The sequence below is a fragment of the Lygodium microphyllum genome, chromosome 3, assembly GCF_053477565.2.
Source record: "Lygodium microphyllum isolate KBCC chromosome 3, Lygodium_microphyllum_v1.1.10, whole genome shotgun sequence".
NCBI classification, from domain to species: Eukaryota; Viridiplantae; Streptophyta; class Polypodiopsida; order Schizaeales; family Lygodiaceae; genus Lygodium; species Lygodium microphyllum.
The window spans coordinates 14,025,076-14,097,164 of record NC_141137.1 but is presented as its reverse complement, the minus strand read 5'-3'; the positions used below and the strand labels follow the sequence as shown (position 1 = coordinate 14,097,164).

General features: G+C 40.4%; 1 protein-coding gene across 2 annotated transcripts; it reads right to left on the bottom strand.

Annotated features, from left to right (window-relative positions):
* Window positions 1-29,273: 29,273 nt before the first annotated feature.
* Window positions 29,274-70,254, bottom strand: CUL4 (cullin4). Of its 2 annotated transcripts, XR_015688969.1 has the most exons (18): window positions 69,566-70,254; window positions 34,199-34,314; window positions 33,764-34,110; window positions 33,504-33,684; window positions 33,289-33,411; window positions 32,913-33,200; window positions 32,460-32,585; window positions 32,226-32,327; window positions 32,046-32,099; window positions 31,420-31,526; window positions 31,264-31,324; window positions 31,052-31,183; window positions 30,809-30,946; window positions 30,632-30,712; window positions 30,465-30,545; window positions 30,313-30,393; window positions 29,976-30,196; window positions 29,274-29,735 (listed from the first exon to the last, which is right to left on the bottom strand). XR_015688969.1 is itself a non-coding variant. In XM_087668633.1 (17 exons), exons 1-17 carry the CDS (start codon window positions 69,876-69,878, stop codon window positions 30,083-30,085), a joined length of 2,445 nt encoding a protein of 814 aa, XP_087524759.1. In that variant the 5' UTR covers window positions 69,879-70,254; the 3' UTR covers window positions 29,899-30,082. The 2 variants fall into 2 exon arrangements, 1 of the variants encoding a protein (XP_087524759.1); XM_087668633.1 differs by lacking the exon at window positions 29,274-29,735 and having other exon boundaries at window positions 29,899-30,196.
* Between the last annotated feature and the right edge of the window lie 1,835 nt (window positions 70,255-72,089).

Sequence of the window (72,089 nt, the reverse complement as noted above, 5' to 3'; positions counted from 1 at the left end):
GGCATATAGACCCATTCTAGTAATGGTCGTAGGACAAGGCACTACAAGATATAGACCTTATACCGACGTTTAAAGCGACAAAAATACAAACAACAAAATTTTCCCCCGTCATCGCAAAAAGCGTCGTCATTAATGATGCCATAGAAACGTCGCTATTAGCGTCGCTATTCGCGTCGCTATTGGTGCAACCAGTAAATTTGCGATGCGCATAGCGACAACAATAGCAACGCGAGCAGTAAATTTGCGACGCTAATAGCAATGGTTACAGGGATTTTAAAAAATTAGTTTCTGCACTATTATATACAAAGCACTTGCAAACAAAAAGAATGTATACTGAAATCATAAAACTGATACATGAAATAAATACATGATCGCATAATGAAGAGGACAATAAAGAGGGGAATGCAATCATAATGGGATATAGACCCATTCTAATAATGGTCGTAGGACAAGGCACTACAAGATATAGACCTTACACCGACGTTTAAAGCAACGAAAATACAAACAACAAAATTTGCCCCCGTCGTCGCAAAAAGCGTCGTTATTAACGATGCCATAGAAATGTCGCTATTGGTGTCGCTAATAGCGATGCCAATAGTGACACCAATAGCGACACAACCAGTAAATTTGCGATGCGCATAGCGACAGCAATAGTGACGCAAGCAGTAAATTTGTGACGCTAACACCCGAGATACCCGGATATCCCTGATTAGAGGTAGTACCTCCAATACGGGCATGGGACAAGCTTCAAGGTATTTATCAATAAGATCTCTTTCAGATGTTCAATTTCCAACTAAACCTGCTATCATAAAACTAATACATGAAATAAATACATGATCGCATAAAAAGTGATTGGTACAATCATGATAGGATATCACTAATACATAGAAAATGTCTACATAGATAAGGCGACTAAAAAATAAAGGTGTGTGAGCTCCAAGGATCCAAGGGTGAGCTACAAATCCTCGTCCCTCGAAAGCTCGTCCCACCGCAAAGGAGCATAGAACGGATTCTGCAAAAAAAGAAACAACACATCAATCCACCATACAATAATGCTTTCAAATATCTCATGGTAACTATGGACAAGAAAGATGAGTGACTTGCAGGGCTGCCGCGTCTATACAATCGGTCAATCAATGTATTGAGACCGTGCCTCTCTGCATATCCAGTCTCAAGGCCTTACGGATCGCGATTTGTAATGGAGTGCTGCAAAGAAAATAAAATGCTAACTGTTAGAAACATGATTGTCAGTACAAAGAATATTTCAAAAAAACAAACAAGCAAAACAAAAGAAAAACTTACAAAGTCCTCCAAATATGTCCTATGGCCACCACTCCCAAGATGATGGACCACTCCGGCCTCCAGTCGTGCCCTCGCCACCTCGCGCTGCTGACTCCAACGTCCTGGAGAATTTGTAGCCTCCTCCCTCAGTCGGTGCCAGTCATCTGCATCTAACCACTTGGGCTTTGCAGCCCCACTCTTGATTGCCTTGAGTGCGTGGGATCGTCTATGTGACATGTATGCACGCATGCAATCCATCATCCATCCCGTAGAGAATCTATCTACAACGGCTAGCACCGGAAACTCCTCGTGCAAGGATGCTACTATGTAGTCCTTACTCCCCTCCGGTATTTTCTTCCAATGATCTAGGACGTTGTGCCAAAAAACTTGTTGGCACAACTCTCTCATGCGAGCCATCACCCTCCTCCCCTCATCATTCATGATGATGGCTCCTGACCTACTATCGACCAGATATCCATAACCCCTAGGAGTCTGCCTAAGATGGGTCCTCTCCCATCTCCGTCCACTCTCCTGGGCATATCCAGGAGACCCCTCTACATCCGATGTACCGACGGGGGTAACCTCTCTCGGAGTGGCACCCACATGTGCTGACGGGGCTGCGCAAAAGCCGGAGTAAGTGGAGTAGACGTCCCCACAAGTGTGACAAATCCTAGAGGTGACGCAGCTCCAGCTGAACGACGAGACGGAGACACCACATCCGTGTCTCCAGAGCAGCATCCCCCTGATCCCGATGCAATCCCTCCCTCTGGCCCAAATCGTGAGCGTCGAGATCATCTGCTCGAAGCCGAAGCATCCGATCGCGCTGAAACAAATCTAGCAGAGCGCCCTGACGAAGAACGAGACAGCTCCTGGTCTGCCATCTCTCTGAATCTCACGAGCTGGTCTGGAGACATACGTGCGAAGATGTCACCTACACAGATAAAAAATAGTGTTAGAATAATCAATTTAAATTATACAAAGCACAGTAATATAAATCATTTTTTAAAATCCCTCTTAAAATGCATATATTATGTACCTTTATAAGAGATCTAAACAACGAATTGAGTAAGTGGATGCTCCAAGTATGAAGTATCCTATGGTCCCATGTTAATCTCCTGGCACAACTCCGCATACACTGGAAGGTCGATAGACATGTCACCACAAAAGAATGAGTCCGCCTCGTTCTTAAAAAATTCTTGGACTCCTGTATTTCCATCATTGTTAGCCGATGCTGGCTCCAAGCTTTTGACGGCCTCCACCTCTTGTAATATCGACCCCTCTATTTGCATATTATCTTCATCTATGCTCGGAACATCGCATTGATCATATACTCTCGCACTTCGGGGAGTTGAAGGTATAACATACCACCATCGAGGTTGTCGGGGGTTTGGATAGAAGATTACCTGTTCACAAACACGTACAAAGTGAGTTCAAACCATTGTGACATAAACCATGCCGTATTACAATTAGCAAGCAAATGACTCCATGCACCTGTTCACAATGGGCCGGCAACACGAAGGTGTCACGCAAATCCGTCCATTTTTTTTCAGAATCTATTTCGATAAATCCCGAAGGACCTCGTCGAACTATTGCTCCAGCTCCTCCAAGTACCACTTTAAACCACTGCACATCGAATAATATCATGGAGAAGCTACGGTAATCCACCTAATAATACTTTGCAAGTTTCCAAAATACTCCATCTCATCCACAACCGTGTTCGAATCCATTGCTCATCGTCGGCTCTCTTGCTCGAATCTTGCCATGACACCACAGTCCATTATGGAGCGCATTTTGTCAATATGCTCCACGCGAAAATGTCGTTTACGTGACTACCCTACACTATATATTTTGTATTGTACATTGAAACACTCAAATTAGATGTCGCATATAAAATTTAGATACGATAGATTCTAAACCCCTCGTCACCTTTGGACTACATCCCCTTGAGAATTCCAACTCCTCCATTGAGACCTCTGTCCCTTCGCTGGATGCTGCGGTCAAGGCTCCATGCAACCATCATGTTCACACCATCCATTGCGAGACCGAGCCGAAGATTCCTTGGCTCTCGCGCAAAGCCTGGGAAGGTAGAGTCAATGCGGTTCCATGCGCGCGAATCCACTGATATTCGTTGAACTCCATCCGTGGACCTATTGTGCACATGACACATTATCAAGCTTGCCATGCCAGATGTACGAAACATGTGGTTTATGCGGGGGATGAGCGGAAAGTGTCTGATAACTTTTTGAGGGATGGTTTGCCCTTGCAAGTCCTGTCGATACGTGTGAGCACCACACTTTGGACATGTCTCCATAGTCTCGTATTCTTCTTGAAACAGTATGCAATCGTTGATACATGCATGGATGTTATTGTAGTCCATGCCAAGCTTCTGTAAAACATGTCGTGTATCATCATGAGACTCAGGCATGGTATTTGCAGGTGGTAATATATGATATTTCAATAACCTGAAAAAAATCATAAAACACCTTGAAAAAGCACAAATGTTTGTAATAATAGTGTCAAAAAAAAAATTCAATGAAGCCTATGTGCAAGGTACCTGAATAGCTCGGTCACACTCGTATCGCTCCATCCGTATTTTGCTTGCACACTTAAGAGTGCAAGCAATGTCTTCAACCGAGATACTCGGCACCCATCATATAATGGTATGGATGCTTTCTCTCTAAGCGGATCAGATGTCTCGACATCCATGGGAATCAATGCATCGATCATTGCCTCCATCTCAGGCTCCAAGATTGTAGGTAGGTCTGGAAGGTTTTCTCTCTCCTCTGGCATTGACGGTATAGATTGGCCTTGCGAGTGGTGGATTGGCTCCTGCACTCCATCCATCGCATGCCCACAAATTGTTCTAATTGGCCGCAAAGGGTGCACTCCCCCTTGGGACGAGACATCACCTCCCTGGATAGAAAATTTGCCAACAAGTCCCAATCTTATTGTGTATGGTTTTTAATTAGCTTGCAAGTACAATGCATGATTAATATTAACTTCAAATTACCGTTTGCTGAAAATCTGCAATTGCCTAATCAATGATCTTAGATTGAAACTCGCCAAATCGTCGTACGTGTTCTATAGACAATCGGCGTTTTCGTCTAATTGCCAACTTGCATTGAGAGCAAGGACATGGGACATGTTGATTAAGATACGCCTCGTGATCTTGAACAATAAGACCTTCTTCTTTTTCCATCTTATCTACATTACAACAAACGAGGCTCAAATGGATAGCTTTATGGAGATGTATGTCAAGTTGCAAGTTGACCATAAGCTCTTGCTTGAGAGGTTTTAGCCTCTGCAAGAGCTTGAGAAGCAAATTTTGTAAAACGTTGAGGTTGATATTGATACATCCATGGTGTTGAAATCTAAACTTCAAGATATAAGAAATGATTTACTGATTGATGTAAAGAATGCATTGGACATAGTAGTTGAGAGATTTATTGATGTTATATCTCGGCCATATATCATGCTCAAGGATTTTTTTATCCCGGTAGATAATTATTTGTTATTGTTTTTAAAAAAAAGCATTGGTTCATAAGGTTCATGAGTCGAAGATTAAATGTTTGGACTTGACTAAAAGATTGGATAATGCCTTAGATGCTAAAAGGAAAAGTGATGAATATGTTACTTCATCATTGCAACAAAAAGATTGGTGACAAGGATGCTATGATTAATGAAGTTCTTCACGAGGTGAATATAGAGTTGAAGGGGATGAAACACAATTCTTCTTTGGGATTTAATGGTGATAAGTCAATTATTGAGGTGTCTTCTTGTGCAACCATTATACCTTATATACCTAACTACGGTCTTTAGGTTATCTACTTTGAGTATCTTAGAGGGGCTCTACTAGGATTACTTATACAACTTCACTAGAGGGCTTTGAGTATAAGTAATCCATTTATGAGCATCATTGAGGATGTCTTAGTCTAATAATAAATCAATCTCAACAAAAAGCATCTTAGAAATGTGGTTTTTTTGTCCTAGGTCCATGTATTAAAATTAATGCTATCTATGAAATTTATCAATTATAGTAATAAAATTTGTTTCAATCAATTCTACTCATAGTCATAACATTTGAAGAAAATATCCTATGCTCAATTTAAGGGATTCTTCTTCTATAGCAATACTTTTGGGTTCATTTTGATGAAGTACCATAATGACCATTAGCTAGGGTATCATTTTCTTTTAGTCCTTCCGTTGACTAGTTGGCATGATTTCTAATTTGTTATGCCTATAAAGTTAATACAAAAACAATGAATTATGCATATCACAATTAGATCCCCTACTTGGACATTATGAAGGATATGACCAATTTTAAGCCATCTTAAAGAGTCACCAATGTACATGGCCCATGGCAAAGCACATTGCATACCATTATCGATAAGTCTATTGTCGTGCATCTTAAATCTCCTAATTAGACTTTATAAAGTGTATGACTAATTTTTAGCCCTCTTAAGGAGTCGATGTAATGGTACCCATAAAAAAAGCAAAGTGGATACCATTACCATAATCATGGATATGTTATCGCTCCAATATATGTTATATTTCTCTCTCTCCCTCTCTCTCCCTCTCCCTCTCTTTCTCTCGCATTTCCTCTCCCTCTCACAATATATCCTAACACTCTCCAAAAGCAAAAGGGAGAGGGAGAGAGAGAATGCACTCTCCCTCCCTCTCCCTCTCCCTCTCTTTCTCTTTCTCTCCCTCTCTCTCCCTCTCCCTCTCCCTCTCCCTCTCTTTCTCTCTTTCTCTCTCATTTCCTCTCCTAAACAAGCAAAAAAGAAAGTGATTCAAACCTTTAACAAGCAAAAGGGAGAGGGAGAGAGAGAATGCACTCTCCCTCCCTCTCCCTCTCCCTCTCTTTCTCTTTCTCTTTCTCTTTCTCTCCCTCTCTCATTTCCTCCCCCTTCCTCTCCCTCTCCCTCTCTTTCTCTTTCTCTCCCTCTCTCTCCCTCTCTTTCTCTCTTTCTCTCTCATTTTCTCTCCTAAACAAGCAAAAAAGAAAGTGATTTAAACATTAAACAAGCAAAAGGGAGAGGGAGAGAGAGAATGCACTCTCCCTCCCTCTCCCTCTCCCTCTCTTTCTCTTTCTCTCCCTCTCTCATTTCCTCCCCCTCCCTCTCCCTCTCTTTCTCTTTCTCTTTCTCTTTCTCTTTCTCTTTCTCTCCCTCCCTCTCCCTCTCCCTCTCTTTCTCTCTCATTTCCTCTCCTAAACAAGCAAAAAAGAAAGTGATTTAAACCTTAAACAAGCAAAAGGGAGAGGGAGAGAGAGAATGCACTCTCCCTCCCTCTCCCTCTCTTTCTCTTTCTCTCCCTCTCTCATTTCCTCCCCCTTCCTCTCCCTCTCCCTCTCTTTCTCTTTCTCTCCCTCTCTCTCCCTCTCCCTCTCTTTCTCTCTCATTTCCTCTCCTAAACAAGCAAAAGAGAAAGTGATTTAAACCTTAAACAAGCAAAAGAAAGAGAGAGGGAGACTCACCGATGAGATATGGCGAGTGTGGGGTGGCTCCTCTTTGCGATGAAGACTCCTCCTCTCCTTCACGAACAATGGCGGCGGCGGTGGCGGCAAGTCTTCTTCCTCTCCTTCTCTCACGACGGTCGCTCTCTCCCTCGCTCTCGCTCTCAAAACACAAAACGTGAAAACGCGAAATAAAGCCGCACTCGGCCCGCTTTTTCCCTGTGGAGCGTCGCTATTTGCATCGCAAAAGCGTCGCAAATAGCGACACTAATAGCGACGCAAATAGCAATGCCGATACTCGTCGTCGCTACCAGCTCAAATGCTTGTAGTGAGGATGCAATGGCAGAATGATCCGATCCACAAAGAAAATACCATGTTTCCATTGTAGGCAGAATAGGCATGTAGCTTCAAGGTGTTTAGAAAAGAAGGGCCCAAACAATGATAATAAGGTGGAACAAATATACTTAGCATGTGGAATTTCATAGTTATAAGAGAGAGTTTAGATGAGGATCCAAGCCCAATTCCCTTGAATATTATGACATTTAAGGTGATTGATCTAAGGATTAGCATATAACCTTTTAGTAGACTATTGAATCTATGAGAGAAACCTTCTACCACCCTAATCCATTTGAGTTGTTGAGACAAAAAATGGTTGGAGCATATCCATCTCTACATCATAGGGGAAATAGAATCATACTCTAGATCAATATAGTTAGACTTGTACTATACCCTTGGGCCAAATGGTGCATCATCATAATGAACAAATTCCATACTTGGCTAATAGAGAATATGAAGCAAGGAGGAGCCAATGTCGATTTCTCTATCATACATAGTCACACATTGTTCCCTTGAATGGGATTAACTCAAGCTTTAAGAGATATTGATCATGCTATGAGCCTTCAATGAAATAGCCACCCAATTGATCAAGTCCACCCATTCTTACAATGACATTTTTGGGACATCAATCTACCCAATTTTCACCTACTCGACTCGCAATATTTAGTTATCTAAGTAGCATATCCTACCACACTATTCTTACATACACAAATAGCTTCCTTAAGTAATCTATTATGTAGGGTTCCTTACACAATTCACTTAAGAAACATGACCCCAATGATCAATAGATACAAAAAAAGTCTTTCACTCTTGCAAATAAAGATGTTTCATTAACATAAACATTGGCAATCCCATTAGCAACACACTTAGTCGATACCTAAGATTTGGCATTTTAGTCCTTGATTGGATATGCCCTAATGGACCACACATCTCATCCTAGGGGGCTAGTAGGGCGATGAACTAGCAGATAACCCTCCCATACTAGTAGATAACCCTCGTCAAATGCAATACTTGACCCTTTTTCTCCTCTGAGGGAGTTGAATACTAGGGTTGGGATATTTCACCATTGATCTCATACTCTTGATGCTAGGAAGCTTTTAATTAAGTAGCTCATTCCTAGTGATTACATGGTCCACCCCTGGTGGTTGTCCTACTCCAAGGCTAAAGGGGAGGCCTCAAGTACATCACAACCAATCCTTAATAACAATCATGCCTAGCTTTTTCAACATGGTGGAGCCAATAGACAAGAAAATCAAAATCCATCATAAATTTAGCATTCTATAAAAATAAATTTGCAACACACTTGCACTTATGACATGATAACATCATTTTTTTCTGAACAACAATCAATCTTGCTTTATTTCTATTATTATCTTATAATAGCTATTCATAACCTAGGCTTTGATAATTTCATTATTTTTCACATCGATTATTCCATTCATGAGAGTAAGGTTAGCAGCTTCATGTTGATGTTTGTTGCCACATTTGTATTGATTACAACCCACACGGTGGTAGTACTTGAGTGAAAATGGGTAGCCATGTAGCCTCTTTAGTTGATGGCCTCAAACTAACTTGGCATCAATGTGGAAACAAAGTACTCTAATGGATTCTTGATAGAGCCTTCACAATGTAGCTAAAAAAGAATAAGAAAAACTTTGATTCCTTTTCTTCTTATAGACTTGCATGATGAGATTTACATGGAGCATCCTAAGGGCTTTGTAGAACCTGGTAGGGACCACCTAGTGTGCAGATTGAGGAAGAGCCTTTATGGTTACACTGACAATACCTGCACACATGTACACTTCAAGTGGTGCAGGTGGTGGGCGCCTATCACTGCCACTTCATTCTTTATTCTTTTAGTGACATTTGAAGAAATGAAAGGCCGATCACACATTGTGACTGCTAGAGTTTCCACACTCTCTCTCTCTCTCTCTCTCTCTCTCTCTCTCTCTCTCTCTCTCTCTCTCTCTCTCTCTCTCTCTCTCTCTCTCTCTCTCTCTCTCTCTCTCTCTCTCTCTCTCTCTCTCTCTCTCTCTCTCTCTCTCTCTCTCTCTCTCTCTCTCTCTCTCTCTCTCCATTATAGCTCTTGCTTCCCCTCTGTGCTTCCACTTCAAGCCTCACTTCCTTCACTTACCAATTTAAAAAATCCAAGACAACTTTCATGTTAAAGTGAAGATGCATTTGTGCAAAACTTTGTCTTTGCATCCACAACTACCTTCCTTGATGCATCTTGTGTCTTTTCATCCATATATTTGCAAAGAGAGGCCACTAAAAGATCAAATGCTAGGTGCGAATGACCTTCAATGTGAAGCTTGAAACCTTCCTAAGAGTCAACAGAATGTTATTCGCCGATACATGAGCATTGGAGATGGGGCATGAGCTTGGCCAACAATCTCCTCAAAACAAGTGGGCTCAACATCATCAACTACCTCTATCATATAAGCATAATGGTGAGTTGCATAACCCTCAAAACCAAACATCCTAACATTGTATCTTACCTTGCTAGGCATGTGTACCATTGGATCACTCAATGGAACCTTTACATTAACATGTGCTCTCTTTACACCTGATGTCTTTATTGAAGGTATACCAAACTCATCATCCAAACTCTTTGAACCAGTAGAGTCTGCACTAATAACCACATGACTAGTAGATGCATTATTACGATCTAACACTTTCTTCTTCCCTTTGTCATTACATGCCATACTAATAGATATCCTTGAAGATGTGGGACTGCTCCTTAGTCTCCCAAACTTACTACTGGATGATATCAGTGATCTAGTAAGAGTCTATGATTCCTTCTTTTCTGTTTGCACATGATTATAACGATCGTCAAGATCATCCAATGCATCTCCACTAGATGCATACCAACTACTCGTCTCATAAAAAATAACATCCTCGCTCACCCAAATCTCACTACTAATAGGGTTATAACAACGATACACTTTTTGCTTAGTAGAGTATCCAATAAAAATACATTTTTCGGTTACATCACTTTGTGTTCTTGGCCAAAAATCTATGAAAAATAAATCTTCTTGGACATTTGGAGTTTAAAGAGCGTAGATCATATGTTTCCAATAATCAATCACTGGTGTTATAAACTTTGTGAACTCTACTTCAGGTCCTTGTACATTTGACCATCTTTCCCAATACTTCAAATAATCTTTAGCTCCAGTTGCTACTTCTTGATGATCCTTAATGTACTCAAACATGGGCAGCAACATTGGAACCCCCTTTGGAAGAGTAGGCTTTCCTGCAAGGTCTCTCTTTCATAATTCAATGCCACCTTCTCTTGGTAACCAATCTGGGGACTTTGGATGCATCTTGTATTGCATGACAGGTGTATCTCCTTGCATATAAAACTGAAATTGAAGAGGTTTTGAGTGACCAACAAGTGTATCTTTCGAATCACACAAGTATCCCTTAATGTATCTCTTAAAGTCAGGCACATGTGTCAATAAAAAAGTTGTACGACTAGTCATTTGGCATGATTGAAAATGTTGCATAAGATGAGAAAAAGTGAAGGTCATGCTCGTCCTTAGCTTCTCTAAAAATTTTCTAAACATTGCATCGATTTCTTCATGTGTATTACCCACCATGAGAAACCCAAGCTGGATCATCTTGAATGTTCCTCGTGCAACAAGCAATGATAGATATGCAAAGAGATAGTGATTTTTGTTTTCTGACCCACAATTATCAAGTTGAAGAAGTAAGTTCTCTGGCAATCGTTTGAAATGATGATGGTCATCCTGTGGTGTATTATCTTCCATGCATGATTTATTTTGTGCAACAGCTTGATGGTGGTCTAGTGCTTTTTTCGAGTTGAGGGCATTTAGTAGCACAGAGGTTCATCTTGGCATTCCATCTACTTGTAGATCACTATTTGCATGCCTGTGTAGTCGCTCCAAGTTCCTAAAGCACAATGACAATGAGGCCATTGTGAAGTTAGGATCATGAGGCCATAGATTGAGTGAGAAATGTCCATATCTACCTTCTCCATGTCCATGTGTAATCATGCCTGTTAAAGAAACTGGTAGTTGAGTACATCTTTCAGTCTCTTTTGATCGAAGCCTTAACCTAGGGATAGTTGTCTTTTGCTGGTCCATTTTATCATGTATGATGCACAAGTTTTTATCTGGATCTAATGCTAAGGTCAAGCGCCAACTGTAGTATATGTTCCGACAACTTTGTTGCTGTAGCATGTGACATTGACACTTCTTTAGAAGCACATTTTGCTCTTGAAGACACTTTGTTGCTGCAAGTTGCTCTTTGATCTCTGAGCAATTACTACATTTGGAGAACGAACTTGTCTTTGCTAAGGTTACATGCTTGAACTCTGTGTTCCAAATATGATTGAAGGTGGACAAGGACATTTTCTTACATCCAATACCACTCAATGTTGTATTTACTTCTGCCCATATATCTACCTGTTTGTAAACATCTCGGATGACCAATTGTGTCTCCCTTGATCAATCTTGCATTGTTCTAATCTTGTGTGGAATTTGCTCTGCATTCTTCTTAACAAAGTCTCTAAGGATAGCTCTTCCCATCTCTGTGTGATCCCAAGCTACTCTTATTATCCCCTTGTTTCCATGCATTGCCCTCCTCACGCCATGCTCAAATTGTGTTTCGTACCTATAAAAAGATGTCTTTGGGATTCCATGAATCTCATACCATGCCCTTCCACATACCACTTGTCAATTGAAGATAAAGCTGTACTTCCTTGTTCCCAAGTAATCAATCCTGCATGATGATTCAAACTTGTCATAAACATAGTTTGTGCGGTCTTCAAATTGCAATCCCCAAAAGTATTTACGTAATTGTTGCATTGCTTCTCTATCAGCAAACTGACAACACTTTTCTTAGCAACAATCAATCATGGAAACCTATGAAATGGAGTCCATAGAAGTCCTCAAGTTTGCACCTTTAGGGGCAATAATTCGAGGCTTTCTATTGACCATACAATATGATCTCTTCTGAACAATTTTTTTTTTTTTTGCAGAAACATAATCTTCATTGGTATCTTCCATGTTTTTGGCACAAGCATTTGTAGAGACAAATTGCATGTATGATTGTTGTTGTAGCAGTGATGTTCCATCATCAAAGGTGACTTGTTTAATAGGCCATCTTTCCAAAGTGACACAGTGGAGGTTGTCATCTATGTATGTTTCTGTGGTTTGATCAAGGGCTTTATCTACCACCACACCAACATCCTCTTCTCCTAGCAATTTAAAGTTTATCACATCATATGGAAAAGCCAATAATATAACCCTTATAAAAACACACACAGTGTTGCCTTTTGTCCATAGCATCACTCTAAGTTCTCTCCAACTTTCATGAATGCTAAGCACATCAATATTGTCAAAAGGTAGGACATGATCTAATTCGTAATCATCTTCTCTGTCATGAATCGTTATTGAGTTTGAAACAACCACCATACCTTTCTTTCCCCATTTTGCAAAACCACCTACAGCTTCATGAACCTTCATTGCATCAATTGTTGGGAATGGCAAATAAGCTGCTACATTTAAACATTTATCAATAGCCACTGAAATATATCCATCTTCAAGTGTTTCCCCATGGCATGTCTCATTTGGATGTATTGCATGCACTCTCCCAAGTGCAACAATCTCATGATCAACTAGCAAATTCACAGTTTCTCCAAAATAAAATTCGTTATTCATGATACCTGTACAAGTGAGAAAATGGAGATTTTATCATTTGTATGTTGTCACCTCTCAGAAAGAAAAAAATAGTGATGAAATTGCTAAATACAATGAAGTATCAAATTTCATTGAAACAAAAAAGTACTTAAACATTAGATAGAATGAGTCCAACTTCCATAATAGAAAGTATTAATGGAAACATCGTACAGAAAGAAGGGGATAGATTTGACCATATGGCCAAAAACAAACTTTCTCATGAACTGTGCCGACCTAAAGTAAATAGGAAAATTTTCTTCTATTATTTTTAGTTGCCTTGATTTTACTTTATTTTATTCGCTACTCTTTGAGTAAGCAAAAACTTCCTTGTGTGTTCTCATTGGGAAAAGATATAGTAGATGTTCAAAACTTATACTATATCTATTCAACACGAGAACAATGATTAAAATTATTTATAATGTGTATAGGAAAATATTTAGCCACTTGGTCAAAAATCTATTGTATGTATTCCATACCATAGCAAATATAAAAATTATTTGTGATCCCCATAGGGAAAAACATAGTCAAATGATTGAAACCTTTGTTGTATGTATTTCACATGACAAAAATGATAAAAGCTCATTGTGGTCTCCATAGAAAAATATTTAGCCAAATGGTCAAAACTCAAGACAAATACATATAACAAGGATAAAAGTTCATTGTGATCTTTATGAAAAAACATTTAGCCAGATGGTCAAAACCTCTATTGCAACTCTTTTACACAAGACTTAGGATTAAAATTATTTGTGATATCCACAAGAAAAGATTTAGCCATATGGTCAAAACATGTATTTAACCTAGATGATAGCAAGAATAATAATTATTTGTGATGTCCATAGAACAAGATTTAGCCAAATGTTCAAACCCTTTATTGTATGTCAACACGAATAAATAATTTATGTGATCTCCATTAAAAAATATTTGATCAAATGATCAAAACCTTTATTTCATGTATTCCACATGACAACAACGATAAATATATTTTTGAGAAACTTTGAACTTGTGCTTAAATGTTGAAACCACAATGACCTCTAAAGAATAGGACATTTTATTCACTATGACACAAAGTTATAAATATATTGAGGAAATTTTAGCATCAATAAGAAGCTATTTGAGAAGAAAAGATAATTTTTATCATGGTTAAATATTTATAAATCTTATACTACCTACTTGTTGATAATAGTAAAATGTATCATATTACATTTTATTTTTAAGTAGGTAGTATAAGATTTTATTTTATAAATCTTATAAGTAGGTAGTATAAGATTTTTATACTACCTACTATGTGCATATTATGGAATATATTATTGAGATATATTTTAAAAATATATATTAAATTAATTTATTAATAATTAATAAATATAATTTAAATATATTAAATCATATTTTTTACGATTATGTATATTAAATGTATCTAATATGTAATGTGTAATATCATTGAGGATTTAGAACCCATCTTAGTCATAGTTCGAGAGTAGAATCTCTAGTAGGGTAGGATAGAGAGTATGTAGGAAAAATCACTAGCTGTGGAAATAGGGACAATATCCCAATGGTGTCTTCCTCGGTGGAGGTTTGGGAGCAATGCCCCCAGTTGAGGTTTCGAGATAGCGCTCGTTGTAGGGAGGGCCCTTGGTGGGGGTACGCGGGCAACACCCCTAGTAGGGGGTTGGGGGTAGTGTCCCTGATGGGGGTTTGGGGGCAACGCCCCTAGCGGGGGTCCGAGGGTAGTGCCCCCGGTGTGGGGGTTTGGGAAAAACGTCCCCAAAGGGGGGTTCGGGGGGCAGCGCCCCCTTGTGGGGGTCTGGGGGCAACGCCCCTAGTGCCCCCGGTGGGGGTTTGGGGGCAACGCCCCCAACGGGGGGTCCGGGGGCCAACGCCCCCAATGGGGGGTCCGGGGGGCAGCGCCCCCCTATGGGGGTCTAGGGGCAACGCCCCCAGCGGGGGGGTCCAGGGGGCAGCGCCCCCCTGTGGGGGTCTAGGGGCAATGCCCCCAGCGGGGGTTTGGGGGCAGCGACCTCAGTGGGGGTTTGGGGGCAAAGCCCCCAACGGCGGGGTCCGAGGGCTACCAATAGACCCCGGCGGCGGCAAACGGTATAGCCATTACGTGATTTTTGAAAAAATCACAACTTGAAATTTTTAATAAAATTAAAAAATAGACACAAAAATATGATCTAAATCTACTCGTATTCTGTAACAAGTTAAGGTTATTCGAATAGCGTGATACATTAAATGATTCGTTTCATGGGTCGTTCTTTACAACTAATCATGACATTTTTCAAAATGAGTTTCTCTTCCCCTCCCTCTCTCTTCCACGCAACTCTCTAACCTGAGCATTTTCTCTGTTGCGTTTTTACAGTTGCAGGTTTCGCATCTCTGATCCTCTGCATTTTTATCTCTGCTCCTGTCGACCCTCTCTTACTACAGGTGTTGCAGCCCTAATCTTTGGCGGTTCTATCCCCCTCCTCTTCTTTGATTACTCTCCACTGTTTCATTTTCTCAAACTGAAACAGATTGTGTAGTGCAATTTCTGGTTCGAATCAGGGTATTATGACCAAAACTACATGCGTCTTCAAATCAAAAATCTTGCTCCAAGGCTTCAGCAATTCAACAATGTAGTGAACGATCGCCAGTCCACACCGTTCCTGCTTGTACTTCACAGGTGATTTCTGTTACGTTCGCATACATTACTGACCTACTAATTACAACAGGTTTTCAACTTTTCCCTACTTCATTTTTTATTTTGAGTTAAACTACATTGATTATGACCATTTCAATCCTTACAATTACTATAAATCACACTACTACTCTTTTGTATGATTAGTATTGAATAATATTAAGATCAAATACCAAAAGAATTTTTCAAATAAGAATCATGTATGAAAACTAAATGCAATATGTATTTCTGTATATGTATTTCTGTAGCAATGAGATTAGGCACTCACTCTTGAGAATTCAATGTCTTCTTCTTCTTCTCGATTGCTTGATTGATCTCCTGGAGCGCTTGTATTTTTTGTTGTCCAACCACCACCTTGCAAGTGATAGCTTCACTCTACGTCAATATTGAAAACATGACTTCTTGCACTGTTGAAAATACTCTTTTTGTTGTGAATATGAAATATATGATTTGTGTAATATTGAAAAAAGTCTCTTAGATGTGAATATGGAATAAATGGTTTGTGCAATGCTTTTATCAATGATGAGTGCTCTCAAAATACTAGTCTTTCTTTCTATTCTATGATGCTGTATACCTCAAGATTTTGCCTCAAGGCTAAACCTAGCCTTATATTTGTTATATCAATCCGTAATATTAGAGCATTTTATCAAGTTCTTATACATTGTATTATACTTTACTATATAGAACTTTCCATTATACTGTATTTTCATAGTAAAAGCATTACCATAGATTTTATGGTTACACTCTTTATAGTTTTGCAATAAGCATATGGCTATACAATACTTATAAATACTCAATATGATTTTTCCATAGGATGTAATTTGATTTTCTAACAACACATATCATGATCTTTCATCAATTTATAGACTAGACCATATGGTCAAAAAATTTCTTGCAATATAAGAAGTACTTTTTGTTATTTTATTCAATACAATCTGAGATTTGGCCATGAGGTCAAATCTTTTCTTATAATATAAGAAGTAATTTATGTTCTTTTTTGCAATATATTGTGAGATTTTGCCATGTGGCCAAATCTTCTCCTTACGCTATCTCTTGGCTAAAATAGGGACTCTTGTAGTATCACAATATCTTGCAACCAATCAAGCACTTTGTTCATTTTACTACAAGAATGACATTTTGCCATTTGGTCAAATGCTTTTTTATATTATCAACCCTTGCTTACTTCCAAAAAGAAAGGCTAGTTTCTACTTAGAATTCCTTACTTTCTATAATTTGGCCATGTGGTCAAATCTTGTCTTGCAACAAACAAACCACTTTTTTGGAATTTGATCCTAAAAAATTAAGACTAAATCTATGATGGGTTCAATCACACAAATTTTGGGTATGCTAGATTTGGTTGTATGGAAAAATGTTTTAAGAAAAACATCTTCTATATTATCTCCAAAAAAGGAAGACCATGTTCTACTTGGAACTCCTTGATTACCTACTATATTTATAGGAAGTCTCGCCATGTGGTCAAAACTTGTTGTGCAACAAACAAACCACTTTGTTTCCATAAACTATTTCTTTCATTTCAATTTTTCATAACTTCTTATAAATATCATATCATTTTTCCACAAATTAACCACTTTTTCCATTCCATTCCAAAATAAAAATTGGCCATATGGTCAAATCTTTCATTTTGTTATCAATGCTAGCATCCAAGAACCCCCCATTCTTGTTTTGTTCAGCCATATGATCAAATCTCATCTCATAAATCTTGCAAACCATGAGACCACTTTTTCATTCCATTATAAAACAATATTTGAATATATAGTCAAATCCAATTTTATAGCATGTTACAACAAATGAATCACTTTCTTCATATGGTTATGAAACTAGATTTGGCCATATGGTTAAAACCAGTTTATAGAAATCGTCTTATCTTGTAGGTTTTACCATGAGGTCAAATCTCCACCTTTCAAGTGTTTTTCACTTTATCTTATATTAATATCTATGGGATTTGCTACATAGCTATATTTGTTTATGTGAATCTCATATCACAATAAACCGCATCCTCTCTTTAACTAGCCTTTAAGAACCCTATGGTAAAAAACCATTGCAAAGTTTCTGATCTGATAGATAAGTCTTATGACTAAATAGGATTTGACCACATGGCTAAACCAATGACAATGTTTCTACAATATAGCTCATGTCAAGAGAAACTTACATGTGCAGTAATTAAAATGTTAACTTTGGGCCAAATCGAATTGTGAGATTGCTACATAACCACATTGATATATAGATGGATCTCATATTGGACTAAATCTCATTCGTTGATTAAATAGGATTTGACCACATGGCCAAAAATCTTAGCAAGGTTCCTAGAGTATGATCCTTGCATAGGAAACTTACATGGAGAAGAAATCCAATATTAACTTAGGGACAAAATCATCCATGACATTTTCTACATAACCACAATGATTTTTCACTATATCTCATACCACACTCACACTCAACATTTCATTATCACTTAACCATTTAGTTAAGCCCATGGTCAAGTCTCACTATTAATAGAATTTGATCTTCTCACCGAAGTCCATGGCAAAGTTTCTACTATATGATTCTAGCAAGAGAAACATAATTAATGCTAACTTAGGGCGAGGATAATCCATGAGGTTTGATGCATAAGCACACATATTTATGATTGGATCTCATACCACACTTAATCTCAAATTTCAATATTTCATTTTATGGAAGAGTCCCTTTGGAGTATATGTGTCTTGTATTTCGTAAAATCTTGTGTTGTTGTGTTTTCAATTTTCAACTTAGAAATCTTATACATTTATTTGGGTTTTATGAATTTTGAATATTTTTAAATTCGCTTTTATCTAACAACTTTTTCTCTTTGTAGAACTATTCAATGGCAAAGAAAGATAGCACATCCAAAAAGGAGACCCAAACCATTGATGGAGTTAGTGGTGGTTTTGTGTATCCATGGTATGTGGATGTTTATGATAGTCAAGGAAAAAGGGCTGACAATGTTCTCTTATTCACTTTGAAGAGTGATATTGCATTTTTTCAATAAGATGGTGTCATAGAGAAGATAATAGATGGATGTGCTGGGAAAGAGGGAATACCATGTAATCTTGTTAAGATCAAGGGGAAAAATGTAACATACAAACTTGATCCTTTGTCATTTCACTTTGCTCATATTAAAGAGAATGAAGAATACTCTTTGAAAACAATGGGATGGACCTTATTTGAGGAGGTAAAGGGCACAGAAGACATTATATTAGCATTCCAAGCTATTCAAAATAGTGAGCTACTTTTCCTATCAAGAAAATGTGATCGCCCCAACAAAATAATGAATCTCCAAGATAAATAAATATACTTGAGATCTTCACCTTCTCCTCAAGAAGAAAATAATGCATGGAATCCCACAAGCTCAAATTCAAAATCACCTCAACAAAGTTCCTTACCACAAGCTCTTGTTGTTAGTATGGCTGCTAACACTACTAAGAATGATGCCACTTTCCCTTCCATGTTAGAAGTTACACCTGCAAATCCAATAATTTCTCTTGAGGTCAAGGGAGTAGAAAGAACATTCGATTTTCCTAATAGTTAAGAAGAAGGGAAAGAAGGAAGAATGAGGATTTCACATGTTTGAAAAGCTCTTTCCATTTGGTCCAACAACACAATTTCCTATTCTCGTTGATAGGTGTTATGAGGCACCTCATTTGTATGCTTATAGGTCACTATGTTGGGATTATGTAGAGAAGCTAACCACTCTTTCATAAAGACTCCCATGAACCCAGCAACACCAACATATCTTATGCCTTTTGTACAAGACAACAATGAGAAGAGACCCATGCATCGTGATGAGGTGGATGCTAATAAGTTGGACACTTATAGTTATTGGATTATATCAAGGCTTCACTCAATTCATGCAGCAAAGATATATATTCAGAGTAATACTACACATTGTCTAGCAACCAAGCATTCATACACCACAAGAAATGCTAGAATATTAGTTGATTGTCCTGCGGAAATGTGCATTGAGCTTTCACGAATGACAAATATGGAATCAAATAATGTTATGAAGAATGCCTCTTATGTTGAGCAACGTCAACAATTAAGAGATCAGTGGCTAGCATTTGGTTCTCCACCAAAACCCCAACAAGGGCTTTCTAAGACAAGCTCTCAAAGAGTACCATGGCAGGTAATCACATATAAGCTTACCTTCTTTTTTTGTGAAGATTAGTGTGATGCTCTTTCTTTTGTTCTATGCTCAGTATTTTGATCTTTTTTTTGCAGAGATTTGTGGCATACATTGGAGAAAATTGTGCATCTAGAGATTGCCATACGATTGTTAGCTCCCAAGAAATATTTGATAGTTGGATCAAAATCATGAAGAGATACTCTAGAGGTGAGCTTATATCCCAAGAGGAGAGTTCGCGAAAAAAGGGAAGGCAACCTTCTCCTACTGCATTTTGTTACCTTATAGGTTTAAAGGATGGAGTCATCCTTACACTACAAGAGGAGATCAATGAAGGTCATATCCTTTTTCTTAGAAACAAATGGGATAAGGAAGATATGATTGACATGGAAACAAGGGCTAAGCAAATCAAGCAAGATAGGGTCCTAAAGGAGGAATTAGTCACTCTTTTCAATGCTTCAGTTCCAGAAAGTAGCATTGTGATGAAGACTTGGAAAGAGCTTGTTGATGATTATGATATCAATGATGAAGTCTACACAAAGATTTTAGGCATTTGCAATGATTGGGTATCAAAGAAGCTCACACATGGAGCTGATGCAGGGTCCCTACCAAATGGAGCAAAATATATTGTGAACTTCCTAATTGGAAAAAAGAAAAATCCTCTTCAATCCTCCACTACTTTCCCTTGGCATGTATATGTTGTTGGATGCAATCTAGAAACCTTTGATCTTATACATAATGTTTATAGAGATCCAATTACCATTGGGGTTGTTGTTCTAGATGCAACACATGGGGTTGAGGGAATGAAATGGGACTCTATAAAGTTTGGAAAGGTTGTATCCACTCTACTACAAATGACATGTGAACCTAAACAATTCATGTTGTTATCATTTCTTGATTAAAAGCAAATGGCAGCTTTGGAAAATGCTCTTAAAAGCATTTCTTGCAAGTATCGCATGCTAGTTGGTAGTGTTGACTTCCTACCAATGGATAGAACGTTTGCTTTTGGATCTATAGATTCTTTTGTGGTTTTGACATTAGTGACCATGGAGAAAAGCGTCATCAATTTTGAGCGATATATAAACAATGTCAACAAGCCTTCCATTTTGGACTTTGAAGGCTTGGACAAGGAGTGCAATGATGAAGATCTTGAAGAAGAACAAAGGATTGCAGAGGCCGTTTTGAGAAAGAAAATGAAATCTCTGGAAATTACAATCAAAGCATTCAACGATGCTCATGAGGTTGTATTTTATGTATATGCAAGTGGACTTGCATCTAAGGTGGCATTGATAAATCATATGAAGACTATTGCAGTGGTTTGCAACACTCAATAGCAAAGAGAGGTTGAAGCACAATTGTGGAGGGTCCATGAGAGTGCCAAACAAAATTCAAACTCCCAAGAGATTCCTCCTACTGAAGTTCAAGTTCTTGAAGTACCACCCGAGGGCATAGAAGAATCAAGCCAAGATATAGCAAGTCTAATTACGAAAGAGAAATTAAGGGCTACTTCATGTGTTTAAACTCCGTTCCTTCTCCTTTCATCAAGGAAGACACATTGATGTAATTTTGATTTTTTTCTTGAGAAGTTACTTCCATTAGCATTTGCAATATTTTCTTTCTTTGATGATATTCATTAAAGAAACTATGTCTTTGGTTTTCTAATTTTTTATAAAAGGTACCAAGCATGTTTGGTTTAAAAAATCTATTTAAGTAAATATTTTACCAAATCGGTATTAAAGAGCTCATTAAAATTTATAACTATTTAATTGTAATCTAGTGTGTAAAAATACTTATCATAATGAAAGTTTGAGCTAGCTATGCAAAATTTACTTAAGTCTATTTTAGATCTTATTTCAATTAAACTCTTATATGTGTTGTGTTATAATCTTGTCATGTTAGTTTTGGTTAGATTTGTCCACATGGTCAAATCTCTTATCTCTTATAGCCTCTTTTCCTACATCACTAGTGTATGTCTATGCATGTACCTTAGGATAAGAAAGCCAACAATATATTGCACACCCCAAAAAATATTCATTGCACCTCTCAAAGGAGTTTTACCTCAGTAATAAATATTGCAACAAATATTTCTCTCCAATGTATCTTTTGAGATGTGTATATATTCTATGGGATATAACTAGTTCAAAAATAAAATCGTTAGTCCTTACTAAGAAACTATGAAAACTTATTCAAATAGAGTATAACTTATGTCATGTGTCACTTATATGTGACATAGTTTTGGTCACATGGTCAAAAGTATTATGTTTAAATTTTCTTTTAATAATTAGAACTAATAAACATCTTCTTTGTACATGCCATTTTAAAGGCCTTTTTAAAAACTGAGTATGTTAAATATTTTAATGATAATATAATTTGTGCAACTAGTTACAAGAATCTATTGTTAGTATCTCAAGTATACTTATAACTAGCGATAAAAAGTAGGTATGAAAAAATGACTTTATTAGAATAGATTTTACTTCAAAAAAATCGTCATATATATTTTTTTTCACCTCATGATATTACTTTTGATTAGATTTGACCACATGGTCAAATGTCTCTTTTCTTCAGACATCATTTTTAAAGTAGTACCTATTTATATATTTATCAATGTGAAGTTAAATTGCTTTAGTGTTCTATGCCAGTTTATAGCTCAAACATTAGGTAGAATGATGAGGAAGTAAATGAATCTAATGTGCTTCTTTTTCTTCTTTGTAACTTCAACTAAGACATCTATGGTTGAATATCTAACACATTCAACAACAGTAGAGCACGATCATGTGATTGATGTTTCCTTGATAAGAAATGCAACACAATTATGTGTAATACTTGATCTCAATGGTTTTCTTTTACAATGATGCTTTGCTAAGTCTTAAAGGTTTCAAATCTTTCAAATGGGAAAGCAATGGCTTGTTCTTCAACCAGGATGTATAGAGTTTCTTGAAGCCTTATTTGCAAGATTCCAAGTGGGGGTTTGGTCAACATCTTTACATAAGAATGTCATGGCAGTTATTAAGTGCTTGGAGATCCATGCAAAAAGGAACTATCCTTTCTTCATGATTTGGGGCCAAGAACAATGCCATAGACATCGACTCAAAATCATATATAGGCCAGATAAGATGGGAGTAGAAGCAATGTTCAAGCCTCTGAAGTATGTATGGGATCAATATGAAGATGTTTGTCAGCATACCAAGACTATTCTCATAGATGATAGTGCTTACAAAGGATGTCCAAATCCTGTTGAGAATTGCATTTATCCAAAAACATTTGATATTGATCGTGAAGACTCTATCTTCATCAAAGAACTTCTACCATACTTGACTCGCTTAAGCAAATACCATGATGCAAGAGAAGTCATCAAGTTTGATCGATATGGACAGGATCCAGTTCAATATGGACATGAATTGTATGCTCAATTCAAGGTTGTCATTGATGAATGGACTAGAGCAGAGAATGATGGTATTTCATCTTCATCATCAGCACCGCACGAGACCATGATTGATAAACATGGTATATATGTTCAACCTTCAATTACTTCTTGCTTCAAGAGACCATCTATTATACAAACATCCTCAACAAATGCCTCACGTCGTCCGTCTCTTACATTGAACAACTCACAATTATCCATGTTGAAGCAGACTCCTTTAGTCTCTACTTTCAAAGATATGGAAGCAATGCAACTTGCTCATGAGTTAGGATATCACAAACATTTCATAAATGGTAGTGCAGGTAAACGTTTTATACAAAATCTACAAAATTTGTATTTTTCCAAGATACATGATGTAACAAGAAGGCGCTGACTCTATATGGACTAATTTTGACTTTCATAATAGATATATCCCTTACATTAAAGGCTTTTTCATGGCTATGAAATATATGCTTGTTGGAAATTTAGAGTGTTTTATGTAATTGCCTTGGTGTTTCTAAACACCACCAATATCAATGAGAATCTACTTGATGTTTTTTATTGTCTCAATAACATTAGTTAATTATGTTGAAATTTCTTATAAAGTGGTTTAAATCCTATTTTGTACTTTGTGATAGTCTACTATACAAACATACTCAACAAATGCCTCGCATCGTCTATCACTTACATTGAACAACTCACAATTATCCATGTTGAAGTAAGATCCTTTAGTCTCTACTTTGAAAGATATGGAAGCAATGCAACTTGCTCATGAGTTCGGATATTACAAACATTTCATAAATGGTAGTGTAGCTAAATGTTTTATACAAAATCTACAAAATTTGTATTTTTTCAATATACATGATGTAACAAGAAGGCACTGACTCTATATGGACTAATTTTGACTTTCATAATAAATATATCACTTACATTAAAGGATTTTGTATGGCTATGAAATATATGCTTGTTAGAAATTTGAAGTGTTTTATGTACTTACCTTTGTGTTTCTAAACACCATCAATATCAATGAGAGAATCTACTTCAATAACATTAGTTAATTGTGTTGAAATTTCTTATAAAGTGGTTTAAATCCTATTTTGTACTTTATAACCATCTATTATACAAGCATACTCAACAAATGCCTCACATCGTCTATCACTTACATTGAAGAACTCACAATTATCCATGTTGAAGCAGACTCCTTTAGTCTCTACTTTGAAAGATATGGAAGCAATACAACTTGCTCATGAGTTAGGATATTATAAACATTTCATAAATGGTAGTGCAGCTATCTACAAAAGTTGTATTTTTTCAATATACATGATGCAACATGACAATGACTCTATATGGACTAATTTTGACTTCCATAGTAAATATATCCCTTACACCAAGGGCTTTTGCATGGCTATAAAATATATGCTTGTTAAAAATTTAAAGTGTTTTGTGTAGTTACCTTGGTGTTTTTAAACACCACCAATATCAATGAGAGAATCTACTTAATGTTTTTTATTCTTTCAATAACATTAGTTAATTGTGTTGAAATTTTTATAAAGTGGTTTAAGTCCAATTTTGTACTTTATGTCTTAGATAACAAATAAGTCTTGATTGATAATAAAATTTATGTCTATTTCTTTGGAAACACAAACCATTGGTCAAAGGTTAAATCTTTAGTCTTAGAAAAATCATACACTTCTAGCTTGGTATATAAATCTTTATTTTATGATATCAAAATTCATTTAGCTAGTCAAAGTGTGAAGCTAGTTAATTTTGGCCAAAGTCAATATCCATCTTATTCATATATTTTTAAGATAGATAGAAATTTTGAATAAAAGATATTTATATATCATGCATATACATACAAAAAATGTAAATGGGGTGAGCAATTATTTGACATACTTGTGTCTATTGGTTTTTTTTTTTTTTTAACCATCACATCATAGGTTATCCAAACTTATTACGATATGGTATTAGATCAAGTTATTAAACCACACCTAGTTAGTGGTGACTCTTTTAAGGTCCTAGTTCATGAAACTTATACATGTCACTTTAAATGATGCTATATCTAAAAGAAAAAACTCGTATTATAATATCTTCAAATCCATAACATTATAAATTTTGGCCATGATAACATATTTTCATACAATGTTTAAGGCTCTTGTATTCTAAATTCTCTCTCCACTCCATCAAACCTTTGTATTCTTACATTAAACTTGGAAATTTCCTAGGTATATACTAGTTAAGCCTCCTTGATGTTTCCACCACCATACAACATCATATTTTGTTAGTATGATAGAAAAGATAGAGGTGAAATCCAAATCTCGTAACAGCCACATAGCTTACATTCATCATTTAAGCTCTCAAGATGTGTGATCTCATATTTATAACATACAAAGTGCCCTTTAAAGATAAACATAAACATAGTGCTCTCTTTCATTCACAAAAGTAAGACATTCATTCAAAGTGGGACTTGGAAAATTCTCAAAATCTCAAATATGGTGTTTGAAAGTTTTGAAGTCCTCAAGCACTTTACTTTTTTCCTTCATGAAATATACCTAGAGTTTTCTAGATCAATTGTCAATGAATGTAACAAAATATTATTGCCACCAAGAGATAGATTCCGGGTAGGTCCCCAAACATATGTGTGCACAATATCATGTACAAGCGGAAGCAAGAGCTATGGTGGATGGAGAGAGAGAGAGAGAGAGAGAGAGAGAGAGAGAGAGAGAGAGAGATGTGGAAACTCCAATAATCACAATGTGTGATTGGCCTTTTCTTTATTCAAATCTCACTAAAAGAATAAAGAATGAAGTGACAATGATGGGCACTCGCCACCTACAATGTACAAATGTGCGAGTACTATCAATGTAGTAATACACAAGCGATTGTACCCCTAACAATCGCTAGTGTACCACCAACATGTTCCCAAAGACGAAGTACAGCATCACTCATATGTATCATGATTCTTCAACACACAAGGTATCTAGTAGCACCCTAACAAGGTCTACATGAACTAACCTTCTAAAGGTCAAAGCCATAAACACTAATCCCAAAGACGAAGAGATGATACCTCCAACATCTCTTAGGGTCAAAGTAATTGCCAAGCAAGAGCTCCTTATTGATGCTTCCATATGCAAATATTCAGATTATAGTATCTTGAAATATGATGCATGGACTAAGATTAGCCAACCTGAACTCATCCCAATAAGCGCAACTATCAAACCATATGGAGCTTCACCCTATTCCCTCCTAAGTAGATGCAAATTTCTCTGAACCAGAGAGATGTAAAGCATTCCCATCATTTTCCATGTGCTTCCAAATCATGAAGACATAGGCAAGGAAGTATTGCTTGAAAGATCTTTCAAGCATAACCCAATGTGAAGTGAACTAGATTTATGTAGCACACTAAATACACTTGAGTTCCCAAGCATCAAGTTAATCATTACTCTTAGTAAGGGCAACCTTGTCTCTTCTCCAAGAGGAATGGCAAGACATTTGTCTCTAAGTCAAACCAAAATCCAAGTGAGGATAGCCAAAGAATTATGAAAAAACTACTCAAAGCACACTAGGACAAGAAGAAACCACTCAATTTGAATCCTCCTAGGCCAACAAGGAACATCCAAGCTACTAGGAGCCATTTTGTAACTTTTTAAGTTCTCAAGAAAAGGAACACATCTAGAAGGAAGAGGAGAGCTAGGACATACACTCAAAAACACTGATGGAGAGCTAGCAGAGCGTTGCAATGGGTTTCCAAACCGTTCTTGTGTGCTCAAGGTTTTTATTTTGGAAATCGTTGGGTTTAGTTGCCAAAACTACCCACGCAACGACCTCCATTAACCACATTTCCAATCCCATCAAAACCAAAGAGAAAGAGAAAGAGACCCAAACACAAATTTATGTCAAGGACCAAGATACTTAGGGAGACAAAAATAAATGAGTCAACAACAAAAAAGCTAGTTCTTGTACAACCTAAGCCCCCAATTCTAAAAGAGCAACCGCTTAAGACAGTTGCTACACGAGAAACATGTGATGTTTGAGAAGTTATCAACCCAAAAGGAGGAAACAAAGTAGTCACATCTACATGGTGTTGCTCAAAAGTCTAAGGAAGAACATAATAGAGCTCTCAAGTGTTAACAAGTAATCGCTTGAAATAGATGTTGGTCTATCCTCCAAGTCAAAGTCTCCCAATCCAAAGGAACCTTTGTCACTTATGCCCAAAGAGAAAATCAAGTAAAACAGCAGTCTAGTGCAATTGTTCAATTAACAAAATAGGATTCACAAGGGACAATTGAGAAAATACCAAAGGTTTAATGACCTCCTTATGAGAGCATTATCAAAAACAAATTTGGAAATTTCAATACTTACTATTTCTAATTAGTTCAAGGACCCAAGTGCATAGTCATCTTTGACTATCGAGATCACCCAATCCATTATATCAAATGTTATTACTTCCAATTCTAAGGTGGAACCCACATAGTCACAACCTTTAGCTGTGACCAAGACTATCACTTCAGTTGAGGACTAAGCCTCTATTGCTTGTGCCCCACAATAAAATATAAACTCCAACTGAAAGAGCACAATGAATCCATAGATTCACGTCTTGTTCCTCTCAACCATAAGCTCCTGTGCATTGAAGCCTAAGCCAATTAAGCCATCTAAGGAGTTGGAAAAGATGGGGCAACAAGAAGATCAACCGATGGTAGTTGAGACCAAAGGAACTTGAGGATACTCTAGCATCACTTGCTCAAGCATATGTTCATCCTGACATTGACGGCCCTATTGAAGAAGATAAGCAACTCTTAGAAAAACTATTGACCTGGGTAGAGCAAGAATCCATTTGCTTGTCTTTTCCAACAATCATATCAAATGTCATGAAACCCATGTCCAAAGCTAAACAAAAAGAGTTTCACTTTATTCCCTCATTCTATGAAACCATTCTGAATCCAACACAAGGAGAAACTTGAATCATTGGCATGAAAGGGAGAAGGGCAAATCCTATTTGAATAGAAATGTATTTTAGCTACTATTTAGCAACTAGAATCAATAGTCATCTCATGACTATTGCTAGGCAAAGAAATGCACTCTCGATTTCAATGCATGATTCTACATATGTACCTCCTACTTCTCTTGAAGTGCTTGCAACTATACCAATATTTCAACTACCCCAATCAATCCCAAGGCTACCCTTTACTAAATAAACTCCTCATTGAGAAAGAATTGCATGTTGCAAATAGAAGAGGCCAAGAGAATGTTGTACTTGGTGTGATTGCATATGTATTTTTACTGGTCAAAGAACCACTACTCCTTAATGAGTGTGCTCCACTTCAATACAATTCCGATTTCTTTGGCTTAATTATTTCAAGGCTAATTTGACTCAAATCAAAATATTTCCTCTGCTCCTACTCTTACATAGAATGAACTTTCATTAAATAACATGCAACAAAGTGAGACACACTATACTTCTCCTAACAAGGGTATAGTAGTAGTTGCTTTAATTTGTTCGTCTTAATGAGAAACTTTAAGCAATGTACTTGAGATCCTAGATTCTCAAGCAGAAACAACTAATGTCCGTACTAACCCACTAGTTAGACCAAGTTGAGTTGGCAAAATCCTAAAACACTTTACAAGAGGTTTCCCAAACTCACCTCCAAATCAGTGCCACAAAACTTGATCTACCTACTCGTATTAGATCTTTGCTAATATACTTTGCATCACAATGTTCAAACATGTTTGTTTAATATAAGTTCAATTAATGTAACCTAGAGTCTCACTCACTCAACAATTTGGCACTTGTTCTATCACTAATAGAAGTGCTTATGGTGCATACTTTAGTGGTCCCTCTGATTCATTTAATCTATATCATTGCATTTACTCTATGATGGCAATCGTCCTAGAAAGGTTTGTGATGATGCAATGATCAAAGTTCAGAAAATGTGTGGACAACTGAGGAGACCCAAGCTGTGCACATAGCAATGGCAATGGTGACCCATCATTGCTACATGGAATCTTGAATTGATGCCAATGACAAGATTTTGACCATTTGGTACTCGTAATCACCACCAATTAGAGCTCAAGTTCAACACATTATTTTACCATTTAGAAAGGCTCGCTTTATTGAAGAAAGGCATGCTTGCTTAATCAAGAAAAGTAGTCAATCAAAGCTAGACCTTATTCTACAACATGACCAATCATACATAGAATCCTAGTGTGCATATAGAAAAGTATAATTTTTAGTAATGAGATTTGGTAATGACATCTCAAAGTCATTGGCTATATATACTGCAATCAATTGCTTTCCATTGTGAAGTACATTCAGAAGCTTTACAGCTGCCCTTCAAAAAAATTGGACATACCTTATTGGGAGATTGCCTCCCATCCTGCATGATATTCTTGTCACCTTCTACTTGTCATGTTGTATATAGACGTACAGTATTCCAAATTCACTTCTAAAGAAGAAAATTGATTTTTTATTTTAACCTTGAAAAGGGCACTTCAATGTCATGCAGTTTCATCTTGCAGCATTACCAAACCCATACAAAGATTGTGTTGAGCCTCTTATGGTAGTCCACTTTCGTGTCCCAAGCTTTCCAAAATCATATTGAAACCTTATGTCATGCACTTTTATGTCGTACACCACTACCATAATCACACCAAAACTGTACGGAAGTGAGTTTTTCGTCAGGCCATTGGGTTTTACCATTGGTAACATGGATATCCAGCTTCGAAATCTGCAGCAGTAAGTAAAGGTTTCACATTACTGTCAGAACTTTTCCTTAACAAGCACTGCCATTTTCGAGTCCTGAACCAATTCAAGGTCTGTCTAGAACATATGATGCACTATAATTTGCCCCACGGACTCACTCTTAGACCCATGAAAGACCTCAGGCTTACTTGCACTAAGGAACAACAATCAGGACACAAATTAGCACTACGATAAAACCTTTTACATGGGATTTTGAGTTGAAGACCTCTGCTGTACAGCCATCAGCTTCACCATTGAGGCAAAGAGGCAACATGTTAATGTACAAAGCAAGTGTTCTGTAATTCATGCAAGCTGCCTTTCTGCAACCAGGAATTAAGCCAAATAGTTGTAAATTTGGCCATTACTCTTGTCCCTCTCTAAGTATTCTCTGTCAATTAAACTTTCTATGCGTTTCTTCAAATCAGCTGGCTTTATAGGAAACTTGAGCTGCAAAAGTCCCACAAGATCAACAAGGCATCATTAGGTTTGCAGGCTTGTGAGCACACTGAGTTGTTACCTAACAGTACTTAAATAAATGATGATCAAAAACCACTAGGCCCTACCTGTTGGAAAAGCTCGGTTATTAATAAAGTATGACTAAGAACTTTCCTGGTCTTCATGATTCGCACAATGGCAGCATCAATCTGCAGGAGCCAGATTCAATATAAGCAGGTTTACCAACTAGACACTATGCAGGTGGGCCGAAGGTGAGAACCTGATACTGCCGATCCTGAAAGACCCTCTCAGTGGTGCTGGTATTCTCCTCAACTGTCTCCTTTAATTGGATAGCATTGACCTAAAGGTTGACATAAAAGAACTTCACCATCATGCATCAGCTATTGTACAAAATAATATAAAGGAAATTTAAAATCCCCTGTATACTTTGATTCTGAAAAGAGGTGCAACAAAATCCTCATTGAAACTAAATATGTCATCATCTTCTACATCTCTCCCTTTTGGTTCCTGTTCAAGTAAATTACAGAATCCACCATCAGCATATTGAGTAGACAAGCTACAGGATTTTTCTAGTGTTCTCGAGCTTGTGAAAGAGCCTCACACCTTTGACAAGACTCTGACTTTACCACATGCTAGCGATTGAAGAGTCCTGCGGAGCTCCTTGTCTTCAATAGCAGTGGTGTCTTTAATTTCTTGAAAACTGAGCTTGTCTGCATTGTTGAATAGCATCAATACGACCGTCTGCATCCGCAAAGAGCAAAAAAAAGGCTGTCACCACAGATACTGCGAGAAAAGAAAGAAAAAGCCATAACCTAGCAAGAGATATTAGGGGTTTCAATCTTTCACCTGAAAAAGTGAGACAGAGAGCTCTTTCTTGCCTTTTGGGTAGTCTGCCTTCAAGACACAGTGGCCCAAAGAGTTTTGCCACATAAGCCTCCTCCCACTATGCTTGCTAAGGTAAAATTCTTTGAATATGTCCTGTCAACAATGTCAGAATTAACAATGTCCTCTGTAGCCATCACCTAATACTCGTCAGAAAACAGTTTCATCCCAATCACCTGGTATACATTCAACTCGTGAGGAAGCCTTACTTCCATTGGCGGGTATGTTGGCCAGTACCTTCAGGACACATCATGTTATAACTTGTGAGTCACAAACTAGTACAGTGGAAAAACGAACACACAATGCTGGGACAATAAATTATGAAGCCGCACCCAGTTGTAAGCACATGTACACTCATTTCTATGCCTGATGGCAATTTTGACCTCGCTTGTGATGACTGCTTGAAAGATTCATTTATTTCCTTTGAAAGCTCGATGTCCTGAGAAAAAATATTATTGCAAGCATGTATATAAAAAGTTAGAAGAGATCCAAATAATTTGCTAAGAGAAAGCCTTAACACAGAGTGAATAATGAAGATGTCTGAGATGACAAGAATAAATGAATGATGAAACTCTTTAGAATAGACAAGGGAACTTGTTGCGAAGAATTTCAACCCAGAGAGGGTGTTAAGACTTGCAAGTGCACTTTTACGAAATCAAGTAAAGTGAGAAACCTGCAAGATTTGAAAAATATGGATCTCTATAGAATACACAAACTGCACAAATGTTTTAAGTGACACATGGAATCTCTCACATACAGAAAATTCCTTACAGAAATGTGTCAAATAGCAGTACCCTGGAAAACTGCATTAAAGACAGCTCTTACACCCAAGCAACTAGATGTGACGTGCTAGATAGTTGTGGAAGCTCTTACAACTTGGAAAACCAGACTAAAGGCAGCCCTTACAACCAAGCAACTAGAATCTAGTGCTGAATGCTGGAAAATTGTGGGAGCTTACCTTGAACATGCCTTCAAGCTTGTTTGTGAACTGACTTCCACACTCTGTTTTAAGCTGTGCAATGGAACATGGGGCAACAAAAGAATAAGGAAATTTTCACAGATAAATAATGAGTACAGCATTAATGAACAACATCAGAACTTGCAACAGCTGAAAACAGATATAAGTCAGCAGGCTCACTTTTGAAATCATCGACTTCTCTGCATCAATCGATGCACTCTTCCCTAGCAGCAGTCTTTTTGCAAGGTCTTTTTTATAGAATGCTTCAAAGACATCCTTGCCCTGCATTCAATGCACGTAATTTTCACTAACACGCTCATTCTACCAGGGACAGCATGTTCAAAGTAGTGGCTGACATACATGCTATTGCAACTTATGAGCTTTCACACACGCTATATGGTAATGATGTCTGACCTGAATAAAACGAAATAAAATCAGAACTCTGTCCAACATATTTTCTAGCTCCTCTTCTGATGTGCCTTTGTTGCCAGCTCTCAGTTTGCCATCAATAAACTTGGCTATTAGTTCTGCTGGACGATTCTGTTTCAGCATTACCATAATAAGACAATGCCAACATGTATTATTAAGTAGAGAAACATATACAAAACAGCTCAATGAGCAGAACTTTTTGAATTTCAAGATGCTCAGCATGGAATCAATGCCACAGATCAAGATGTGCATTATGCAAAACTGTAGATCCAAGTATCATACACAATAATATCTATGCTTTAGCCTTATAACTCTTTACACATCAACTAGCCCAATGTGAAGACTAGCAAAGCCTATCCTCTTGTGTGGAGAGCTCAAAACTGCAGTCTTCAGAAACTGTTTTGCCACCAAACAATTTAATATTAAAAACAGTAATACCTGACGTAAATTGATAAGATGTTCAAATGAATCCTTAATAGCATTTGCAAAAGCTTCATTCTTTTGAAAGCTTTCTTCCCACACTGTATCTAGTCTAGCCTTACATTCCAGGAGCCACAAGACCATATCTTTGTCTTTCTCATCATCCATTACAACATTGTGGCCCGAAGCCTTGACATATGCACTAAGTGACTGCTTGAAAAATTCCAAAGCACCAACTCGTGCAAACAGATTATACATTCGTTGTAGATCTGATACACGATTTGCATCCATAAGCATGTTGAATCCCTGTTTCACAAGACAATTACACGGTTTACAATGTGGAAGGTAGCTGACAAAGCTCTGCTGAAGATCACAAACTTTCAAAGACAAACACCTTATCAAGAATAGATGAAGTGTGTCGGTCAAGTAATTGTTTTTCAGCCATTGCAACCAAAGGCTTCCTTGTGCTGGGGTCCAGGTATAATAAGCACCGTTCATGTTCTTCATGCAACCTCAACTGCAAGGGTAGACAGATGATTCACCCAAGAAGTCAAATAAGAGAGATTATGAAAAAAACAGTTACTCTTGTTCTCTGCTGTCATTCCTCACCTCAACATGCTTGAGATAATCAGGTACATCAGTCTGTTGCATGAATCTTATGCCTTCTGCAGCATAAAAATCAGCTGTACATGCAAGAAAAGTTTTCTCAAAACTTTCTGCATAAATGCCCAAAGCACTGAACATACGAAGTAGGTGTTTCACCAGACTGCGATCTACTGTCTCTCCCATCCTGAAAAAATATATTCCAAAAACTTGGTTGATCTATCTGTGAAAAAAAGGCTTTCTTATCCTGTAGTCAAATAACTTACCTTTCTTTCTCAATGAGCTTCAACAAGCCATTTACAGTTTTGTTTTCCACTTCTGGACAAGCTGACAAGTGTTTACGAAACAGTTGTAGCCCCATGTCCCAAAGTGATCGTATATTTGAGTTTTGAATAACATATGTCCTATCCAAATAAAGTGCTATGCTGCGGATCATCAGCATCTGATCACAATGATCATGCCAGCATTTTTCCACAAGTGACAAGAAAACCAAAGCATCTGGGCTCTGACCAACTAAAGAGTGCAACTTTGCTGAAATGTGCAACTCGCATTCTTCTTGCAAGCGGTGGTACAAGTTTCCTGCCATCTTGTGCACGCATAGATCCTCGACTGCCTGCAGTGACCTTGGATTACATCAACAAAAAATCTCCAAAGCTGCTGAAACCCCAAGTCAAGTACATAAGAAAAGACAGTATAAATACCCTGTAAAGTTCTTCAAGGCTGCACGACACAGGTTGCTTTAAATGGATGGCTGTAACAGCTTCTTTTATTTTTTCCCATGTCAAATCTTCAAAATTTGTAGGAAGTTTTGGCTTATCTGCACAACATCAAAGACAAATCAAACTTTGCTATCAATCGTCAATCTCACTAAGAACTTGCCAATTGAAATATCAAAATTCTTAAGAGATCTACCACACTAGCTATGACCTCACTTCAGTTCATAAGATACCGGTTGACATTTACACTTATCACATTAGAAGATGTCCTCGATTGTCCTCATATTAAACCACAAAACAGCCAACAGTTACACAGTATCATGCCACTTGGAATGCCAAAGAATCTGTTCATCACTATGAGCAGTTTGTAACTCTTATCCTTTTTCAAGATAAGTAAGGTAGCACATTATACTTGTGTTAGCGATTATCAGTTCCTGGCGGCGCAGGCAGCCAAGTGGCAATCTAATACAGTCGGACTGTACCAGTCAGCTGCATTTAATGCAGCCGACCTGCCTTATTTGGTTGCATTATTTTTGGCTATTTATAGCCGACATTCTGCACATTCTTCCACACTTCTGTTTGCAGATTTCAGGCTGGAGATTTGTGCAGACTGCAGCGTACTTCGAGGTGGACAGCAGGTTGCATCATCGAGGTGGAGACACGCAGTCCAGCGCACTGCGCCCGTGTATATATCTGCATATCTTTGTATACAGCATACCTTATACAGCATATCTTCATCTTCCACTGTCTCTTTCTCTCTCTCTCTCTCCTCTCTGTGTTCACTCTCTCTCTCAGTCTTGGTCCCACGCTTCCGCATCGCTGCACTTTGACATGGTATTAGAGCAGTGAAGAAGGGCTGACTAAGTGAAGAACCTGCCTGAAGAGGAGATTCCATTGTGACACAAGACTGCGTTTCCAGCGTTCGAGGGCGAGCGGGAGGGCTGCGCATCGGAACAAGGCTGAAGCGAGCGTGGGCGCGCGGAAAAGGAGTCCAGTTGGTGGACTTGCTGCTGTTTGCTGCTGTTTGAAGAGGAAGAAAGCTGTGTTTTCAGCTTTCAAGTGCAGGTTTTACTTTTTCATCGCCTCCGGCGGGTGAAGAAAGTTTGGGACGCGGAAGAAAGAGCCCTAGCATGCTGCGTTTTCACAATCAGAGGGGGCTGCTTTTGCATTTGTGCAGGCATTACAGGTGAAGATGTCTACAGAGATTGACTTGGAGTTCCAGACGATCATGGATCGGAAGGTGCATGTCTTACCAGCTCTTCCCTCAGATCAAAAGCTCGATGGCGACAATTACCGCATCTGGCGCGTGATGATGTTGGCCATCCTTGAGTCTTACGATTTGGCAGAGCCGGTACAAGACGAGATCGACCGGCCCTTGGTAAGAGATGAGTCCAAACTCTCTTCTGATGCTCATGCGGAGTTAGCCAAGGCACAGTCTCACTAGGACAAACTGAATGCCCGAATTCGTTCTTTTCTTTTACTGTCTTGTACTACAGCCGTGATAGCCCACATCGAGCACTTTACGGTGGCTCAAGAGATATGGCTGGAGCTTGACCAGATGTATAACCGGATGACCCTTATGAAGAGGGTTTCTTTGGAGATGCATATGCGGACCTTCTCTGTGAACAAGTCTTCTTCGTTGCGGGAGCACATCAACAAGCTTAGACAGCTTCAGATGCAGGTTCAGAATGCGGGGAAGCCGATTTCCTCCGAAGATATGGCGATCACACTCTTGTCCCAGTTGCCGCCACGATTCGATGCTTTCTACTCCACCCTTATTGCTTGGGGACGTGAGTCTACTCTTCGGTGGGAAGAGCTGGTTTCTATGGTCTTGGACCAAGAGGAACAACTGAAGGGACAGCATGCTTCCAAGTCGAAAGCTTTGACAGGTCAAGCCTCTCAGAAGAAGGGGAAGGACCAAAAGAAGAAGAAGGAGGACAACAAGTCAAAGAAGGACAAGGAAAAAGAATCCACATGCCATATTTGTGGTAAGACCGGCCATTGGAAGAAGGATTGCCCTGACAAAGACAAGAAGGACACCAACAAGAAGGACTCGAAGGATTCTAGAGCGGTGGCTGCACCCTCATCAGCTGCGTTTCTACATCTAGCAATCATTGAGGACTCTACATGGAGGCTTCTGATGCTGCGATGACAGCCCCCCAGGCTTGAGAGTGGATCGTAGACAGTGGTGCCTCCCAACACATGACTCCTTCATCAGTAGGTGTTGCCCAGTTGCGACCTTCGCGTGAGCAGATTCTCATCGGAGATAGCTCTTCGGTGTCTATTGCAGGATGGGGTGAAATGCAGCTTATTCCAAATGGACGTGGTGGTACCCATACCTCAGAGGTCTTGCATGTGCCAGGTTTAGGATATCATCTACTTTCGGTTCATAAGATTTGTTCACTTGGACTTTTGGTGGAGTTTGACAGTGATTCGGTACGAGTCCTTGATCGTGGATCCCAAAAGATTCTCTCATCCGAATATGAGGAAAACAGCGTCTACAAATTGACGTCTTCTACCGCTCTCCCTACTCTTCTTACCTCTCCGACACAGTCCAAGCTATGGCATGCTCGGTTTGGTCACCTCAACTATGATTATCTTCGCAAGGCATCACGTGGACGGCTTATTCGAGGGTTGCCGGACATAGTGGTAAGCCAGCAGCCATGCGTCTCCTGCATTCGTGGGAAGCAGGATAGGGATGCAATTCCCAACAAAGCTTCGCGGCAGTCTACTTCCCCGATGGAGCTTATATCTACGGATCTTTGTGGCCCTATGCGGAACGAGTCCTTGAAAGGGAGCTCGTACTTCATGTTGATCGTATATGACTACAGCAGGATGACTTGGGCCTACTTCTTGGCGTTGAAGTCGGAGGCTTACTCCCACTTCAAGGAATGGCTTCTCTTTGAGGAGAATTGATCGGGCCGGCGATTGAAGACCTTGAGATCCGACAAGGGTGGTGAATTTGTTTCTAATGAGTTTGCTCGTTTTTGTGCAGATAAAGGTATTCACCAGGAGTTTGCTAACACCAACACTCCTCAAGAAAATGGCATTCTTGAACGGAAGAACCGAAGTGTGATCGAGATGGCGCGCACCATGATGGAGCACTGACAGACACCTCAGTTTCTGTGGGCCGAGGCTGTGGCTACTGCCGTCCACATCTTCAACCGATACCCCACTTCAGCCGTTGATGGGATGACACCTTTTGAGGCTTACTTTGGGACTAAGCCCGATGTTTCTTATTTTAGGGTTTTTGGGTGTGATGCCTGTGTTCACATTCCCAAGCCTCATCGTGATAAATTTGAAGCAGCTTCCCGAAGACAGGTGTTCGTTGGCTACAGCTCTCAGTCCCAAGGCTATCGTTTGTATGATCCCGTAAAGCGGGATGTGTACACCAGTCGAGATGTGCGGTTTGTGGAGGTTCTGGCCATAGCAGTGGGTGAGGAGCATCCCGTTCTTGGAGATCCAAGGGAGAGTTGGGCTCCCGAGCCAGTTCCTTTGGAGCCAGCGCCTTTTGATTCCGATTCTGTTTCCGATACAGAGTCTACTATTCCCCCGATCACCCCCGAGGAGTTACCGCTGGTGGATATCCCACAGTCTTCAGCTGATGGAGAGTGACGAGGAGACGTCCAGCCTCCTCCTCGTTGGGCCCGTGACACACTCCGAGATTCAGGGATCGATGGGGTCCCTGAGGAGTGGGAACCGCAGGATGGTCCGCGGCGGTCACGGAGGCACCAGGCACATTCTACGGAGCTTGTTTGCTCTAACTATTGTTTGATGACCCATGTTATGCAGAATCGAGAGCCCACCTCCGTGAAGGAGGCTTTACAGTCCACACCATGGAAGAAAACTATGGAAGCCGAGTTGGAAGCTATTGAGAGGAATGGCACTTGGTACCTCGAGCCTCGCCCCTCTCATAAAAAGGTGATTGGCGTCAAATGGGTCTTCAAGACCAAGTACCTTAGCGATGGTTCTTTGGACAAGCACAAGGCTCGCCTTGTTGCTAAAGGTTTTGCACAGTGCCCAGGGATTGACTGTCATGATACTTTTGCCCCCACTACTCGTATGGCAACTATTCGAGTTGTTCTTGCCTTGGCTAGCCATAGGAGATGGCCTGTCTGCCAGTTAGATGTGAAGTCGGCCTTCCTCAATGGTGATTTGAAGGAGGAGATCTATGTAGAGCAGCCTCCTGGCTTTGGATCTTCAGTTGGGCAAGTCTACAGGTTAAAGAAGGCCTTGTATGGCCTCAAGCAGGCTCCGCGTGCATGGAACGAGAAGATTGACTCGTTCCTTCAGTCACAGTTGGGATATCGGCGTTCCAAGGCCAATCCGCAGCTTTATGTACACACTTCTCAGGCTAGTTGTGTGCTTTTGTATTGTATGTTGACGATTTGATTGTCACAGGTGATCATGCACAAAAGGTCACCAAGACGAAGGCAGCTTTACATCAGACGTTCGAGATGATGGACTTGGGTCTACTCCACTTCTTGGGCCATGAGATTTATCAATCTCAAAGGGGGATTTTCATCTCTCAAGAGAGAGATGTACAAGAGCTCTTGGTTTCTTTTGCCATGGAGGATTGTCGAATCATTTCTACTCCTATGGATCCAAACTGGAAGGCCACTTCACATTCCGATTCTCCCTTGGCGGATACTTTCCGCTGCCGTCAGTTGATTGGATCATTGATTTGGCTCCTCAACACTCGTGTTGATCTTTGTTTTGCTGTTGGTCTCTTGGCGGGGTTCATGAGTGATCCTCAGACGGTGCATTGGCAAGCTGCCCAGAGGATACTTCGGTATTTGAGGGGGACCTCTGACTTAGGGATTCATTATCCAGCAGGCACAGGTGGTTCAGATCTTGTACTTGCAGGTTGGAGCGACTCGGATTGGGCTGGCGATGTGGACCACTGGCGGTCTACTATAGGCTACTGTTTTACCTTGGGTGCAGGTGTTATCTCATGGAGTAGCAAGAAGCAGCCCACGGTAGCCCTTTCGTCTACTGAGGCGGAGTATCGGGCCGCGTCTTCCACCACATGTGAGGCTGTGTGGCTTCGAAGATTGTTGGAGGAGCTTGGCTGCCCCCAGACTCGTCCTACTTTTTTGCGATGCGACAATGAGAGTTGCATTGCCTTGGCACGGAATCCTGTTTTTCATGCCCGGACGAAGCACATAGAGATCCAGTACCACTTCATCAGGGAGAAGCTTCTGGATGAGACCATAGCTGTGGAGTATTGCAAGACGGAGGACAATCTTGCAGATTTGTTTACGAAGGCACTTCCCCAGGCTCTACTTCGGCGACATGCCAGATCCCTCAGGCTTTTGCCCCGTCCAGGCTCTGAGAGGGGGTGTTAGCGATTATCAATTCCTGGCGGCGCAGGCAGCCACGTGGCAATCTGATACAGTCGGACTGTACCAGTCAGCTGCATTTAATGCAACCGACCTGCCTTATTTGGTCGCATTATTTTTGGCTATTTATAGCCGACATTCTGCACATTCTTCCACAGTTCTGTTTGCAGATTTCAGGCTAGAGATTCGTGCAGACTGCAACGTACTTCGAGGTGGACAGCAGGTTGCATCGTCGAGGTGGAGACACGCAGTCCAACGCATTGCGCCCGTGTATATATCTGCATATCTTTGTATACATCATACCTTATACAGCAGATCTTCATCTTCCACTGTCTCTTTCTCTCTCTCTCTTCTCTCTGTGTTCACTCTCTCTCTCAGTCTTGGTCCCACGCTTCCGCATCGCTGCACTCTGACAACTTGCTTCATATTTCCAGACACCCAGCTTCATAGCTGGAAAATCAAATGGAGCTTTGCAACTGTAGGATGAAACATGATTAAGACTATTAGTCCAGGATTAAATCTTGTACAAACTAATATCACTTCAGGTCTTAAGTTGACCTCGCAAATTTCACCATCTTTTTCACTGCTAATTTAAAATACCTTGGAGTCTATAAATTTGGACCTTCATATATTGTGAGGTGTTAGACTAGAGTCCCACTTGTCACCAGCCCCTTCTGAGTGAAGAATTGATCCACATGTTGAGCTACTGATCTTAGGAAATGGAAACTAAAGTCTTAGTGTGATTGAGCTGGAAAACGAACCTTGCTGGGATAATAACTGCCACCCACCAGTACAATCAACGTAAGACACTATTTTCTACTGCAAAACTCAGAGAGAAAACAACATATGAATGTGTACAATGGTTAGGTTAAGTTGCCACACCAAATCCACACCGCACTTCAGCCCCAAATGCAATCCTGCACTTTCACATAATCCAAGGATTTGGACCACCTTCCTGCCCTGTCCAAGATACTATCTCAATCAGCCCCATAAACCATCACTAGTCATAATCACTCATGCTCACACTACCTCAATCCATGAATTCATCATCTAGCTCTCTATTCATTTGATGAGTTCAGTAACTTTCCACCTGTTGGTAGATGTGGATCCTCCCAAAGTTTGGGTGTTTGCTTATGGGACACAAAAACTTTGGTAATTTTTTTGTTTTAATGTGTAATGTGTCTTCTTTAGCCTAATATCCCCTCTCAGCTCCACAACTAGAACCACAAAGGGATTGCTAGTATAGCTCACCCCGTGTTTTAACCCAAGAAATTCCACCCCAAAGCAACCAAGGCATTGGTCTATGGGTGCACATCAACTGCCCAAGAACCTACAAAGACTATAGACGCAACGGTCATCTTATCTCAAGAGTCCAAAAGGCTACCCCGAAGAAACCAAGGCATCGAACAAAAGGTGCTAGTCAACTGTCCAATGCCCTACCAAGACCTACAAAGGCAATGTTAAACCACTTTGGACCTTTGTTGTTTTCTTTTTCTTTTTAAATATATTGAAGTTATTGTACCCATGGTGGGAATAAAGATATATTGAAGTCAATGGGATTAAACGGGAGCTTACAACTCCTTATAATCTGTCATCTAATGGTGTGGCTAAGCGAATGAATCACATGTTATGTGAGAAAACTCGATGCATGTTGTCCACAACTAATCTCTCACAATCGTTTTGGGGAGAGGCACTTAAAACCGCAGTGCATATTTGCAACCGATCTCCACATCGTGCACTTGAAAGTGGCATCCCTAAAGAGGTTTGGTCTAGCAAACCTGCTTCATATAACCACTTAAGGATCTCTGGCTGCAAATGCTATATACAAGTACATGTTGATAGCAAAACCAAACTTGACATGAAATCCCATAGAGACATCTTCATGGGTTATGGAGATGAATGTGAAAAAGGTGTTACGCAGCCGAGATGTGGTATTTAATGAGTCAAAGCTCCTGAAAAATGTCACATCTAATGACTTGGACAAAAAGAAAGTGAAATTTCAGTATGATCAGCCACTCGAACAGTCATTAGCCATTGAAAATTCAGCTCCATTTGATGCTGGTTATGATAATCAACGTATCATCATTGAGCCAGATGAAACCGGTAACAAAGGGATGTTGAAAACCAGCTCGGGCAACAAAATCAGCATGCTGAAATTGAATTACAACTTGAAAATTTATTACAAAAACCTGAACGTGCAGTTCAGCAACCAAATAATGAGGTCATTGATATTCCTTTGGATGTGGATACATTGCCTGATAACACAGTTCATTGGGTAAGGTCTACACATGTCAAAAGACCTATACAAAAGTTTAATCCCTCTTTGGACTACATTTTGCTCACAGGACAAAGATGAGCCTCTTACATACAATGTGACGTGCTTACCTATCAGCTGTCCAGGCACGTTTTTAGCGGTCCATCGAGAGATGAATCTAAACTTCACTGCCCGGCACTCCCATGGAATGTTACGGGGTTTGTCACCTAGGGTTTCTCGAGTCCGCCTCGCAACGGAAAGACGTTCGCGGCCGAACCCATTGGGATCGACCTGAAATTTGGGTTCCTAATGGTCAAGGTCTCCTGACAACACTCTAGCGTCGGGTCCTGGACATCCTACTTTACACAGAGATACTCAATCCGAAACAGATCCAATCCACACTTTATTCAAAGAGAATGGAAAATGAGAGGGATGCATCGCTCAACCTCTCTACCCGTAAGGCATAGTCCCATTCCAGTCCCCTAAAACGGTATGAATCGAGGTTCTAACCTAACAATTTCTAACGGTCGGACATCAATAAAACCTTGTGAGAAGCCTCTCAGTTCACTGGGACCACCTTGCCGTAAGGCGGACCCGTCGGGGATTCCGCCCACCCACTTCCCTCAATAGGCATTCTTTAGTTATTTAATTAGGTCCTACCACAATTATGTGTAACATTTAAAATCAGCTTTCTTAATTAAGCCTTTTAGGGAAACGGGTTCGTTCGCGTAATTTATATCACAAACAAGAATAGAGAGCAAGCTGTCCTTTTGACAAACAAGTTCAAATAAATTCATTAACTTACCTTCAAGTTAATATTTGTCTCCTTCCCATAAAAGAGAAATTATATGTCCCTACTATCCTGCAGAAGTAACTGGTCCAAATCACATGGCACCACAATTACCATCCTTTATCTAGAATAGGATCTTCCAACGCCACAAACATTGGGGCCACGGAGGTCTTCAATTGCATTCCGGACTTGGCAAGGGGTGTCCAAAGCTCCACTTGACCCGCAAGCTACCTAGGAGTGAAACATTATTCCCGTGGTTGGCCTTTTCACCACTCGATCTTTGGCCCATGAATCGAGCAGTGCCCTCTTCGAGTTAATCCGCGGTGTGATCATAGAGGCGATCCACCCGTGCGAAGAACCTTTCCTTAATTAGTTTCGTTTAAGAATCAAGCACAGTCAAGGCAGTCAGTCCTAATGTCATCTTCCAAGAAAACATTCCTTTATCCTCACGGCAATTTGTCATCACAGACCGCCACCACGAATTTACCATCAATCACAAGCACTTGGAATAATCATCCAAATGACAATCCAACAATCAATTGAATGTAAAAGCATTTAGGATGTTGTTTGATCAACCAACAAAACCAATTGTATTTTTCCAAACAATGCAAGAATAGACACGATAACACTTCCATCCACATATTCGCTCTCCCCCTTGGGACCTAAGAGCGATAATATGCAAAATTTTACATGTGAGCTGCGTGAACAGGCGACAATTGCGTAGTAGGCGACAGGTCCGTTGTGTGTGACCAGGAAAGGCAGACAAGGCAGGCGCTAGGCAACAGGGTCGGGTTGCAAGCAAACCTAGCAAGCAACCGACAAGACCAATCGACAGGCAGGCGTGACGGCGCGACAAGTCTAGCGGGCAGGTGCACGCTTCTGTGACGGACTAGCGACAACAGCCATCAGTCACGCGACGGTCAACGGACCCCCCCCCCCTCCCCAATCAGTTGTTTTTTAAATCAAATTTTTTTCCCAAACCTTTTCTTTTACCCCTTTTTTCTTTTGACAACGTTCACGCGTGGAAGCACAGTTTCCACATCCGTGCAAATCTCGCTTGAAAATTTTGGGGTTTTTTTCAGATTTTGAGACTTTAATGCAGAACTTGACAATCTGACTCAGAAATTGCAAAATCGGTGCACATTTGCTCAAGGATTTTAGGACTTTTCACATTTTTGTGGATTTTTTTCAATTTCACTAGAATTAGTGCACACTGGACACGAGAAATTTGGGGATTTGTCCAAATTTGATGCGAGCAAGACACAACAGTGATATTTGTCTCAGAAATTCCAAGAATTTGGGACATTTTGCCTCTGACATTTGGGGCTTTTCATATACATGCAAGAATTGGGCTGAAATTTACATAATTTATCGACATTGATACACATTGAACCCCGTGCAATTTGGGGCTTTTGCTGTTTGGGTGAAATTTGTGCGCCATTTGGTTATTTCATGTACATGTGGGTTTAATTCCATGCAATTTGGACATCTAGCACTTGGAAAAATTTGGGGGTTTTGCTGAAATTGCTCTATTTTGACGAAATTGGCCTATTCTATGCATGTCAGAGACAATGCAGATGTATGGTTGATGCTTTGAGCACAAAAATTCCGGGTCGTTTGACTGTGCATGTCAAATTTTGTGCCCATGGGTGCATGTACAACAAAAACTACAGCTAAAATTTGGGACTTCTCATGTAATGTGATGTATTTGTCCTTGGAACCACTGTAATCAGTTGTGGAGAGCTGTAGCACAAGGTTTAGTGCTTCTGAAAATTTATTTCCAGATCTGAAATTTCTGCATTGTGGTTATTTATTGCTGGTTGGTACTTGTTTGTACCTTGATCACTTGTGTGATAGTTTGGGCCTGCATTTGCTGAATTTTTTGGTCATATTTGGTCTGAAAATCAAGGCCGGCAGTAGTGATAGCAATCATCTCATGCACATTAAGAAGCTTGAAGGAGCACATAACTTTACAGTCTGGCAAAACCAGTGCGATAATATCCTATTGCAAAAGAAGCAGGCAAAGCTAATGAAGACAAAAGGAGCAAAGTCTGCAGATATGGAACAGGAAGACTGGGATCAGTTAAATGAGCTTGCAAGCTCAACCATCGAGCTATCGATTTCTGATGCCTTGTTGTTTAACATTGAAGGTTTGGATTCCGCCTATGCTATTTGGACTCGACTGGAAGAACTGTATGCCCATAAGAGTGCCGCAACCAAAGTTTATTGACTGAAAAAGCTTATGGATTTGCGTATGAAAGAGGGTACAGCAATGTCTACTCACGTGAGTGAGTTTAACTCCATTTTCAGCCAGTTGGTTGCCTAAGTTCATGATTGATGAAGAATTTAAGGCTACATTCTTGCTTTGCACTCTTCCAAAGAGTTGGGATATATTCAGGACTGCTATGAGCAATTCTAATGCGATCCTTTTGTATGCTGATGTAGAGAGTGCTCTACTCATGGAAGAAATGAATCTGCAGAACAATGCATCCAGTAAGTCTTCCAATGCTTTACATACTAGGGACAAATCACAACAGAAAGGCAAATTTGATAGCAAGGGACGCAGTAAATCACGTGGTAAGGATGTTGAATACCATCATTGTGGCAAGAAGGGTCACTTTAAACGTGACTACTACAAATGGAAGAAAGAGAAAGAAAAGGGTAAAAAAACAAATGATACTAAGCAAGAGAAGAAAGAGAGTCAGCCTAAGAAGAGCAGTGTCAAAATTGAAGAGGTGAATATAGTCACTCATAACAATGACACTAGGAATGACGTACTCTTTGTCTCTTCACACTTTAGTACACATGCTTTACTTGCAGATACGGATGATGACATGCACACTTGGATTCTAGATTCAAGTACTTCCTTTCATGTCACCCCTCATCGTGAGTGGTTTTCTGACTATACAGGGGGTCGACATGGTGTTGTCCATCTTGGAAACAACTATGCATGTGACATTGCAAGTATTGACAGTATGCAGTTGCAGTTTTAGCATGCTTCTGTCTTCACACTTCAACATGTACGACATGTACCTCAGCTCAAAAAGAGCTTGATTATTAGCAACGAGCAACTAGATGACGATGGATTTCATACCACCTTTGGTGATGGAAAATTGAAGATCTCTAAGGGATCTAGAGTGATTGCCAGAGGTTGTAAAAGTGATACCTTATATCCTCTCCATGTATCTAGTGTGTGTGACCATATTGTTGCTGTGACCGAGCAGCCAAGTGTTTCTTTGTGGCATGGCCAGTTGGGACACATAAGTCAAACTAAAATGAAAGTGCTTTCTCGTTTGGGTTACTTGCCTTGTCTTCGTTATGCTGATTTTGAGCATTGTGATCATTGAGTTTATGGTAAACATGCACAGACATCTCATAAGAAGTCTCTTTCGCTGAAATCTTCTCCTCTAGAGTTAGTACATTCCGATGTATGTCAAATGCCAAGGTTATCTTTAGGAGAAAATAAATACTTTGTCACCTTTGTCGATGATGCTACACGGAAGGTATGGGTTTACCCTATTCGTAGCAAGGACGAAGTGCTTGACAAGTTTCAAAGATTCTTGGCATTGGTTGAGAATCAACTAATAAGACACTTAAGTGTCTTCGCTCTGACAATGGTGGGGAATATGTGTCCAAGGCCTTTCAGACATTTTGTGACAGCAAAGGGATAAAGAGGGAGCCCACTGCCCCTCATAATCCACCCCAAAATGGAGTTGCAAAGCGTATGAATCGGACCATACAAGATAAGGTCCGTACAATGCTGTCTCATGCTGCTTTACCTCATGGTTTTTGGGCAGAGGCTGTTATGACAGCCATACATTTGATTAATCACCAAAAAGGTTTTTGGCGAGAGGAGTTCCCCAAGAAGCGTGGTCAGGCAAGCCACCTTCGTATGCACACCTGAAAGTGTTTGGCTGCGAGGCTTTTGTGCACATTCGTAAAGAAGAACGCAGCAAACTTGAGCCAAAGTCCTGTAAATGCATTTTTCTAGGATATGGTGATAAAGGTGAAATGGGGTATAGATTATGGGATCCCGAGCAAAGAAAAGTAGTACACAGCAATGATGTTATCTTCTGGGAGATCGCATGCACAAATAGCCCGAAAGAACAGAGGAAGTCTGTAGGGTTGCATTCCAGGAAGAAATACCTTTTGGACAGCAAGATGTGCCCACTGTACAGCAGCAAGTACCTGCTCTAAATGACCCTGCAAATACAAAAAATAATGCTGGAAATGATCAGCCAATCATTGCCCATAATGACGAGCCACTGGATGTGTAGGAACACCCAGGACAGCAAGCTGTTAATGCTGATTTGCAGGCTGAAATGCCAAGGCAGAAAGCTGAAAATGGAGGTCACTTCTAGTTCCTCACCAAAGTACAAAGTAAGATTGGTTGCAAAGGGGTACAAGCAAGAACATGGGGCTGACTTTGATGAGATCTTCTCTCCTGTAGTCAAGATGACTACATTGAAAACCATTTTGAGCTTGGTTGCAGCTGAAGATATGGAGCTCATACAGATGGATGTAAAGACTGCATTCTTACATGGTGATCTGCATGAAGACGTATATATGCAGCAGCCTGAAGGGTTTGTTGAAAAAGGAAAAGAAAAGATGGTATGTAAACTCAAAAGGAGTTTGTATGGGCTGAGACAAGCACCAAGAGAATGGTATCATAAATTTGATACATTTATGCAATCTCAAGGTTTCCATAGAAGTCGATTGGATCACTGCTTGCACACTAAGAAGGCAGCAGATGGGAGCCTGATTATCTTGGTTTTGTGTGTTGATGACATGCATTGCTCACAGGGATACTCATGCCTTGGACTCAGTGAAGCAAAGTCTTCATGGCAGCTTTGACATGAAGAATCTTGGTCATAGAAACAGGAAACGGCCATTCCGGCCTGTAGGAACGGCCTAACGCGTTCCAAACCCTCCGAGGAGGTGAAACAGCCAGGGAACGTTTCCAAGGCTGTTCCCTACCATTCCCTACCGTTCCCTATTTGAAAAGGCCGTTCCCAGCCTGTTCACCAAAAAATGACGTTTTTTTCAGTTTTTTCTTTTTGCTCATGTCACACTCCTACCACATGTTCACCCATCTCCATTTGGCATTGCCCAATGTGCACACACTACTCTCTCTCTCTCTCTCTCTCTCTCTCTCTCTCTCTCTCTCTCTCGTTGAAGATTCAAAGTGTCAAGACAACCCACAAGCCAATCAAGAGTCCATGCAAGTTCAAATTTGATGCATTATCAAGTCTTACAAATCACAATCAAATTTCAGCCTATCCTCAATTCCAAGGTAATCATCCATTTATATTGTCTAATTTCAAGGGAAATTGGGATAAATGGGGCAATTCAAGGAAAGATGGAGCCATGGGGATAATCAAGTCAAATTTGGGACATTTGGAACAATTTAGAGCATTGAAGAGTATTGGGGCAATTAGAGGGACATTCTTTGGGGCAATTTGGGTCATGCAGGGCATATTTGGGGCACTCAAGACATGTGTCATTCCCTTCGTTCCCGTTCCCCGACCTTGGACATTCCCCCCATTCCAAGGGGTCCCGTTTCCCGTTCCAGGTAATTATGATCTTGGTGATGCAAATCACATTCTTGGCATGTGAATACTCAGAGATAGATCAAAAGGATTGCTCTATCTATCTCAATAGGAGTACATCTCCAAGATTTTGCAGCGTTTCAATATGGAGGGAGGGGAAACAATTAGCATTCCATTGCCTCCATATGTGAAACTCAATGCAGAGGACAGTGCTACATCTGGTGATGAGAAAGCTGAAATGGCCAAGATACCATATGCTTCAGCTATTGGCAGTTTGATGTATGCTATGGTTACTACACGTCCTGACATTGCCTTTGCAGTGGGAGTGGTTAGCAGATACATGGCAAATCCTAGTAAAAAGCATTGGGAACCAGTGAAAGGTATCATGAGATACCTCAAAAGCACAAAGGAGTTGTGAATATGTTTTGGAAAGCAGAAGGCATCTGTTGTTGGCTTTACGGATACAGACTATGCTGGTCATGTTGATTGCAGAAAGTCCACTTCTGGGTATGTGTTTACTTTCACAAGAGGATCGGTCTCTTGGATCTCCAGGCTACAAAAGTGTGTTGCATTGTCTACTACAGAGGCAGAGTATGTGGCTGCCACTGAGGCGTGCAAGGAGGCTTTATGGCTTTTATGTCTGGTGGGAGAGCTTGGCATCACAGAGTTACCTGTTCTCCATTATGATAGTCAAAGTGCTATCATGCTAGCACAGAATCCCGTCTTTCATGCAAAGACGAAGCACATATAGGTGAAGTATCACTTCATTAGAGATGTACTTGGTAGCAAGAGCATTGAGCTTGTCAAAAGGCATACAAATGATAACCCTGCAGACCTTCTCACAAAGGGTCTTCCAGCAGAGCAGTTTGCTCATTGCCGACAGATGATGGGAGTTGGATAGATATATGTATTTCAACTTTGTACATACCTAGACTTAGCCGATTCTTTTCTCCTCTTAAGGCACGTTGCCTTTAGATGGGAGGTTGTTGGAAATAAAGGCCCTCATGCCTTTTAATGTGCTCCAGTGTGAACACATCCTTAGCACTTGTACTTACACATATATATCTATCTAAAAACCTAAAGAGGTACACTCGTCATTGTACCCACTAATCGTGCGCACTCTCTTCTCTGCTCTCTCTCACTCTTTGACTCGCTACGTGTAACGAGCACTAATTGCCTCGATCTTCGTGCCTCCTGGTCTCTACAATACAACTCATATTACTTGAGTAAATTGTAGTTATTACATGTTAAAATTTCTGGGGTTTCTAATCATCCTGAAGAGGTGTAGTGGGTTCTAGGTCTTCATCTTCATTTGATTCCTCTATATATCTAAAGATTGTACTTGTGTAGCTTCATTTTCTTAGAGGCTCAATATCTTCTGAACTTAAGTCAGGGCAGTCTGCTTGGACGTGCCCTAGCTCATTGCAGTAGTGGAAGCATCGACGGTTGGGACATCTCTTACGGATGTGCCCTATCTCTCCGCACGTGTGGCATCTCTTGTCCTGTTCCCTCCGCATATTCGCTAGAAGGAAAAATTGTAACACTCTTATAAAGGTAGGAGTAGAAACCATAATAAGAAGATAAACAAAGTAATTATTTGGAATTTCTTAACAAATGATTGTTTTATCATATTCGAGTGTTGTGATATAAATTACACGAACAAACCTAATGACTTAAAAGGTTAACTATGAAAACTATCTTTATGTGTATATAGAAACTTAAGTATGATAGGTAAATTACATGAATGAACCCAATGACTTAAAAGGTTAACTAAGGAAACTATCTTTATGTATGGAAACTTAAATATGATAGGTATAAAATCAAGTGTGTGGATGGCAAACCTAAATACAAAGCCAGGCTTGTGGCTAAGGGCTATACACAGAAAGAGGGGATTGACTTCCAGAAAGTCTTTTCACATGTCAAAATGACCACTCTTTGGGTATTGTTTGCTATCGTAGCATCTATGGATCTTAAACTTGATTAGATGGATGTTAGAACTGCATTCCTGCATGGTGATTTGGAAAAAGAGTTGTACATGAAGCAGCCAAAAGACTTTGTTATACCAGGAAAGGAGCACTTGGTGTGTAAGCTCAAGAGAAGCTTGTATGTTTGAAACAGGCTCCTAGACAATGGTATAAAAAGTTTGATGCATTCATGCTCTCACATGGGTTTAAAAGAAGCAATGCATATCATTGCTTGTATATAAAGAAGGCTGATGATGGAAGCCTTATAATACCTGTGCTTTATGTGGATGATATACTTATTGCTGGTAAGCATAAAAGCCAGGTTAATGCATTGAAAAAACAATTGAATTCAGCCTTTTTAATGAAGGACTTAGGTGCACCTAAAAACATCCTGGGTATGCATGTAACGAGAAATAGAGAGCAGCAGTTCTTGTTTCTCTCGCAAGAAAAGTACATCAACAAAATACTTGATCATTTTTCTATGGCAAATGCTAAGCCACTTGGTGTTCCTTTATCACCATACCTTAAGCTTAGCAAAGCAGATTGCCCAAAAGATGATAAGGTAGTCAGCTCTATGAAGGGTGTTCCTTATGCTTCAGCTTGTGGTTCACTCATGTATGGTATGGTTGCCACTAGACCTGACATTGCTCATGCAGTGGGAGTTGTGAGCAAGCTTATGTCAAATCTTGGCAAAGCACATTGGGAAGCAATGAAATGCATCTTACGATATCTTAAGGGCACACAAAGAAAATGTATTTGCTATGGAAAGGATACGTTAGATCTGCAAGGGTATTGTGATGCAGACATGGCATGACTTGGATACTCGCAAGTCCACTAGCAGGTACATATTTACCTTGACTGGTGGGGCAATTTCTTGGTGCTCTAGATTGCAAAAGATAGTAGCACTTTCTACCACTGAGGCTAAATATATTTCAGCCACTGAAGCTTCGAAAGAAGCTATTTGGCTTGGTCGTTTGATCAAGGATTTTGGGCTGCCCACCAAAACACCTGTACTTGGATGTGATAGCCAGGGTATTGTATGCCTGGCTAAGAATGCCATGTTTTATGCACATACCAAACATATTGATGTGCGGTATCACTTTATTAGACAAGTTTTGGATGATGGTCTAGTCACACTGACTAAGATCAAATCACAGGATAACCCTGTAGATGTTCTCACTAAAATTCTTGCAAAGGCTCGACATGAGCATTGCATTCGACTAGTGGGCATTTGTTAAAGGTTCGCTTAGGACCTTTAAGTGGGAGATTGTTGGGTATAAAGGCCCTTACACTACTCCCGTGCGTATTACTTTACACATGTGAACATACCCTTGCGGGTGTAAGTGTGACATACATATGTATAAATACATTCTTTTATTCTTTGTGTGTAGCATACTAGTACACACCTATCCCTCGACTCTTCACTCTCACTCACTGCTCACTCAACAACTGCACATACCTCAATTGGCACGCATATTCTGATTGCTTCCTCTCACATTTATCAAAAGGGACAAAAAGGGAGCTCACTACCCCTTATAATCCACCCCAAAATTGTGTCACGAGCGTATGAATAGGACTATACAAGAGGTCTATACCATGTTGTCTCATACTATGTTACCTCATGGATTTTGGGCAAAGGCTGTTATAGCAAGCATACACTTGATACCTGTAGGACAATAAAGAGTGCCCATTGTACAACAACGAATATCTGCTGTTAATGACCCTATAAATGCAAGGAATGATGCTTAAATTGATCAGTAAAAAGTTGCCCATGATATACCACAGTTTCAACAAGAAAATGTGCCATTGGAATAGCCTGAACAAGTAGTACAACATGCTGAACCTTTGGAACAGCAAGCTGTTAATCCAGATTTGCAGGATAAACAGCCAGCAAACACTGATCATTGGGTTCATAGGTCGACCAAAAATACCAAACAACCAGATAGGTTTGTTCCTCGTGCGAATTATGTTGCTGATTATGTCATGTTAATTGATTGTGGTGAACCATCATGCTTCAAGGAAAGCAATGGATAGAAATGACAACAAAAAATGGCATAAAGCTATGCTATCAAAGATGGAATCTCTAAAGAAAAATGGTACTTTGGATTTGGTGCATTTGCCAAAGGGGTAGAAAATCTTACTATGCAAATGGGTTTACAAAATAAAGGTCACCACTACTAATTCCTCGCCAAGTACAAAGCACACCTGATTACCAAAGGGTACAAGCAAAAACATGGGATTTGACTTTGATGAGATCTTTTCTCCAATAGTCAAAATGACTACTTTATGAACCATATTGGGCTTGGTTGCATGTGAGAATATAGAACTCATATAAATGGATGTAAAGACTACTTTCTTACATGGTGATCTACATGAGAACATATATATGCAACAGCCAGAAGACTTTGTTACTAAGGGGCAAGAAAAGATGGTATGTAAACTCAACAAAAGCTGGTATGGGCTGAAACAAGCACCGCATGAATGGTATCATAAGTTTGATACATTCATGTAATCTCAAGGTTTTAAAAAAGGTCAAGTGGATCACTACTTGTATACCAAGAAGGCGGCAAATGGCGGCCTTATTATACTGATTCTATATGTGGATGACATGATGATTGGTGGTAGGGATGTTCATGCGTTAGACACATTGAAGCAAAACCTACATAACAACTTTGATATGAAGGATCTTGGTGAAACAAATAATATTATTGGCATGCGTAATCAAGGACAGATCAAAAGGCCTTCTTTATCTAGCACAACAAGAGTACGTGTTCAAGATTTTGCGGCGTTTCAATATGGAGGTGGGGAAAGCAATTGGTGTACCATTACCTCCATATGTGAAACTCAATGTAGAGGACAACCCTACATCAAATGATGAAAAGGTTGAAATGGCTAAGATCCCATATGCTTCAGCTATGGGTAGCTTGATGTATACTATGGTTGCTGCACATCCTGACATAGCATTTGCGCTGGAAGTGGTTAGCAAGTACATGGCATATCCTAGTAGAAAGCATTGAGAAGCAGTGAAAGGTATCATGAGATATCTTAAGGACACAAAGGATGTGTGCATCTGCTTTGGAAAGCAAAAAGCATATGTCGTTGGCTTTATGGATGCAAACTATGCTGGTTATGCTGACTGCAAGAAGTCTACTTCAGGGTATGTATTCACCTTCACAGGGGAGCAATTTCTTAGATCTCCAGGCTACAAAAGTATGTTGCATTGTCTACTACAGAGGCTGCCACTAAGGCATGCAAAGAGGCTTTATGGCTTTCACATCTGGTGGGAGGGCTTGGCATTATTGAGACTCCTATCCTCCACTGTGATAGTCAAAGTGCTATCATGCTAGCACAGAATCCTGTCTTTCATGCAAAGACGAAGCACATGCAGGTGAAGTATCACTTTATCAAGGATATACTTGACAACAAAAGCATTGAGCTTATGAAGGTACATACAGATAATAATCTTGCAAATCTTCTCATGAAGGCACTTCTAGTAGAGCAATTTGCTCATTGCCGACAGATGATGGGAATTGGATAGTATATGTATTTCAGCTTTGTACATACTTAGACCTAGCTAATTCTTTTCTCAACCTTCAGGCACACTGCCTTTAGGCGGAAGATTGTTGGGAATAAAGGGCCACCGTGCCTTTTATACGTGCTCGAATGTGAACATACCCTTAGCACTTGTACTTTAGTTTTTTACATATAAAAATCAAAAACCTAAAGAGCAGTACATCTTTTCGTACCTGCACATCGTGCATCACTCTCTACTACTGCTACTCACACACACACACACACACACACACACACACACACTCTCTCTCTCTCTCTCTCTCTCTCTCTCTCTCTCTCTCTCTCTCTCACATTGCCATTGCCTAACATTGAACCTTCGTTGCGCATCAACAACCGCACTACATTGACATCACTGCATCCACTTCTGACATGATATCAGACATCCATGTTATGTCCTGGAGTACTATTTTCCGCTTTTGCAAGACTGCCAATTGGTGCTGATTTTCCACACTACTATGCTTAGTTTTCAGCCTCTACGACACTTGTTTGCTACAAATCGTCAAGTTTCCACACTGTATTGCCTATGTTTTCAGATCAGTTGTTTGTGTTTGTACTTCTCGCATTATTTTATTCATCACATGCTACATTTAATGCTCCTATTATCCAGGTAACCGTGAAACATTTCATCCTTGAAACATTGTATTTCACCCCAAAACGTTTCACCTTTGGGCAAGTCCCAAGCGAAACGCCAAGTGAAACAATTAAATAATACATATGAGATGGATTTCTATATAAACAATAAGTTACAACTTACACATTTATACCATGTGAATCCTTTGACATCAACAAATGTTATGTATCCGATACATAGAGAATCCAAAAAACTCAAAAAACACCCAAAAAAAAACCATTTAAAAATCATGTTTGGGTTAGCCATTTCACTCAGGGCGTTTCATATTTCAATGAAACGTTTCAAGAGTTTCAAGCACTTCGTGTTTCAATGCCAGCGAAACATGTTTTGCAGTTACCGTGCTACTATCTATATTTTGTTGTACAACTGCTGCATTTTGTGCATTTAATGTTGTTAGCTTGCCTTATTTTGTTAGTCTGTCATCTCCAGGTTGTGAACCCTAGTCAAAGTCTGACAAGGACGTTTGGAGCTATGACTGTCTATTTCTAGTCAGTTTTGGGGTGTGTGTCAGTTGAGCTGCCTTGCCAGATGGTTTCTAGCCCCCAAGGTGACTGCGATTTTTTTCGATTGCCCGAGTGCCATGTCATCATTTCTAACTACACATTAAATGCAGTCAGATTGAATTTAATACAATAAGTCAATCAGTTTTTGTGTTTTTCTGCTATATATAGTAGGCACAATCAATGAGTTAATCGTTCACTTTTTTCTCTTCCAAATTCTCTGTTAGGTGGCTGCAGTCTTCTCCATCTCAGCCATGGACAGCAAGCTGCACACTCTCCATCTCTGTCACCGGTGAAGGTGTTGTCGTCATTATTCAACCTGATCTAGTGCCCTCAATGACGCTTGGACTGCATGTAGGGACTAATCAATCCTCATTGTATTCAACCTTCTTCCTTGTTCAAGGCAGATCAATCTTCTCGTCCTGCTTTCTCTTCTTCTCTCCTTTTCTCTCCGTATTCATTATTCTCTTCCGTTGCACACTCTCACATGGTATCATCGCCTACATGAGGACACGGAGTTTCCAGCCAAAGAAGAGACCATGCTGTTGCTGAAAACTCGAATTTCAGTCTACTGTTCGCTGCTGTAAATGCAATTTTTTTGCGCTTTAGAGGTGACGTTCGACAACAACGGGACATGATAACTCTCTTCTTGCAAGTATTGCTGATTTTCCCTCTGTTCAGGCTCTCCAGCAAAACGCAGCAGTCTTTGTGTGCTTGCAGGTTATACAAAGACGTTTGATCCTGGTTTACAGCTTTGATGATTCGGACAAGGAGGTTTCTCTTCACTCCTCTAAATAGCTTGTGATTATAGAAGGTCACCAAGCCCTTTATACAATCTCATCATTCGGAGCAGCCTTCTCCTTCTCCTCCCCCCTCTCTCCATGTTTCCCATAGAGCTTGTTCTACTTGCTTTAAATTGCCTAATATGTCACCACCAGTCCACATGCTCATTCTCCCTTCTTTACCCAAAGAGGACCAGCTAGATGGTTCCAACCATTCACTTTGGTCCAGTGAGGTGGAATGCAAACTTGATACCTTCAATCTTTGGAAGCTTGTTATCCTTCCTATACCCCATCCCGTGGAGGATTCCCATGAGGGAACAACCATGGATCGTGCAATCCTATGGTATCTACTCAACTCTTGAACCTGATCCTTCCTTTTCACGAGCTTACAAGATTTTTTCGTAGTTCATGTTTGCAGGTTCAAGAGGCAAGTGTGGAAGAAGCTTGTGTCTTTGTACCAACAAAATACATTTTCCCACAAGATTTTTCTTAAGAAGAAACTTCAAATGCTCAGTGTTGATGTCTCTCCTTCCATGAAGGATCGCATCAACAAGTTGGAGGACATGAGGGATGAGCTTGAGCTAAATTACGATTAGCTTTAATTAAACCATCTGAGTCAACTAGGTGCTTGAGCCATTGAGGCTTGATTTGGGGCTACAATAGCCCACTTTTGTAGTGATTTGGTAGCCATTTTTGGCTAGTTTGAAGCAAAATAGCTTGGCTTTGGATACTTGGAAAGAGATCTTAGTATATGGTTTTGACATACGCAAGCAAAGGTATTGCCTAAGCATAAGAGCTGCTTGTTTCTTGGAAGCAAAGGGTCTGTTTGGATCTACCAAGGGGCTTTCTTAAGCTTGGGCTCTACTTATTTCACAGTAGGGGGTCACCTTGTGTTTGTAACAAAGGAGAGAGAGAGAGAGAGAGAGAGAGTGTGTGTGTGTGTGTGTGTGTCTCTTATCGTGATAGCTTTGGCCACAGCACAAGACATCTTGGCTATGACTCTCTTTATGAGTTGACATGTCGGTAGATGGTTTAGTGCCTTCCTTGCCTGAAGCTATCTCGAGATATCTATAAAGCATGACAACTCGAGAAGTAGCACTGTACCGCCTTTCCTCAACATTCCACACATAAAGCCGAGGCACCTCTTAGATTGATTCATGTTGATCTTTGTGGGCCAACATCCACTGCTGCCTTGAATAGCGCACTACACTTCTTTTTTATAGTGGATGATCATTCCAGATACATGTGGGTGTACTTTCTCAAGCATAAGTCCAACGCATTTACCTATTTCTCTGCTTGGGTGCTGTTGCTTCACAACCAAACTGGTCCTCATGTAGGATGCATGAGGAGTGATACTGGTGGCGAGTTTACCTTCCACGAGTTTTTTGAGTTTCTACAAGAGCATGGCATCTCTAACCAATTTAACTCTACCAACTCCCCCCTCAGAATGAAGTTGTAGAGCATAGGAATTGGACCATCATGAGCATGGCACACTCTATGATGTTCGTAGCAGACCTCCCTGAGCGCCTTTGGGTCAAGGCTATTAACACTTTGGTGTACATCCTCTAGCTATGACTATCCCTCAAAGGACTCCCTACAAGGAATTTTTGGCTCTCGGCCTATCATTTCCCACTTTAGAATATTCAAGAGTTGTGCATACACATACTCACCCTTAATGACAAAATAGGAAAGCTCACTCCTCGTGCTGATCTCTTGATTTTTGTTGGATACTCCTTCAAACCAAAAGCCTATCGTTTTTTCAATCCTCGAACAAGCAAGGTGATCGTTAAGAGAGATGCAGGTTTTAATGAGAGATATATTGTGCAATCTTCTAAGCTAGACTCTGCACTATTTCCTGAGATTATTCCATTGGAGATCATGGCTTCTAAGTCAGGTCTATTGTGCAATCTTCTACGCTAGACTCTGCGCTGTTTCCTGAGATTATTCCGTTGGAGATCATGTCTTCTAGCTTAGGTCTATTGCCTGCTCCTGACCTTCCTGTAAATTCTTCAACTCTCAAGTTCCCCTCCACAAGACACATTACCTCACTGGTACCAACAAACCATGCAACATTCAAGGATCCTATCATTGGATTCCACTCCAATAGCCAATTGCCTTCTACTATCTTCACCCTTAGCTTCAGGCTCCTTATTCGACATCATCAAGCCTTTGCATTTGGAGCTTCCCATAACTGGAATCATCATCTCCACATAGGCATCAGCTCGCGCTCTCTCTCTCCAAGCGCCATCAGCATCTATATTTGGTCGCCTCTAGAGACCTCCTCCACATCTTGCCTCACCTTCCCCAACTAGGCATCGGCATCTTCCTGACGAGCGTCATCTCCACACCTGGCATCAATTTCTACAACCCTACGTACATGCATTTTTGGATTGACATGCCTTCACAAGCTGTATTTACCCTCCTGGTGGCTACCCCTTCATCTAGCAACCTCCATCTCATCACGCATCCGCTCACATAAGCCTTAAGCATCTGCATTTGCAACCCTGGCCCACCCCCTAGCATCCAAGGACTACACTTCGCTCCCTCAACAGCTAGTGATCATCTTCTTCATCCCTACCAACATCAAAGGATTGCGCTTCGCTACCTCGACAATTGTCCTTCACCTTCAATGATTACTTCCATAGCCTTAAGCATCTGCATTTCCAACCCTGGCCCACCCCCAGCATCCAAGGACTACACTTCGCTCCCTCAATAGCTAGTGATCATCTTCTTCATCCTTACTAGCATCAGAAGACTGCACTTCGCTACATCGACAATTGTCCTTCACCTTCAAGTGATTACTTCCATAGCCCATTGCTCGAAGGACTGCATTTCGCTCCCTTCACTATGTAGATTCCCATAGGTGCTGCCACCTAATTAAAACAGTACAAAGCAATCATCTTCTGAGCTTCAGCTCCACTGTATCAAATTTTCTTCATATAGTATGATTTAATGCATCATCTTGTGCTTCTAAGTTTCTCCTCTCTCAGTTTTTGTCGTGCACACCGTGTTTCTCTCCACAAACCCTGCTATCCCTCTACATCGTCGCATATTTTGACATGATATCAAAGTATACCTACTATTCTGACATGGTATCGAAGCATAGGAGCTTAGAGAGCTGAAGATCATGTTCATTAGAGAAGGCAAAGACAAGTTGCAGGTTCGATATCATCTACTAATTTCCCCCTTCATTTCTATTGCATCATCGAGAGACAAAGATACCCTTCTCTTTCTCTCTCTTCCACCCTCCCTTTTACAGGTTGACACCTAGTGCTTTAACTTTTTCACAGGCACATGGACAGACCACTAGGTTCTCCTATTCCGACATCATCAAACCCCCCCACCAATGCTTGCCGACATGGACCTTTGCTCCCTATACCACCAAAGTATATGCGTCTATCCCCACGTACTCTTGTGCCGCCTCTCCCTTCTAGGCCACAAATTTATTTTGCACCGGCTTTCAAATTTTTATGCTCAAGGCAATACGACACATCCGATGTGCACTAAGTTCCTTTGAGCAAAAGGAGGACCACTTGGTACCTTGACCTCCTTGCAACCACCATAATACACTACGCAGGTTGCTTCTACTTCTTCTAGGGTTTCAGGACTACCACCTTGACAAACGCGCTTCTACAGTTCACTTCCCCAAGAGACGGTGGTTATTGGATACCATTTGCTCATCAGTCGGCTCCTTTGAGAGACAATGTTACTTCAACTCCGCAGTCTGCTCCATTGAGAGACAACAACTATCACTTATCCTTGGCACGAGCCTACCCTTTCCCCACCCTCGGCTACTCAAGTTCCAGAGGCCATCTCCGGGAGTTCTTCAATATCTTCGGCATCCCAAATACCTTCCTTGGCATGATCGGTGGCACTTTCTTCATCATCAAATGATTCAAAGTCTGTGATCCACGAGTGTTTAGATTCCCTCTCTCTCACAAAGGAGGATTCAGAGGGATAATCTTTCCACCCCCTCCAAGGAGCCTCCTACTTTGGCTTCAAAGGGGGCCCTTGCACCTCCACCCTCAGAGGGGATCCCTCCTCATACTAAAGTTATTTCTCCACCATTTACTATCTAAGGATGGTTGTCTTTTAGCAATCATTTCTCCTCTTAATACCCACAATCTTCAAGTACCACCTAGATCATGGCCTTAGAGATTCAATCGCAACTTGGTAATAACGAGGCCTTCAAATTCCTTCTAGCATAGAGTTACGAAGCTAGCGGCTTCTCTCTCAAGGTGGAGTCACATTCAATAGTTCATCTAGTTTACTATTCCTTACTACAAGTTACATTTCAAGTGGAAATCTTGAATCTCTGGTAATCTCTGCATCTTCTCCTTACCTCTCTTTGCTTCTCTTTCTTTATCCCTTTTTGGGCCTAAGCAGGGGTGTTGAGAAAGCACTTTTTCAGTTTTTTCACTTCACTTAGGCTTTCGTATTGACAATCCCAAAAAGGACTAGCAACCTCATTCTGGGCACTTTATCAATGGGCATCCACACAATAGTGCGCCACCCTAGACAACTAAGGTCTATAAATAGACTGCCCCTCCATTCATTCACCACCTCCACCCACACTCTTCGTGACTCTTCTTCCGTCATCACACGCCCTTTTCTTCTTCCTCCAGCCCTTCCACTACCCTCACACCCCTTATGGGGTCATTGTTGCCCGTGGTTCGTGGCTGCCTTCTACCATCTTCACCCTCTGATTCAAGCACCCTATTCCACATCATCAAGGCTTTTGTTTGAAGCTTCCCACACCTAGCGTCATCATCTCCACACAAGCGTCAGCTCTCTCTCTCGTCAAGCACCATTAGCATTTGCATTTGGTACCCTGGAGACCTCCTCCACATCTAGTGTTATCTTCCCCAACAAGGCGTCAACATTTTCTTGATTGGCATCACCTCCACACCTAGCATCGGTTCCTTCAACCCCAGGTACTTGCGTTTTTGGATTGACACGCCTTCACATACTGCATTTATCCTCCTAGTAGTTGCCCCTTCACGTGGCGACCTCCATCTCATTAGGTGTCAACTCACACAGGCCTTAGGCATCTATGTTTGCAACCTTGGGCCACCTCCTGGCGTTTGAGGACTACACTTCGCTTCCTCAACAACTAGTAATCATCTTCTTCATCCCTAACAGCATCAAAAAATTGTGCTTTCAAAAAATTGTGCTTCGCTCCCTCAACAACTATCCTTCACCTTCCAGTGATTACTTCAATAGCCCATTGTCCGAAGGATTGTATTTAGCTACACGCTTGTCTTGTGCTACTCCACTTTTACTATTACACTGGCTCTCTCCTTTCCCTATAAAAAGAGCTCATTTTTTTTCATATTACATCAATTTTCTTCCCTGTTAACTATTGTATAACAACTGAAAATAGCCTAAAGTCGACCCCATCCATTTCATCATGATTCTCCACTCCACCATCAAATACCCCCATATTCCCTTTTCTTTCGCTGTTGTTTTATAGAATAGCTGTCACGAGGACGTGAAAATTTGATGCTTTGCTTATGTTTAATTAGCATTTGATTAAAGGATTAATCAAATGTGCAATTAAAGGATGCACATGTGTTGCACATGTGAGGTGCAAGCTACTTTTTCACAGTTGAAGGCCGAAGGACCCTGTGAAAAAGATGGGTGTCAAAGGTAAAAGTTGTAACAAGTTACACTTGTTAGATTCTAGGTGAATTTTGGTGTCAGTTTGCCCCTAGGACCATTAATTGGACATTAAGTGTCAGTGGTGACACTAGGGACTAGGCATTAATTAATGGATTAATTCATTACAGCAAGCCTGTAAATTCATTACAGCACCTCCTTCTCGAGCTCTTTCTTCGATTTTAGCAACAAGAAGCAAGCCCTATCCATGTACTACTGATCAACGATGGAGAAAGGCTGATTTCCCCTCTTTCTTCTCTCATACTGTAAAGAAATCAGTTCTTATCATTGCATAATAGATAATGCATGTGTGTTTGTACATCTTTGCATGATCTTGTGAGAGTGAGAATTACTTCTCCTCACTCTCAAATTGATTGTAACTGAATCTTCCCTAAGGGACTTGGGTTGAACAGAAATACATTCCTGAAAAAGGGGGAGGGGGGGGAGGGCATCTTCAACCCTCAATCTTGTCTCCATTACTTTTACATTTTCATGGCTGTAATTTTGTGAGTAATTTTCATTTTCAGCTTTAAGTGTTCATTCTCTTTTATATTAAATCTCGAAAACAAGCGAATATCGTAATTGTTAAGCATACTACGTTGTTTGGGGCGTTTACAGCCAACAGGGTGTCTCCTGTCCAAGAATGTTATGATAAAGTGTGTATTTCATTTTATGTGCATTTATTTATTGTTGTAATTAAGTGCTTAATCAGGTTAAACCACCCTATTCCGAGAAGGAAGGCTGGTTTCAATAGCAAATCTGTAAATTTATTACAGTCCTTTCTCCTCAAGCTCTTTTTCCATTTCAAGAACATGAACCAAGCCATATCAATGTATTGTTAATCAACAAAATGGAAGAAGGCTGATTTTTCCTCTTTCTACTCACATCTTGTATAGAAATCTCTTGTTTTTGTTGCATAGTAAGTGATGCATGTGTATGTATGTACATTTTTTAATGATCTTGTGAGAGTGAAAACTACTTCTCCTCACTCTCTAGTTGATTGTAACTGAGCTCTTTCCTAAAGGACTTGGGTTCAGCAAAAATAAATTCCTTTGCCGTGTGTGGATTTTGGTTGTGGAAGGGGTGTTGTATGCAACTATCTAAAACTTGATATATGAATTCTGTTTTCCGAGCGTATCTTTGAGTTATCCTTTGCAATGTTCTTGTTTTTTCTCCTTTCTTGTAATCTCTCTTTCTTCTCTCTTGTGTTGTGCAACCTAACAGAACAATCTTCTACGCTTCCATTGCTACACCCACTTCTCATATTTTCACCCTCATCCAAACATATTCAACGGAAGGATCACATATCAGTTGTCATGCTTTTGTCACTACACTCTCTTCACATTCGTTCCTATCTCCATGATTTTAAATTGCATACTTCAACTGTTGAACTCTTGGTGTCAAGTCATTTACCAAGCTACCTCTCTCTCTTATAACCCTTTTTCTCATTTATTATCTTTGCATCTCATCTAAATGGCTCCTCCCTGCTACAACACTAATGATAAGATTAAGAGACCTAACTATCTCGCTTGGAGTGATGTTATGAAAGCTTGGTTTGTGCAAAAGCACGTGGCATGTTGTTTCATCATCATCATGATCTTTAGATTCAAACTTTAACTCAAGCCTAATGGCAAAGGCTGCACTACGCCTTTCAGCTTTCTAGTCCTAATGATACTATCATCCCTCCTTGCTCTCTAGGTTCACTGTGCCAAAGAGGGAGTATGAGAGGGCAATAGTAATGGCACATCTAAGCCTCATCAATATGCAAGTGTAGCGGACCCTAAGTGAGGCTTTTTACAACATTAACTAAGACGGACACATTCAAATCCTTGAGCTAATTTGCCTTTCAAGTTCATGACGAGATGTTTGATAAAGAGCAATCTTTGCTCCTGGTCTATTCTCACACAAGGAGACACTTTGGCAACCTAGCCGTGTTAGTACTCGTGTGTCTTGTGTGGTCATCTCCTTCCTGTGAGTCTCAATCTAAGTCAGACGAGGACATTAGGAGCTCTATCATTGTATTTGTCTGTTATTTTATGTCCTTTAGATGGAGGGCACATTAATCATTTCTTTTTGTGCACTTTTGGGTATTTTTATACTGGTTTGACCACATTTAGGATTTTCCCTCTTGTTTGCCTATATATAAGCAGTCTACCCTTCCACTTTCATTATCCATCATTGATCCTTCATGATCAACCAGCCCTCCTCATTCTCTCATTCCCTTGCTACCATCTAGCATCCACACTGACGCGTAGAGCTGCATGTTGGGGCTAAGTGTTGAAACCTTGTACCTTCAGTCATTGCAGTCACATTGTTCCTTCTCTCTCCTCCATTCTCTCTTTGTCTCCTCTGTGTTCACTTTCCTCTTTTCGTTGCACTCTCACATGGTATCACAGCCACGCATGGGAGGGAAAGATCCTGAAAAAGAGTGTGTCGTCCGCGACAAAACTTGCGAGGCATCATCCCCACGTGCCACAGACTTTGCACTTGGAGTTAAACACAGCAAGGCGACCCATTTCCAACCCTTTTCTAGGGTGAGTTTACTAGGGCAGATTTGCATTTTGCTCCTAGGCTGCCTCTACCAGGCTAGGTGGCACCGTTACCACACACAGGCGGTGTCAAACAAACATCCGCCCATTCTATTGGTTGGGCAACACCAAAACAGACTTGCATTTTTTGCAAGCAACCCCCAACACACATGCTGCAAATTCAAGCCCTAAATTACCTACGTTTTGTGCAGGCAGCCCTTGTATCTCTACTTTTGTGCAAGCAATTCATCGGTCCTCCTGGGCAGCACATTTCCAAGCTGGGCGGCACCTGTTCTCTACTTTACTGCATTCTCATACTGGCTGGTCTTTGCTGACCAGGGTGACTTCTTTTTGGTACTAGGCAGCCTCCATAGCAAGCCAACATCAAGGCAAATTTGTGTTTACTACAAGGACTCGCTTTCCAAGCACTCTTGGTCCTTGACCAATCCCTGTATCGGCTGTGTTTACAAGTTGAAGACCTATTTTCCTTTGCATTTACTGCTCCCTTTCTCTATCCAACATTGTGTGTTCCCTTCGGTATCGGATACTCCCCATCTACCTTACCCTAGTCAGTCTTCTTCTATACCTTAGCCCGATGGACCTCGATCATCTTGAGGACACCTCTTACTAGTCACCTTTATTCCTATGGCAGCACCTTCTTTGTTTTCTTGCACGTACTTTATTGAAGAACATCTATGGCCAATGTGTCTGCTATGGGGGATCATGTGGTTTGGGATCATTCAGACGAAGCACCATCTTATTACTCTTTCCTGCCATATTCTTACGAGGCTTCTAGTCCCTGATTAGCATTGATGGCATCCCCTGATCAAGAGTCAATCCTACCCTCTCTCTCCACATTCGACAAGCTGGATAAGACAAACTACCCTCTATGGTCATGCCACGTGGAGTGTCTCCTCAACGACTGTGACCTTTGGGATTTTGTAACAGTGTCTATATCCCGACCTATCATGGATCCTCATGATGGTGTGACTGTGGATTCACTAGCTTTATGGGATTGATTGAATGCCAGAGTCCGCTCTTCTCTCCTTTTGAGTTGTACAAATTTCGTGCTCATGCATGTTTGATGTATCTGCACCACTACAAAAATTTGGAGGAGATTGGCATCTCTCTTCAGAATCTAGACATTTGGGCATCGCTTATCTCTTGAGTTGAAGATACGATAACTATTTGTCTCGCAGATTCCCCTACGATGAGGGATCACATCCACAAGATGAAGGAGATTCGGGATATACTTTCATTCCTTGGTACAAACATTTCTTCGGAGGACCTAGCTGTGACAATTCTCTCACATCACTGACATATGATGTGTTCTACACCAATCTTCTCACTTCTTGTAGCTAGAAGACACTCACTCAGGAGGAGCTAGTCCCATTGGTGCTTGAGCAAGATGCGCATCGCAATGAGAGATTCTTGTGGAGCCCATGCACATGACCATGCTTATGTGGTTTGATCTACAGGTACAAGACAAGCCAAGCAGAAGAAAGAGAAGAGAAAGACATTGGAGTCATTTTTTGACTTTGCTACAACTTTTGTGGGGAAGCATAGAGGATATCCCACGTGTCCTCATTGTGGGAAGACCTTGCACCCCAAGGAGAAGTGTTGGAGGATATATCCTCACCTTACTCCAAGAGCAAAGGATGAATCTACATCAAAGTCTTTGCCTACCTCTGCTTCGTCACACACTATTTACACTAAGTTAGTGTTTCTACACCTTTATCAGATGGAGGAGCCTTCTTTGATTGTCTCTTCTTCTAAACAACCTTGGCTCATTGCCAATGGTGCATGAAGTCCTCTCCATAGTTACCTGAAACGGGAAAGAGAACAAGAACGGAACCCCCTGGAACAAGGGGAACGTCCAAGTTCACGAAATGGGAACAGGGGGAACGGCACATGTCTTAGGTACCCCAAATATGCCCTACATGACCCAAGTTGCCCCAATTTGCCTCAATAGTCCCACAATGCTACAAATCACCCAAATTGCCTTAAATGCCCCAAAATTCCCCCAAAATTGCCCCAAATTGCTCTCAAAACTCCAAAAATAGCACAAAATTCCCAAATGCCCTAAATATCCCTCTAATTGCCCCAATACCCCTCAATGCTCCAAATTGACCCAAATGTCCCAAAATTGACTTGATTACCCCCATAGCTCCAAATTGCCCCAAATGCCCCAATTACCCTAGTTCCCCTTCAAATTAAACAATATAAATGGGTGATTACCTTAGAATTGAGGATAGAGCTGAAATTTGATTGTGATTTGCAAGAGTTGATAATGCATCAAAATTGAACTTTGAATGGACTCATGATTGGTTTGTGGCTTGTCTTGACACTTTGAATCTTCAACCCAAGAGATAGAGAAAGAGAGAGAGAGAGAGAGAGAGAGAGAGAGAGAGAGAGATTAGTGCATGCACATTAGGCAATGGAGATGGATGAACATGTGGTAGAAGAAGTGTGACACAAGCAAGAAGAAAAAATAGAAAAAATGTCAATTTTCGATCAATAGGCTTGGAACGGCCATTCCAAACAAGGAAGGGCACGAGGAACGGCAAGGAACAACAAGGAACCTTCTCTAGCCGTTTCACCTCCTCGGAGGGTTTGGAACGCGTTAGGCCGTTCCTACAAGCTCGAACGGGCATTTCATGTTTCTATGGTCCTATGACTCCTCGAGGTGATTTGTTATAGGTTCTCCATCCATCTAAGGGTATCATCATTGCCAATGACATTTCTTTAATGCCTATAAGTGGTATTGGCACCTTGCCTCTATTGTCTAATCGTCCATCAAGCTCTGTTTCAGAGGCCCTACATGTTCCTGACTTGGGCTTCCCTCTCCGCTCAATTTACGGCCTTCCTAGACTCCGGACCTGCGTTGTCTTCACTGAGCTGGCCGTCTTTGTTGGGGATTCTTCTATAGGAGCCACTTTTGTGACACATTGGCCGAAGAGGGGGCTATCTATGCTCCATTTCCCTTCCTTTGTGTAAGGCCCTCCAAGTCATCTTTCTACAGCCGCACCCATTCCCAATTGGGCACCATTTATCCAACATGTTCCATCCCATCCCCCACCATCTCCTCTGATGGTTCCCTCATACCTCCCATCCCTTTCAAAGGGGAACGATATTGGTGATGCAATAGCAGATTTCCTAGCCCTTTGTGTTTCGGAGCAGGCTTTCCAGGATCGTGAGGTGTTTCTTCAAGGTTTCCAATCTACTTTGGGCCTTTCTTTTATGCGACTATCCCTTTTCTTCGTCATCAAGCCACCATTCCCTGCTATTTAGCCCTTGGTCCTTGGTGTTTCTATGCAGCTTATGGCGCCTTCAATAGTTCGTCACTATCAACTCATAGCTAGGTTAGAGGCTTGGCTCACCCATCCCCGACTGGAGTCTTCTAGAGTGACCAATTCAAGGCCTCTTCATTTCCATCGCCTTTTGGTGGCCTTCCATTTGATCAATTGTTTATATGGAGAGAAAGTCTTGCTCCTTGGCTAGCTTTCTTCGTCAACGGACCACATCGGCATTGGCACTCCTCCTGCCACCCTCAAATTCGCATCTCCTTTGGGCTTCTACCACATCCAATATCTAAGAGGGGATATTAGTAGTCATATGTGTCTTGTGTAGTCATCTCTTGCCTATGAGCCTTTATCTAAGTCAGACAAGGACATTAGAAACTCCAACATAGTATTTATCTGTCATTTTAAGTGTTTTAGACACTTTAGATGGAGGACACATTAGTGCATTTCTTTTTGTGCAATTTTGGCTATTTTTTAGTGGTTTGACCACATTTAGGGTTCTCTCTCTTTTTCATCTATATATAGGCAGCCTGCCCTCCCACATTCATTATCCATCATTGATCCTTCATGATCAACTAGCCCTCCTCATTCTCTCATCCCCCTACTACCATCTAGCACCTACACTGGTGTGTAGAGCTACGTGTTGGAGCTCATTGTTGCAACCTTGTACCTTCCTTCTCTCTTCTACGTTCTCTCTGTCTCCTTCTCTCCATGTTCACTTTCCTCTTTCCGTTGCGTACTCTCATAAACCAAAGGCAGGAATCCATGGTTGTGACATACTTTCTACATAGCTCTATGTGATAAGCATCAAGATTCAACTATTTCTACTCTCTCTAGTCGAGGATTGGTACAATCTACATCAACATTTGTGCATTTCTAGGTTACCTTTGTGGTGACTTACCACTTGATGACCCCCAACTTGCATATCTATGGTCTGATGTTGTGTATCTTATTGTATTGATCTCCCATGATCTGAGAGAGGGTGTTAGCAATGAACTTATCCTAGGTGCCAGAGTGTTTGTCTTGGGTGTCAAAATGTCCAATTAGAGTGCATTTCAATTTTGAGTTTGGTGCATTAAATGTGTGGCTGACTAGTATTTTCAGCCACATTAAATGCTGGCCAACTAGTCATAATTGTTGTATTTTTATGCCTATTTATACACTACTTCCCTCCTCCACTTATTCATTCATTAGATACAAGCACACTTGCTTTTGTTGCAAAGAGGGAGACTATTGCACTCTATTGACTAACCTCACCGAGCCATACTATCGTACCCCTCTTAAGCATTGGTTTATGATTCGATCTGCTGAGTCTATTATCTTTGAGTTCGGTTGTGTTCTTATTGTTCTTTTCTATTCATTGTGTTTACAATGGATCTATTGTCATTATCTCTTTGCTTCCATTGCTCCACACTTTTTTAACATGATGTTTATGTAGGACTGAATTTATGATAATTTTAAGCTTTCCTCCAATTTTGGCATGCAAACAAGATACGTTTCACATAACCTCAATGGTCTACCTAGTCGACACAAACCTATTAACGTCTCTTTTTCACCTAAGCAATAGGGAAAAGAAAGTGAGCATAAGCCATGTGGCATGATAATCAATTTTGCACTATATGAGTCCTAACATCAAGAGGTCAAGAAAGAGTTTCCAATAACCTACCTTGTGAGTTAGATTTTGTGTCAACATTCCAACAAATTGGTTTACACAAATGGATCGCCATTTTATTGGGGAAAATCTTTTGTCCCGCAAAAAGAAGAGCTTGAATGTCATACATTTATAGCATTAAGACCTACGATATTTGAAAATCCATTATGACGTACCACAAGGTTCAGGTGCATCCATGGTAGTATCAGCATATGCTTCATTCACAAATGATGTTGTCTAGATCTAAAATAGCAATACCATTAGTCAACCTCGATCAAAAGAGGCAGTGATGCCAAGCAAGCATCTTTATCTTACTAATCTTCCACGTTTTCATGAGATTATAAATCCGTTGTTGATGATGGACTCGATTTTCCCTCCATTCATTAACCCAATGTAGGGCGTTTCTCATTCTTAGTCCAAATCTTAAGTAGTTCCTCACTTGCACAATGCATTACCAGCATATATACATGCAAACAAAGTCAAAGTGGAAAATGAGCCATCTTAGAAAAGATTACTCAGACTCCAATCAAACTTCCTCTAACAATCGCAATGGTGTTGGACAACACTTGCAAGTCCTTAGTAGGCTTGCAACTATGCTTCGTTCACAAACAGAAAAAATACATACAGAAACTGCTCTAGAAGTCCTAAAACCAATACGCAACTTTCTCAGGGCTGTAACCTTAAAGGCTCAAGGAAACTGCAGCACGATATTTACTTTTGAGTGTTGTAACACATTGATGCCAGTTTCATTTTGCGTCTATGGAAGCATAAGACAAGCAACATTTGAAGCTTGACTGTTTCGCATGCAGTTGTGCGAATGAGATGTACCTTTAAACGGCTTAATGACCAGTTTCTTTGTAGGTTGTGGCGGTGTTGCCTTTTTCCTAGAAAGATTCGCTGCTGTTCCAGACGCACCGTGGCCAGATCCTGAGAGTGCCTCGGGCTTCATGTCTATGAACATGTCATCCGCACCAGGTTCGGACGATGGGTCAAAGAGCTGCATGCCATTGGATCTCACATCCAAGCCATCTACGAGGGGTGTTGCCTGCTGTTGTTTGGGTTTTTTTATCATGGTGGGAGCTGCACTGCTACCTTCGTTGCTGCTGGGTCTCTTTGAGTGAGACATGAACCGATCATGCATTGCAGTCCGCCACGCTCCTGCTGCTGCACGGAGAAGAAACCCTAGGAGGTCCGTGCATCCCGACAGGCAATATAGTGTGTACGAGCACAGCTGTCAGGTGTGATTATTCTCGGCCTCCAGACCTGCGGGGAAGAAGTGCCGCGGAAACAGAGCAAAGAAAAGGCAAGCTGCTATGCAAGAACAACTGTGTAATAAGGCTACAAACGCGACGGAAAGAAAACAACTTCTGGGGCCCCCGACTTGCAGGCTATGGAGATGAGAGCTCCTCGAGCAGCTGCTCCAGAACACGCCCCTCCTGTCTCGTGTGTGATGAGCCTTGCTCGGCAGAAAGAAAGAAAAATAACTCAATTCGAAACAAAATGTGTTCACGAAAAACAAAAGCAGATTGGTAATTCTATTCTACTTCTAATAATAATCGAGGGTTCCCTTCCTTGGGCCTTAGTCCTATCCGGCTTTTCTCCAACAAGAATGGGGGCGACTTGGCCTTCACACTCACCGGGTGGACAACTCATAATGTTTATTAGTAAAAGACCATACGTTATCCACTACCTGCGCTTTGTAAGCCAGAAGTGTAAGAGCCTCATGATGACAAAGGACACACCTCAGGAAGAGTACTCCTCTTCTTCTTATGTACAAGGTTGTGGCGAGATAAGCTGTTTCTCATCACTGTAGGTGCGAAGTAGAAGTGCAAGTTCAATCATCAGTCAATGCAAGTGTTGTTCTCTTTTGATTATGGGTGGGTGGTTGAGCTAGAAGAAAATGTATTTAACAAACAACTTTCTCCTTTCTTTTAGGATCGGCAATATAAGGACAACACATTGACACCATTAACCCATCTAAACAAGTGCATAACCTACCGTATTTAGCCACTGTCATTTTCAAGTCTAATGTGTCATTATTTGACTTGATTATGTATAATGCTAAAGTATCATTGGTTGAATTGATGATAGAGGGGAACAAATAGGTTTTTGGTATGCCTTTTGGCAAGCATTTCCCTTGGTGTTACATAGAGGGATTTTGGACACTTCAAAATATATTTTGGAATATCATCGTCTAAAAGCAAGATAGAGGATAGAGAGAGGAGAGGTTGTTGTACCAAGCAAATAGATTAGTTGGAGGCTTACTACTAGTGCCTCAAACAGAGTTAAAGCCCTCATAGTGCATCGTAGCAAACACACAATGGCAAGTAGGCTACCACATGGTTTAATCGTCTCACTTTAGCATACATGTTGAGTCTTAAATTGCCTACAAAGAGCATAATGATCACCACAATTGCCCTTTAATTTAGGCAACAGACTTCATTGCCACATGGCAAGTGCCACCCAAGCCACATAGTTACAAAGCTATTAAGTACATGCCACCATGGAGCTTTGAGGGGGCCATGTCCAAAACAAATCTAGTTACAAAACATCGCTTGTATTGGAATGCAAAAATGATGTTGTAAATTTAGAGCCACTAAAAGTACCCGCATTTTGATAAGTGGATCTCAAGTATTTACTATCGATGCTCAATCAGTGTTCTTGGATTGTGAACCTATATGGAAAGGGCTACAATATATTTGTTGACTTTTTTGAAAGAGGCAAGTATACTTGAGAAACATGTACTTTTTGAAACTAAATGCTTTGTCTACAACAATGAACATTTTTAAAGACTCGTAGGATGAATTATTTGATTTGGTAAAACCATACAATGCTTTTTTAGGAGAACACTTTTTGTGAGAGCATAATCAATCAAACATCTAACTCAATTCCATCAGGGGGAACACTTGGTTGGACACCTATGTTCACATGGTGTGTTTGTGTAAGTCTACTCTTATCCACTCGAATGTTTGGTTGCTTCTCCTCCTTAGAGTATGGTCACAACGGAGGAGGGTGCCAATGTAATCAAGCTCTGTTGCTCATTTAGCTTGCGAGCTATCCTATATGCAACATAGGAAATGTTACCATGTCCTTTGCTTACTCCATAGCTATTATTTGGAGGGGAGGCACCCCCTCCTTTGTGGGCATCTAGGTGTGTGTGTGTGTGTGTGTGTGTTATCTTAAGGAAAAAACAAACACTTGTGAGAGCACAAACAATAAGACATCTAACTTGATTTTGTCATGAGTTTAAGATATTGTATAAATTTCCAACCATAGATCACAAGTGGCTTCTTTTTGTGTAACTCATGATGATGACCGTGTTGAAGAGATGCTAACATTGGTCTCATAATCT

Coding starts and splice junctions, on each gene's coding strand:
- CUL4 (XM_087668633.1), bottom strand. CDS start 69,878: ATGCATGATCGGTTCATGTCTCACTCAAAGAGACCCAGCAGCAACGAA. Junction 33,685..33,763: donor AAGCTCATTGAGAAAGAAAG/GTAAGTTATTTG, acceptor ATATTTTTTCAG/GATGGGAGAGACAGTAGATC. Junction 33,201..33,288: donor CTTCATCTATTCTTGATAAG/GTGTTTGTCTTT, acceptor CTTGTGAAACAG/GGATTCAACATGCTTATGGA.